Source organism: Saccostrea cucullata, unplaced genomic scaffold, assembly GCF_032062105.1.
Source record: "Saccostrea cucullata isolate Sc308-1 unplaced genomic scaffold, CSIRO_AGI_Scuc_v1 ctg6879, whole genome shotgun sequence".
NCBI classification, from domain to species: domain Eukaryota; kingdom Metazoa; phylum Mollusca; class Bivalvia; order Ostreida; family Ostreidae; genus Saccostrea; species Saccostrea cuccullata.
This window is the reverse complement of record NW_026933783.1, coordinates 1-58431: the sequence shown is the minus strand read 5'-3', so window position 1 is coordinate 58431 and position 58431 is coordinate 1. Positions and strand designations below refer to the sequence as shown.

Below are 58431 nucleotides of genomic sequence, written 5' to 3'. Positions count from 1 at the left end.
TTAATTCATCAAAAATAACACATTTTGCATGGCGACCATACATCGGAATTTCACACGAAACTTGCTTTTTTCCGTGTAATCGTCGATTAAAGGGGGTTATAAAGCTTAATCTAATGTAATTCCTTCTTTGTTTTTGTTCTGTTATTCTTCATATATAACATTTTCAAAGTTCACATCAAAACCTATCCTGTTTTAAACGGTTTCAGGTAACCAATAGTATCAAATAAAATAATTTGGACAAAATAGCAAATAGATTGCTTTTATCTAAAAAGTTTACCTTTAATGTTTTAGATACTCTAATAATAAAAGATAGAACATGAAAAAATACAAAGGATTCAATAAATTATTCAATTCAGCTAGAGGTGTTTTCTTTATATGTTTTAGGGATGGATTCTTAATATTCTTCATATAAAATTTAAATATATATGAAATTTTCACAGATTAATGAATTATGATCTATTTATTAATGGAGCAAGGTCAAGTCAAGATCAAGAATGTTGACATTTGTAATTAGAAAAATTGCCAACAATGTGATGCATTCATCCAAATCGATACTTTGTTTGCAAAGAAAGAACTACATATTTGGCTTGCCCGAATTTCCTCTCGTTTTCTCAGATTTTGAGGAAATAATATTATTTTTAATAGCTTTATACATTAATTTCTTTTTCTTTTTCAATACGATAAGTCCAAAAAAGATACACGTCAATGCATTGCGATATTAAGCGGAAATCTGTCAACAATACTTCGTCCATAGAACTTACGAAATGATATTGCTTTATATTCTTGTTTCATCAATTTGTTCGTCAATAACTTACCTCGTTTTAGAAACTGTACATACGTAAAGCATGTTCTTGCGTATCGAATTAACCGAGAGAAATAAAGACCGTATGCTGGCGAAAAGGTATATTGCTGCATACGTATGGGAAGTTGATGATTGAAAAGTTAAAGTCATCACTTTTATCATGATCCTATTGTTTTATGATTACCAATATCTATCATTTTAGTAGAATATCTAGTAAATGATTCTCGCACAAAAAGTTGTACCAGTTTGTAGAAGATTGATATTTAATTTAAATAAGCCTTTTAAATGTGTGTTTGATTTATCTTAAAGCGTTAGTCCATAACTGAAAAGTTATGTTGTAATTTATACAAAATTTTATTTACATAAGTGAATGTGTTTGATTTTAGCCTTCTCAAGAGAGTAGTTATTTTAAAAGATTGATTGATTGTATATTGTTTATAACTATTTTTTACTCATACTGGAGACGTCATATTTCAATTTTGACCTTTACTCGGCACTCAAGGCCATTTCATTTGAGCCGAAACTCAAGGATCTTTATCGTGCCAAAATCGTTTTTAAGGTTAAAGGACCTTTTCACTTCAAAGTGCCGGCGCATGGCGAAGGAACAGTTATTTTAAAAGGTCGGTCGCGGCTGATGCGAGACCTCCCGATCACGGAGGAAGAAAAGAATCAGAAAAGAAGATCTATATTTTAGGGATGACAATCGAATACAGAATTGCTAATCGTTTAATAGCAAGACGTTCCGACCGATTAATCGACCGTATCAAAATAGGACATTTTCTTGATGTACATAACTTTATTTTTCTTAAGTAGCTCTATTCATAGATAAAGTCTAGATTGAAATCATTTGATTTGTCTTGATTCTTGCTTTTAAAAACACATGCTTATATATTTTACCTTCAATATAGACTGGAATGAATTGAGAAAAAAACGAACCATTGAGAAATTAATTATATTTTTCCAAAGCTGATTTCACATACGTCCATTTGTGTTATCACCATATTTAAAACTAAGTCTGAAATACATCATTTAATTTACAAAGTTTGTTTAGTTATTTGTTCAGTAGATAACTACAAAAGACATTGGTGATTAATTAATTATCATTACAAAAACTTCAGCGTAACGACATGGTGTTTTAAGTAATTAACACCTCAAACACAAAATGAACAAATTACCCTGTGATCTCAATCAAGAGAGCCATATTTACATCCAAATTAGCTTGATATGTAAAAACGCTGAATTATGAACGTTTATGTAAAGATTTTTTGTTTCAAAAATTGAAATTTAAAAAAATTAGGTTCAAATGGCTTTAGTATTCTACTTTCTTTCATTACGTAATCAATATGACAATGTTATAATATCAACACTCTAACCAGATTAAATAAGAATAGCTTTCTGCTTGTTGTTGCAAACATTTTACACCACCTAGTACATTAACCTCTCCTGTGTTACATAAACATTCGTCTTGATTAGTGAGGCGAGGCAACAAAGATGTACTTTAATGAAATATGTGGAGATGACGAACAGTTTTCAAGCTCAAAAGTCCATAAAACGATACAAAACAGGAGCAGAGCAAACATGGACCTCCACAACAACAGAGGTAGGATCAGGTGCCATGGAGGAGTGAGCATCTTCTGTCGACCGTTCTTACTCGCCGTGTGCTCCTTGTCATCATCGGGAAATAACGGAAAAATCCGTCAACAGTTCAGTGGATGAAATAATGGACTAATAATAAGTATCACTGAAAAACGTCAGTCAGGATTTGACTCAATGATAAATAGTATTTGCTGACAAGGTCATAATATCGACGATAGAACTTACGAAATGATGACTTTAAAGAAGACTGCTGATATTCTTGTTTCATCAACTTATTTGTCAATAACTTATCTCAATTTAGAAATTGCACATACATGTACGTAGAGCATGCTCTTGCGTATCGAATCAACTGAGAGATATAAACTCCGTATGGAGGTGATGAAGGTATATTGTTGCATAAGTAAAGGAATTTGACGATTGGAAAGTTAAAGTCATCACGTTTATCATAGAGCTTGGTTGTTAGATTACCATTAGCGTCTTTCCAAAAGAAATCTTGTGATTTCAAATTCTCCTTAAGTTCCTTTAAGTATCCACATCTGATTTATACCACTTCTCGAATATATTGTTCCACGGTACTCTTAAAGTTGCTCCTTCACTACTGTTAATATCTTAGTGAGGAGTAAAGAAAGATCGAGGCTTGGTTAACTCTCGAGAATATTGTGAAAATATAAATGGCATATTAAAAATTTATTTGACCTCCATCTTTAAAAAATGCGGAATGATACTTCCAGGCGTCGTTCAACCAACTGCAATAAATTTTGCGAGAAATTTTCGGATTTCTCAAGAAATACATATATATGGACTTTAAGAAAAACTCTTTGCTGCGCTCTCCATAAGTTACAACTTCAAAATATACCATCGATGTAGCCATTGGAAATCTGAGCAACATTTTTGCAAAGGGCTGGATGGCAATATGTCTTAACATGAGTTAAGTTGGAAAAGTATAAAACAAATCTTAAATGCAAAACCAAAGAAGTCATACCACCTCTTGAAATAAACACTGGATCAATGAAGGTGACGGTTTAATTCACTTGTCGGTAGAGGGCTAACCACAACCATGCCTACAACTCGACATTTAGATAAGTCGACGACACATATCAATAAACGTTGGTTTCTTCCATTTATTCGTGATAACTCGATACATCCCAGTGAATCTGAAGTTTAAAATACCACAGAGTCTAAGACATCTGTTTTATATTTGGATTTATTACTTTGATTAATTTAATGGTAATCAAACAAACTTGTGGTAAGCGCGTGATGAGTCGATTTTTCTATCGTCAGATTTTGTTATTCCTAAATTACTTGTTGAACAAAATGAATATACCCTTACCGCCTGTTTCCTAGTTTATTCGATATATAAGAGTATGCTAATCCTACAAACAATAAGGCGCAAGCTATTGGGAAACAACTTGATGAAACAAGATATAAAGTCTCGTTTACAGTCCTTATCTCGCAAGTTCCACGATTGATACAACAACATCGGCTGCATCGAATGCTAAATGACATTCATTTCATATCAATTATAGCCGATTGTAATATATTATACCCACTGAATTATTTGAGGTTTCCCCTTTACTGATCACGACAAGGAACACACTTTTCCCTTTGTCAAATTATGACAAGGAGCACATGGCGGGAGTGACCTGTCGGCAGGGGATGCTTACTCCTCCATGGCACCTGATCACACTTCTCATGTTTTAGAGGTCCCTGTTTGCTCTGTTTCTGTTTTGTATTGTTTCAAAGCACCTTTGAGTTTATACTGTTCACTATTACAATTCATGCAAACGTTTGTAGGTTAACCAGGTTAACCAGGAGTATAGAAGTCGAATATGATGTTTGATGAAAAAAGTTCGGAAACTGACAGTTTTATCACAAAATGTTGTTAGAGTTGCTACAGATATAATAAGCTGATTAGCTTTTTTGAAATTTTTAATGAGCCTGGTCTAAAATAGGAAAGTTATTAGAGAAACCGACTCTATCGACCAGATGAACTAAGGTCATCAACATGGTTCTACAAATTTTTCAGTTATCCCCACGACTGTTTTGTAACAAATGATATCAGAATGTTAGTATTCAATACATGTAGGTCAATATGCTTGATTTCTATATATGTGTTTAAAGGGATAAAAAAAATGTAATGCAACATTGCATGAGTATAATTATAACATGTATAAGGAAGTATAATTTTGACATACAACCATTTCCTTCTTTCTCTGGACATAATTAGTTTTTCAGATACATTATAAGTTCTTCGGTTTATTATCTCTATAAAAAGATATAAAATCTTGTTTTTAATAATTACATCAGATTCGTCATTCTCGCGCGAGATATGTTTCATTAATTTCCGTTATTTTTTATGAAATCCAAATTTTAAAGGTTTTTGAACTCATCACTCATTCTCCCTTTCTTCACATTTGGAACTAGAACCAAGAAATCATTTTTTGGTAATCTTTATCAAAATCGAAGCAGACTATCAAAATTAGACACTATGCTCAATACTCAAAGAAAGGTCAAAAACAGAAATAAACCGACGGGGCTTAAACCTGAAGCTTCATCATACATATAGCTTTCTCATATATCTAAAGTTGAAAATGTCTCAATTTGGATTGATAAGCATTTCTATGGATGGACAAGCAAATCCGAGCTCTAGCATGATAAAGCAAGGCTTAAATTAGAGTTGACGGCAGCATTTTGCACATTACACATTTTTCAAGATTTGACGACGTTACTTTTTATGGCAAGCCCCTTTGCTATTTATTCTTTCAAAATAGAGATATCTCCCAACTCAAAGAGATATCTCTTATTTTTAAGAAATATCTCTATGAGAAAGAAATATCTCAAACTTAGAGAGATATTTCTTATACTTAGAGAGATATCTCTTTATAAAAGAGAGATATCTCTTCCACTTGAACAGATATCTCTTTCTCCTTGAGAGATATCGCTTTTCTGAAAAGAGAAATCTGTGAACATTAAAGAGATATATCTTTCACTTACAGAGATATCTCTTTTACTTTTGGAGATATATTTTCAAATTAAAGAGATATCTCTTAAAGTAAAAGAGATATCTCTTAGTTTATCTTAAGAGATATCTCTCAAAGTGAAAGAGATATCCTTCAAAAGTGTCAAAGAGATATCTCTCAAGCAAAAGAGATATCTCTATATAGCAAAGAGATATCTTTCTTCATTATTTTTATTTAGATTTCATTTGAAATGACTTCTTCCTTTACCAGAAGTAAGATTTTTATTCACGGAAGTACATTAAAATATTTTTAAACGTCGACGTATTCATGATATTCTACATTATAGCTTTACTAAACATGACAAGTAATTCAGTGTTGTCAAAATTTCAAATTAGTAATAGTTGATTATTTCATAAGCTGAGAAAATTCGGTCCATTGCATTTGAGATTTTAAGCTTACTTTCGTTTTCCTGAATATTTTTAGCATTTTTATCAACGACGTTGCCATTATTATTTGTTGTTTCAAACAAGGGATTTACGGCATTTTTAACAACATAGTACATATACTATTCTGGGTATTGCATGCTCAGTCTTTTTTCATATAACAGCGAAATTATTCCAGAGACTTAACTTCCTGTTTCGCTTTCGTTTTAAAGGGGAGAATTAATTATTTTATTTTATGGATGACTGGAAAAGAGATATCTCTTTCATTAAACGAGATATCACTTTAGCTAAGAAAGATAATCTCTTTTTGAAAATCTAAAGAGATATCTCTCTAACTAAGAAAAATATCTCTTTTAACCTTGTTAAAGACATATCTCTCTAAGTTGAAGAGATATCTCTCTCGCTTAAAGAGATATTTCTCTAGCTTATAAAGATATCTCTCTCAGTAAAAGAGATATCTCTCTTACAAAAAGAGATATCTCTTTTGTTTAAAGAGATATCTCTCTAAGGTATACTGAAATATATCTCTGTTTGTCAAAGAGATATCTCTATAAGCTAAAGAGATATCTCTCAATGCTAGAGAGATATCTCTCTTATTGAAAGAAAATTTTTATTTCACGAATAAATAGTAAAAGGGCTTGCCATAACTTTTCAATATTTTTATGAATTATACAAGAAGAAATCAACTGACAGAAATCAGATATAAAAGAATAAGATCAGAAATATAGACAGAACACAAAATAATTAATGTATGCGACATATAAAGGACTAGACAGACATACATGTCAAAAATAATATCTTTGTTCTCTCTAGGGGACATACTGGGATGTTAATTGCTCAGTGTTGTTTCCTTCGTTTAGAAATAAAAATACAAAACTACCAATTGATGTTGGAAGGTGTTTCTCATTCAAAAAAAGTAAAATTGGTTAATTAAATAATTAAGTGCGTTGAAATTTGGGGTTAAAGTCCTTACTTTGTATTTCATTGTACTGAGTGTACCTATTAGTTTTTTAAGAGTTTGGTTTTAACCCAAAATTTTTAAATAATTCCAACTGATTGAATTGAAATTTACGAAAGCCCAGAAGGCTCATTCGAGATTCGAGTTTCCAAATACGAGATTCGAAATTCGAGATTCAAAATTCGAGTTTCGAGATCAGATCCAAACGAACCAATTAAAAAATTCAACATTTGATTATTTCCCTTTATTATGTTTTTACTATCAAGAAATAATTCAATATAATTATATCAAATGGGTCATTTGATTAAATTACAATGCAAGAAAAAGTGTTATATATATTAGAGGGAAATTTGAATAATTAATGGATTTTTGATCCGCAATGAATATTTCAATTTATATTATAGATTCTTAAATATCAAATAGATTACATATATCAGGAGTATATAATTATATTTTTGTATTGATAAAATTACCGGCCGCCAGATTCTCGGTTATATGATTAAAGTTCGAAGTCGCTGTGCATTTCTGCGGAGTTAAAACAATTTAAATAAAAAATAAACATTAATATAATAGTATATTAAAAAGACGGTCTTAAGGTTTTTAAAATTAAAAATTCCTATGAAGAATGAGGTAAATAATTCATCCAATACTGACTTAGAAATTTAGATATGTTTGAAGTGCGGATAAGACATGTGTTGGGCGTAGTCTAAATCAAAGACCGCGTTATGTATATTACACAAAACTTTCTCTATTCAAACGTTTGTTGTACGTATTTATTTTAAAATGACGTGTACATATGTACACATATAAACATTTTGAAAAATATGGTTAAATGTACGTAAATTCATTAAAAGACTTAGCAGGCTACAAAATATTACAAGATTTGGCCCTTAGCAGACGAGGATAATGCACGTTTTACAATGTGCCAAGAATTTTCCCGCTACAACTCAAAGAGAAGAAATGAAGTGGCGGATCTAAAGCATTGGCGGATCCAGAGGGGGGTTCCGGGGGTTGGAACCCCCCCCCCTTTATTTTTTGCCAAGTAGGGAGAGAGAGAGAAAAGTGTAAAATTAACTCCGGTCAAGGTCAGACAAGGGATACATCTGTGAAATATAGAGAGAGTTGATAAAACGTTTTCCGAGAATCAATATACAGTTCTGACTTATGTATTGAATGATTTTTCACACATTTAATATAATATTACTTTTTTACAGAGAATGGTAGAAAATATTCTACTTATTTTCATATGTCTTATAAATGATATGTAACATGCGAGGTTAAATTTGATATTAGATTCCCGAGATCTGTGGCTTTGTTGGCTATATATGTACCGTTTTTTTGGTGATATATATTTTGAAGGAACTAACTTGTAACTCATTGTTTAAACCTCATTTCCAAAAAAAAAAAATCAAATTCTAAAAGAAAAAATTCTTTGTACTCTTCGGAAATGCTGCAAATTAATTCAATTAAATGCTTCAGAAGTTTTGAAATGTGTTTTTTTTATTCGCACTGGGGTTACAGAAAATTTTCAAAAAAAAAAAGGACGTAAAAGATATTATTTAACACAACCTAGATCTTTCCATGCGTGTGTGTAAAATCTTCGGTTGAGAGAGGGTGTGTGTAGGGGGGGGGGGGGGGGAGAAGGGGACAAACCTGGAACCCCCCTTTCAAAAATGGCTGGATCCGCCCCTGTAAAGGGAGTTTAGTTTTTTCCTCTAAGAGAGAGCAAGGATACCAACATATTTGCTGCATTTTTATTAAATTAAACTACACTGCATATCTAGTTGTAGATTACATTTAATTTTAGTTTTAAACTTTTAATGTATATGCCATACAGGCCCACGGTTCAAAAGTTGTTGACGCAGAGTACCAGGGGTTAATACTGAACATGCATTATATAATTAAGAAAATCATGCAATGTAGAGCACAAACTTTTAATATCACGAGGATATATATTAAAAGATAAATATAAGATATTTTAAAAACAGACCACCATAGTCTTTAGTTGCTTCATAAAAGGAACATTAATTGGTTTGCGGCCGATTTTTGACGCTTACGTCAATACATGTTTCTTGTCTTAATTTTTAGAAAAACACAGGTACGTGTGGACACAAGACCCCCCCCCCCTTGATATTGAACCCCGAGGCTTATTTCTCTGTTATGTGTAGCCTTACAATACGAAAAAAATCGCTGGCGTGAAACCCCCAGAATAATCGCTCAACCAAAAAAAACAAAACAAAAAACACTATTTATTACCCCACTTTAAAGAAAGAAAGCTGTTTACGGAAAAAATGTGGGATTTTACGTGATGCAAGTCAGTCCGATAGCATGGACTAAGACAGAAATCAGTCGCAGATTTAAGGGGGGGGGGGCGCACCCGGCGCGCGCCCCCTTAAAATTGACCAAGTTAGCATAAAACATAGTTTGTCGAGAAAATGTTTTAAATGTCTACTCGGTAGACCTCATTTTTACCCTACAAAACCTCTAGAATCCAAGAGCTTCCGGGGCCTTCGCCCCCTGGGCCCCCACCAGGGCTTTGCCCTGGACCCACTGGGGGCCTCAAGGCTAAGACCCCCTGCCTGAATATGGCGCCCCCTAACTTCAATTCCTGGATCCGCCCCTGGAAATACATTGTATATGTAGAGACAGTGTGAATCGACGTATAAAGTTAAAACAAAATAAATGCAATTAACACCAGTGGGGGTACAACGTAAACAGACTGGAGTGGCATATCCTTCTCTTATAATGTATAGTGGGTATTGGGGGGGGTGTTGAGCGATTATTCTGGGGATTTTACAATTTTTTGTTATTGTATACATGATGAATAAGTTTAATAAATAAAACTTGTGAAAAAAATGTCCAATAAGCCCTAGGGTTGAATATCGAGGGGGGGGGGATTTAGGGGGGGGTGGTAAACCTTTCACAAGTACCTGTGGTTTTCCTAACTCAGGAAATGCATAAAAATTAAGTTTAGTAGACAATTCAAAAATATATATACTCCTGATATATGAAATCTATTTAATATTTAAGAATCTATAATATAGATAAAAATATTTTTTGCTGATCAAAATTCCATTAATTATTTAAATTTCCCTCTAATATATATAACACTTTTTCTTGCATTGTTTTAATCAAATGACCCATTTGATATAATTATATTGAATTATTTCTTGATAGTAAAAACATAATAAAGGGAAATAATCAAATGTTGAACCCGCTTTTATTGGTTTATCAATCTCGAAACTCGAATTTTGAATCTCGAATTTCGAATTTTGAATCTCGAATTTCGAATTTCGAATCTCGTATTTGGAAACTCGAATCTCGAATGAGCCTTCTGGGCTTTCGTAGAAATTATAATTAATTTTACAAATATAAATTAAATAGAGTCAGCTCTCTTGATTAAATACTCAGTGCTATCCCCCTTTTCAGGCATGGAATACCCTTAAACTTGCTTTATTGTATCTCTATGTACATTACTGCATATTGTGTACTAGTATCTTCTTTTTGCTGTTTTACGAGTTATTTTAAAATTTATGATAATAAAGTTCTTCGTTGTCATTATCGAAGAATGGCAATTCATTATCTTCATATTTAGTTTTGATAAATAATAATTTATTGAAATTACTTTTTAATTAAAAACCTTGATCATATTTCTGATAAATTACTTGAATACCACATGAAGGTTATCATGTTTGATGAAAAGGTTTGGAAAATTGACGAGTTTATCACGCTAGGTTGTTAGAGGTGCTAAAGAGATAATAAGCTGATTAACTTTCATGAAAATTTTAATGATTCTGGTGCCAAAATAGGAAAGTTATTAGAGAAACCGACTCTATCGAGCAGAAGAACAAAGGTCATCATAGAACAGTGTAAAATTAACTCCAGACACGACAGTGTCCAGACATTTTAATACCATTTCTAATTGTGATTTCGAAAATATAAATTATACATTAAGCACTTGATGGGTTTTCTTGGTAGTATAGCGACGTCATAAGCTCAGAAACATCTCTTTTTTTTTTCTTTAAAAAAAAAGCAGATTTCAATCATGACAAGGAGCACACGATGGATATGACTGGTCGGCAAGGGATGCTCACTCCTCCATTGGACCTGATCCCAGCTCTGATGTATTGGAGGTCCGTTTTAGCTCTGCTCCTATTTTGTACTGTTTAAAGGACTTTTGAGCTTGAATACTGTTCTTTATTTCCATATATTTCATGCATGTACGAAGTCCTGAGAGCCAGAATCCCATGGGGGAATGGTGCGATTTTTAGTCCTAACAACTATCCTACTTTTTTCCCATGGAAGAAAGTGACAGATGGGATATTTTCTCCCACTGGGATTTTTTCTTCAACAAATTTGTTTAAATGGGATAAACCCCCTTAAATTATGAAGAGTGGGATATCTTTATTATAATCTAAGGAATATATCCCATGACATTAAGAACTTCATATCTTTAAACATAGGTAATCAGAGATTACAGAGCTCACCTCAACGAATGTTGTCTTTAAGTAAGGCAAATTAAGTCACACAATTAACCAACAAAAAGTGTACATCCAAAAATGCAAAATTTATGCAATTTTGATACTTTGGAATAGACCTATATAAAAACTTAAAACTAGTTCTTCATCATGAAAATGTAATTAAAATCCAGCATCTGAAGCAAGATTGAGAGTTTTCATCCCTCGATGCATCATTTGTGCAACTTTGGTTTATATACCTTATAGTTTCTTGGTGATAGACCTGCACCCATAACTTTTACGAGGTATATTATTGGAAAATATGTCAATTCAGCATCTAAGCAAGTCCATTAGTGTGCATCCTAAGATGTACCATCCATGCAAGTTTGGTCATTATAGGGGTCAAAGTAACTTGGAAATGAAACCTGTATAAAAAACTGACCTTTTCACTAATCCGGAAAATGTAGGTCAGATTCAGCTTCTGAAGCCAGCCTAGTAGAATGCACCCTTAGATGTACCATCCATGCAAGTTTGGTCATTAAAGATTTCAAAGTTACTTGGAAATGATTTCTGCACCATAAATTAAACTTTAACCTGTTTACTCGTCCAGAAAATGTAGGTCAGATTCAGCATCCGAAGCAAGTCTGGTAGTATGCACCCTAAGATGTACCATCCAGGCAAGTTTAGTCATTATAGGGTTCACAGTACCTTGGAAATGAAACCTGCACCAAAAATTTTAACCTGTTCACTTTTTAAAATGTAGGTCAGATTCAGCATATATCTTGTAATATGCATCCTAAGATGTACCATCCATGCAAGTTTGGTCATTATATGTCTCATAGTAACTTGGAAATGAAACCTGCACCAAAAACTTTAACCTGTTCACTCAACCGGAAAATGTAGGTCAGATTCAGCATCTGAAGCAAGACTGGTAGTATGCATCCTAAGATGTACCATCCATGCAAGTTTGGTCATTATATGTCTCATAGAAACTTGGAAATGAAACCTGCACCAAAAACTTTAACCTGTTCACTCAACCGGAAAATGTAGATCAGATTCAGCATCCGAAGCAAGACTGGTAGTATGCATCCTAAGATGTACCATCCATGCAAGTTTGGTCATTATAGGGCTAATAGTATCTTCGAAATGAAACCTGCACCAAAAACTTGAACCTGTTCACTCAACCGGAAAATGTAGGTCAGATTCAGCATCCGAAGCAAGTCTGGTAGTATACATCCTAAGATGTACCATCCATGTAAGTTTGGTCAACATAAGGCTTATAGTTACTCGGAAATGAGACCTACACCAAAAACTGCACCAAAAATGTTAACCTGCACCAAAAACATTAACCTGGTCATTCCTTTGCTGAAATTGCAGCATCTGAAACTTTGATGGTACAATGAAACACATTAGAATATCTTCCATGCATGTCTAATCAATATAGGACATAGAAGTACTTAAAAAGAAAACTGCACCAAAAAACTTAACCTTAACCCGGGACGCCGACGCCGACTCCGAGGGTATCACATAAGCTCCCCCCAACTTCGTTGAGGTGAGCTAAAAATTAGTGGTTTATGAGTTCAAAATGACACCATTAGACACCGCTTAAGAAATCCATATGAAACCTCAATAAGCAAACCATATCGCTTGGTAGGGTAGCTGGAATGATGCTAATTGAGATATATTGAACTAATTAATATAAATCAATGGGAGAAGTTTTAGCTTTATAATAAGTAATTACTAATAAGTGAACGGTGAAAGTGGTGAATATTGTTGGCTGTACATATGCACTCGCAAGCTTATATACTTGTATATCAGATTTCAGTGACATGAGAGAATTCATACATTAATAGTCTATCTTTCTAAACTAGCTCGACATTGTTCTACAAAGTGATGCAGTACATATTGGTATGTGCTCTTGAAAATAGAACAAAAACATGAAAAAACGAGGAATAGTATTTTGGGAGAAAATTTAAAGAGCAATGTTCACTTATTGCCTTTTATGGCCCTGTGACTATCTGAAAAACTGAAACTGCTTGGTTTTAGTTTACAATGCATTGAATATCATTTAGACCTTTGGTGATTCATTATCTATAAGTGTCACAGGGTGACAATTACTTGTTTTTATTTTATTTAGTATATTTAGTTCATTCAAGATTAGTACAGCTAGCCTAGGTATTTATGTAGTAAATAAGATAGCTGTACTTATCTTGAATGAACTAAATATACTTGAAATAAAATAAAAACAAGTAATTGTCACCCTGTGACATTTTTCAAAGTGCATTAATTTTGGGACCAAATCAACGCACTTTGAAAAAATAAAATTTCATTTCAAAGTGCGTTAATATCGACCATATTAACGCACTTCGAAAATATGTGTATGGCTTGGTCAATATTCTTGCAAATCTTAGGTATGATACATAATTAATTGAACCTGTTTGATAACTCTTCGCTGATGAGGTCACTTCAGGATGTGAAAGTGAGCGATTTTGATTTTTCAATACTTTGAAAATTCTTTCTCTCTTAAATGTTTTACTGTACTTAATTTTTCCATTTTGCATGCATTTTTTATGTAAAATGAAATTTATTGAAAGTTTTCAGTTATGCAAATACATATATTTGGTGGTAACAAAGGCATCGCCACCGTACCGGGAGGGGAGTCTTAGGCATACAAATGTTTTGCAAAGATATATATTCTATAGGTTGAAAATTGGGGCTTACCTTTAGGAATGGGTCCACTTTTAATTAGCTACCGACGGCTATGTACAATGTATAAGAAAAAATGAGTTGGGCTGAGAGACATTCTACTTATCTTCTCCTTGTTCCCAATGAGGTTAAATAAGTACATTTAAATTAAAAAGTTTTTCGAAAGATATAATTAATACAAATTGATTCTCTCAATTACTAAAATCGAAGTCTAGAGTTTTTGTTTTATATATATTTTTTTTTCACAGTGCATTAAGTGTCCCCATGGTAAAAAATGTTAATGTACACTCTTAACGCACTTTGAAAATTTTTTCAAAGTGCGTTGAGTGTGTCCCAAAATTAACGCACTTTGAAATATATTTTCAAAGTGCGTTGATTTTGTCCCAATTTTAACGCACTTTGAAAAAAATTTTCAAAGTGCGTAATTTTTTCAAAGTGCGGTGCCACAGCGCTTCATCCTAGTCTATCCTAATATTCTGTCTGATAATAAATTAATATTTAGTCATATATTTTTTTAAAAATCAAATGTACAGTGTATATATACAGTGTAATATTTACACGTCATTTTTAAATATATACAACAAATACTGTTTAAATAGAGAAAGTAAAATTTTTTATACGCGGTCTTTGCTTTAAGATTGAATATTGTTCGTTATCTCCACATCTCTGCCCAACACGTGTGCTTATTTTCTCCGCACTTCAGTCATGTCAGAGTTTGTCAAGGATTGGATGAAACATTTTCCCCATTATTTATAAAAAAAAATTATTTTATGATTATTGTGCGTTTTTCATAAACATTTAAAAACACTCTTTTTTAATATTCTATTATATGAATGTTATTAAATATCTTTTATCTAAATTGTTCTAACTCCGCAGAAACGCACGGCGACTTAAAACTTTCATATCATGGCGGCCGGTAATGAAGTGAACCAAGCCCTTTCTTTTTTCCTTTGAAACAAAAAATAGCATGTAAAAATAATTGTTTTTAGTGTAGACCACTCATCTGCCATTGAAGTTAGACCAAATTAGAATAGAATACTGAAATATGGACAATATATAAGTACTAGTTCAATTTTTAATAAACTCTTATAAACTCTAATAGAGCTAAAAGAGGGGAAAAAACTTAAAAGACAAACTTGACTGGGCCATTAACATTGGCCAAAAAATTCAAAAACAAAGCTTAACAACGACTAGAACAATGATGTATTGAGCCAGCCAGTCACTGGGCAACTTTAATGAGATATTCAGTTGGTAATACCATCATAACTGTATTTTTATGTCTTAAAAAAACTTTACTCACATCATATGACTTGAACCTTTTACATATAGATAGAAATAAAGACTTTCTTACAATGAATTCACCATAAAACAAAAAAAAATTCTCAAATCATCATATTCATGTTTAGATAAATAGATCTGAAAGCTAAATGAAATTGTGAATGTATAAATAGTTCATTTTCTTTGAACAATAACAATTAATTTACTGATGGTACTGTTAATAATATTTGTCATGTCTCTCACAATTCTAAAGGTCGAGCTTGTATGTCTGCCACTGTATTATGCATTTCACATCAAAATTAAAAATAAAACACGTTACAACAAGTGACGTTTCCAGGAGGTGGTGGTTTTGCCCTGTTCAGGAATTGTTTTGTTTAATGAACTTACGAGATTGATAAGTGTTTGTTACATCACCTTTTACATAGAAAAAAGACAATTAAAGCCTGTTTACTACGTACATGCATATTTTTAAAACATAAGATGAAAATTGACAGTGAAAAAAAATGATGTCATTAGTTTGTAAATTCATTGAAGCAAAGTGTCTGAAAGTTTTTAAACCAATGGGGTCTGTCTTAAAAAAGAACTTATGACTAAAACCAAACGCTTAGGTTGATTGTAAAAGTTTGTAAAATTAATTATTATTTCAAAATTGCTAGCACATCTTATTCAACTCTTTTTCAAAATATTAAACCCATTTTTAAATTTAATGTAAAATAAAAGTTCTAAGCAGAATTAAATTTTGGTCTTAGTCGTAAGTTCTTTCATAAAACGGGCCCCACCTGGGCTCCATGAAATGAATTAAAGGTGTTCTATCAACAGAAGTATTGATCACCTACAATCAAACCTGACTGACTGCTATATACACTAGTGCCAATTTGAGAACTGTTACCAAATGAATTTTCACTTTTAACCATGTGACCTTATTCTACAATGTATATTCATTTAGCTTCAAATTAAAGTCAACACACAAAATCTGATTATATGCTTCATTTTGAGCAAAGTATGGGCTGCTATGTTTCTTTATATGAGTATAGTTCTGACAAAGTTGGAACAATGACAGATGCAGGGGATAAATTCACTGATTTCTTTATGTATGTGACCAAATTTTGTAATGTTTAGCAGATAAAGACACACTGATCAGATGCACATCTCCTTCAGGCAAAATAAATGGAACATGTAACATGGATTTCTTATGACACATAATTCTTACAAGACAAATAGCACCAAATTATACCATAATGTTCCACAAGCAAAGACAAATGTACTCAAACTGTTTCCACAGCCTTGCTGGGAAAATAGGCCTTGACAATAATTTAAGGATGAACAGAGAAAAGTTAGGGGGGTCACACAGTGCTCTCTGTGCTGATTAATCTCTCTCGGGAAGGACTACAGCCTTTATCTGTGGAGGAGACTTGCTCTCCCGTTTTTATCCTCCTTCTAACACTTTGATCCATGCTGTGTTCTAACACCTCTTCTACTCCTAACTCCCGATTTCCCTCCTCCTGTTTTGACAGTGTAGAGAGATCACTTTCTTTCATACTGGAATTACTATTTGAACTACTTTCCTGTTTTTCCTCTAAAATGTCTGAGTGAAGGTCTATTTTCTTGCGTCGTGATAGAGGCAACTCCATCACAGAATCACATTTTCTTAGCTCAGACTCGGCACATTTTTCGTGTATATTGGGAATTGAATGAGATAAGTTAGACTCCAAACACAGTGGAGCTTTCGATTTCTTACTGCCTATGGAGGCCTTTTGATACACTTGGTCAAATTTATCAAGGGAATGTTGGTCTATAGTATAGTGATGTTTGTAAAACTTTTGTTTTTCTTCCGTTTCCATCTTTTCTTTCTCCTCTATGAGTGTGTAGGCCTTACCCAATAAAACAATGCTGATGAACACCTTAAACGTCATCAAACTGCAAAACGTGACGAAAAACGTGATTACGTTAATATGTAATATATCATTGGAAGATGTCTTATTCATTAGGAAAAATTACTGCTTGTTTTAATATTCTAATGTATTAATAATCATGAAGATCATTATTATTTATACATTCATTAGCAGCATAAATATTCTTTAAGGTTCAACAACCCTTTAGTTCAGTAAAATACCATAGATGCAGAATTCATCGAAAAAATTGAATATCTCTAACAATTCATTCCACAACAAAAGTTAAAAATATATTTCTTGCCATCAAAAAGTAATTAAAATAACTTCTCTAACACTACATTTACTGTAAAAGCAGAAATTTTCTGTGGGGAGTAAATTTCATTGTAAACAATTATCAACGAAATTAAATCCCACACAAAATTTTCATATTACCATATATTGAATAAGTTTACTATTGAAACAACAAAATTAAATGCCCAGGAAACCATTTTAGATAACTAATAAACAAAATTTGATCCCAAAGAAAATTTGTGTTTATGATGTACTGTGAAATCACTAATTTTTGTGGGGGTTTAATTTCTGTGGTTTTCAAGGTATGAAAAATCCCACCATTTATGTCCACCATGAAATGCAGTTTTTCCCAAACTTTACAACTGAACAATTTTTCAACCACGAAATCAAATCCCCATGAACCAATATATTTCCTCAAACCATGAAAATTTTACCCCTCGAAAATATGTGATTTTACAGTATATACATGTACCAGGTCCAAATCTGAAAGACAAATAAATATAACTTTTTTGCCTCTCGCTAAAAAATTATACTTATATGGTAAAAATAATTTTGTTTCAAAAACTGAATTACAGTTGAAATGCAAAATAATCTAGCATACTTTACAGTTTGCAGTGCAAAAATTGACTAAAATCACCATTTTACTATATATTTTTATGAGTACAATAGTTATTTATGCTATCCAATGATTATATAATCTAATTCATCACAAGAAGACCTGTCCAGTATCATGGAAATGATACTAGAAACAGACATCACAGATAAAATTGATTTCACAATTATATACCACTGCTTTCATAGTACATGTATGTCAGAAAAAACCACAAAATGCATATCAAACTTGTATAGAATTATATATCGACACTTATCAATCATATGTGGAACAAACACACAAACATACAAACAAACAAATCAAGCTGGATTTTTCTGTTTTATTTTTGTGGTCATTGAAGAGACTTGTGATCAATATAAAATCAATGAACTGATTGAACTCCAGCAAATAGATTCTTCAATCATTAGAATGAAAGTTGGTGAAGCAAAGGACAAATGCTACATACCATAGATACAGTAGAACCAGGATCCCTGCCCCTGTGTATCCTGACACTTTGAATGATTTTGTACAAATCCTCAGTAGTAGAACAGCCAGCGGTATAGGAGTAAAACCCATCCTCCTAGATACCAAGTCAGAATAGTCTATGAATGCCTAGGATAAAAAAGTCTATGAATGCCTAGCATAACAAAAAGAAAGAATTACATTCATACTTTCCTTCATGGACAGGAAGTATTTAGTACAGATTATTTGACTATGATAAATCATTATGATGATTTTTCTGAAAATGGAAATAAAAATAAAATTCAAGCAAATCTTGCATATCTACAAAAACTCTGACATATTTGAGAGGAATATCAATAAAATACATGCATGAAAGAAATGATCATCTGAAGCCAATATCAGTTTTCTAATGTCAGTATACTGTATATACGGTTGTTTTCTTGCCGCTTTATTTTCACCCTTTCAAACATGCAAATAATTTTGCCCCATTTTAAATTCTAAATCACAGTTTTGTTCAAGAAATGATACCGTATTCTTTGAATTCATCCCTTTTTAAATTCACTCAGCCAATATTAGGGCGAAAGGGGCGAATATAAAACAGGGGCAAAATTTTCGTGTATACAGTATGAGTTTATTACCCTGCTTTGTCTGTTGGCCACCATGTCCTCAGCCAGTCTGATGGAGAAGGAATGGTAAACCTAAAGGATATAAAGCACAAAGGCATCAATAGATACTCCCAAAACTAGGCTTTTATTTCAATGCAATATTGTGTAATGCAAAAGAAAAATTATTATTGTCAGCTACAGCCTATTCTGAAATAAACACTACCGCCTTTTGTTATTTAGAAATCATTGAGGTGTAAGGAATGTGGCGAGGAATTGAATTTGATATTTTATCACAAAAGTAAGAATCAGAGCTAATGTTCCTGAAAATTACAATTTTAGATATTTATTCATTTCTTGACATTATGAAATTGCAATCAAATATTTATAAAACATTGATATCATTTATTTAAAATTACTATTTCATTTCAGAACAAATACACAATTTCACAATAAATATATGTTATACCATGCAAAACTGAATGTATGTTAGTTTGAAAAATTGAGACAGGAATTTCACTTCTCTCACATGTATTCTTGTGAGACAAGTTGTGAACAATGTAATTGTTAAAACAAGAGGCCCATGGGCCACATCGCTCACCTGAGAAGCTTTGACCATTCTGTTCTTTACCAGATTTCCTCAATGTAATACATAATGCATCCCCACCCTACCCCATTGATCATAATTTAAACATTTAGAAATCTACACTACCCCAGGATCTTTCCATGTGCACATAAGTTTCAGCTTTTCTGGCCCAGTGGTTCTTGAGAAGAAGATTTTCAAAGATTTTTCCTATATATTTCTATATAAAACTTTGATTCCCCATTGTGGCCCCGCCCTTCCCCCGGGGGTCAGGATTTGAACAATTTAGAATCTACACTAACCCAGGATGCTTCCACATAAGTTTCAGCTTTTCTGGCCCAGTGGTTCTTGAGAAGAAGATTTTCAAAGATTTATCTTTTATATTTCTATGTAAAACTTTGATTCCCCATTGTGGCCCCACCCTTCCCCCGGGGGTCATGATTTGAACAGTTTAGAATCTACACTACTCCAGAATGCTTCCACATAAGTTTCAGCTTTTCTCTCCCAGTGGTTCTTGAGAAGAAGATTTTCAAAGATTTTTCCTATATATTTCTAAAACTTTGATTCCCCATTGTGGCCCCGCCCTTCCCCCGGGGGTCATGATTTGAACAATTTAGAATGTACACTACCCCAGAATGCTTACACAGAAGTTTTAGCTTTTCTGGCCCAGTGGTTCTTGAGAAGAAGATTTTCAAAGATTTTTCCTATATATATAAAACTTTGATTCCCAAACCCCGCCCTTCCCCCGGGGGTCATGATTTGAACAATTTAGAAATCTACACTACCCCAGGATGCTTCCACATAAGTTTCAGCTTTTCTGGCCCAGTGGTTATTGAGAAGAAGATTTTCAAAGATCTTTCCTATATATTTCTATGTAAAACTTTGATTCCCCATTGTGGCCCCGCCCTTCCCCCGGGGGTCATGATTTGAACAATTTAAAATCTACACTATACCAGAATGCTTCCATATAAGTTTCAGCTTTTCTGGCCCAGTGGTTCTTGAGAAGAAGATTTTTTAATGACCCCACCCTATTTTTGTCTTTTCTTGATTATCTCCCCTTGTGAGGGGACTTTGCCCTTTATTTTGAAAATTTTAATTCCTCTTCACCAAAGGATAATTTGTACCAAGTTTGGTCAAAATTGGCCCAGTGGTTCTTGAGAAGAAGTCGAAAATGTGAAAAGTTATATTGGACAAATTACGGACGGACGGACGACGGACAAAATGTGATCAGAAAAGCTCACTTGAGCCTTCGGCTCAGGTGAGCTAAAAAACATAACTTGTAAAAAAAAAATGAAGATGATCTAGATGAACGTGGGGAATCCAGTATACCCCTTTACTTTTTTTTTTTTTTGGAAGGGGGGGGGGGGTGCAAAGTCTTTTAAAGAAGATAAACAACTTACATCTGCAGATATTTCATTGAACTTTAGAATAAAGGCATGCTTCATCCAGTCCACCAAAATCTCCGCAACAAACACCAGTACAGCATCAGGAAGGATAACCCAAACATGTTCTATAGAAATGAAAAACACATCATTATCTAAAATACATCAAGAAACTACTGGCTGATAATCTAGCTCTTATCCCCTTCTTGGACACAAAATGACAATTATACTCATCAGACATCTGAAGTTTAACTATAAAGACTTGAGAGATAGTTACTGTTACACAACGAAGAACAAACATGTTATCTCAAAACTCACAGTACTGAAAAAACTTTTGAGATATTTTGGGATCTGAGATATCAAGGGCAAAATTCATATTAACTCCCTTCAACATATCTACGATATTTCAGATATCAATGTTTATGAAACTGCACTTTCAAAAATTCATTTCTTACACAGAGAATCTCAATTTATTGATTAAAATTATGTTGCAAATAAAAAACCAAGAATAAGGTAAAAAGTTAAATCAAATAAAAACTGACGTGGGTCCCATGAAAACTCGGTCATGTTTCTGACGAAGACTATCCCCAGTAAAACAATATACAGAAATCTCTCCTTCACGTCACTACAGGAAATGTGGTAGAGGAATCCTCGGTCTATCTTCTTAAACAGGCTGCCTTTTATTTCCACAAACTAAAAGTTAGACAGAGTTGCTACTTTACAGGGTACAGCAAAACTTGGTTATAACGAAGTCACAGAGACATTTGAAATTACTTCGCTATATCCGTAATTGTTATAACCGTATAAGAAATTCATTCAATTTATATAGCTGGGGATCCAAGATGACTTCGCCTATATCCGTAAATTCACAATATCCGTGTTCGTACTACTAAACGAGTTTTGCTGTAATTCAGTTGCGTAGCTTGCAGTTCACTCTAGAAACAATTAACACGAACATTCAATGTATCAAGTATTAACATATTCATACATGTATTAAGATGCCTCCATGTGTCTAAGTTGATGCGGTATATTCACTACAAATAATACTTACATTATTTGACATCATGACTGTCAGCAATGCCTTGTTGTGGGAGTTGAAGGCCACTAACAGAACGGTGGCTTGGAACAGTATTAGAAGAGTATGGATAACTAATACAATCATTAAGGAAATTTCTATTTTAATTATTTCATGATGAACTAATTTTTATTTAAGAATTATTCTTTAGACTTTTGTAATTGATTAATTAAAAATACATTATTTTAAAAAAACAGTTAATTTTAATTTTATATATTAAAAAAAAATTCTTTCATTTAATGTCAAAATAAAAAAAAAAAATATCTGATAAATTCAGCATCATGGTGACAACTTTATGTGAAGGCAGAACAAAACAGTTACTAGTGATCAGAGTGATGTGAGCATTGTGATTGAATAGTGAATGAACATTGAGCTGTGACTAAAGGAGACGGGAGGGTTGGAAGAGGGGGGCAGAATAAGACTCCATCCTAAAAATGTTACAGGTGACAATGAAGGGAAATAATGGATAATTTGAAACTGATATTGCTTGTACATTCAGTACTTTGATTGTTTAAGGATACCAACATAAATAATAGCCATCACTAAATGAGGAAGAACTCCGATGTGTTCTCTCTTTCTGTCCTTTGGCTCAGTGGCTGTCCAGAATAAGGAATCCAAGATGTCCTGTCCAAAACTGGAGAACAACTTATCAGCCATCTGTTAATTTGAAGAAAAGGACTTGTACAAAATGGACAAGATTTTGAAGGATTAATCAGTATTGTAAAAGTATTTTTAAGGGACCAATAATTTATCAATCTTTCCTAAAATAATATATATAGTTTAGTAAAATTATACAGTATAATTGTTTTGTTTTTCTTTTTTTCGGCAGGTGCAAATTATGTAATTTGTTTCAAAAATAAATAGCTATAGATAATTTGGCTAAAATTTAGTTTTAAGGAACATTTATCAAGTGATCTACAGTTTACTAGTATGTGGTGATCAACAAACAAATTCAAATATTCCCACAAAAACTTACATCCAGCATGTTGTAGAAGACATAAAGCTTGATAACGGCCTGACCTCTGACTAGATGATACATCATTGAAGTGTCAATGTAATTAACAATAAGGAAACACATCACTAGAATCACTCCTTTCAGTATGTCACAAATCTGTGCAGGCTCCAAAATTTCATATCTAAAACAAAATTTAATTAGTCCAATCTGGCAAGCTTTGTACCACGCGATACAAAAATGGTGTTTCTTAGAGACAAAATTTAAAGAGCCTTATTTCAATTAAAAGAAAATTATTTCAACACTTTAAAAAATGAGAAAAGAATAGTTATAAATTGGAAAGCACATCACACTATATTATAGCTGCAGTTCTGTAGCGTTATGGTTTTATATTATTATCTGTCTTTGACCATAATGCTACAGATCCCGTAATGCAAAAAAGGTGCAATTTACGGCGCAATATTTTTTGCGCACTTTTGGGTAGAATTTCTCCACTTTCTAGCATTGGTCTATCCACTACCTTTCACTACCTAATTCTAGACACATTCTGTAGCCAATATGCATATTTTATCCTCCTTCCAACCATTTATAGTTGTCTCTACAGGCAATAAACTTGCTTGAAGTGAATTTTCAGCAATCTAACACAAATAATTTTAACTAAGCAAGTTTATCACTTGTAGAGACAAATATAAATGGTTGGGAGATCGATGGATAAAATATAAATTAGTTAAATAATGTGCCTAGAATTAGGGAGTGAATGTAATTAATTGACAGATGCTGGAAAGTGAAGAAATCCTCCCAAAAGTGCACAAAAAATATTGTGCCGTAAATTGCACCTTTTTTGCACTACGGGATCTGTAGCGTTATGGTCAAAGACAAATATATAAAACCATAATGCTGCAGATCTGCAGCTAACTATATTATAACTGGAAACATCCAGATTGTATAGTGATCATCATCAACATACCTGGGAATAAGAACCCCACATGGATGAGTCAAGATCTTGAGCAATGCTAGCAAAATTCTTACTGGAAGGAATGTGAAATAAAACAGGAATGCATCTAAACACTGGAAAAAGCCATACACTATGAACTGCAAAAAAAAAAATTAAATAATAATTCAAGTTAATCTAATTAGTAATACTAGTATTACAAATTTAAACTGTTACTTATTCCTTATAATACCTAACAACTACAGGTGAACAGTTTTTCCCAAAATGTAAAACCTGGTATATTTAGCTTTCTTTCTCTCTCTCTTTTTTCTCAGAGTTTCATGTTTTTCAACATGGGTGGGAAAATAGCATCATGCAAAATGATCATTTCTAGTAGTGAAGAAAAATTATACCATGTACAGCATAAAATTTTGACACTTTTTGGGGAATATAGTTTCAAACCAGAATAAGGTAACAAAGAAATTAGTAATTTCCCAGTACACTTAGATTTTTTAAAAGAAGACTACAGTTAATTCTCGATAAACCGCCACCTTTTGTAATTTAGAAATCATGGCGGTATAACGGATTTGGCGATGAATTGAATTTTCCATCTTTTAGGAAATAAGACGTAGAGTTATCGTTCTTAGAAATGCCATTTAGCTCTATATATACTATTTCTAAATTTGAAAATACTTCAAGTAATTTTTTTATGTACAATTTCGCTAAAACAATATATTCAGATATGAAATTAAGACAAGTACATGCATATGTGTATAAATGTAAATCTGCACGTCTGATATTGAAAAAAAAATGCTGGGTCGATAGTCATGATATATTGCCTATAGTACTGTACTTAAAATAAGTTCTTGAATAAATTCATTGTTTATGAAATCATTGTTAATGAAACGTTCACAATTTCTGACTTATAATTATTTTTAAGCAAACTTTGCATTGTTTTTAAAAGCAGAGATCATCAAAATAATATCGTTAGGCCATCCTTAAAAAAATGTTTGTTTGGAATTGCCGCCTGAAGGGTTTCAGACACAGGAGGGAGGGAGGGAAATTATTTTTTTTTAAATTGAAGATAAATTTTAAATTTTTTATAAAAATCTCAGTAAACAGTAAATACGTATACATTTTCTTACGTTTAAAAGAAGTATCTACCATCAACAATAAAACCTAATTTTACATAGGTCTGACATGTGATAAATGTAATGGGCAAAAAATTGATTAAATAAAAAAAAATCTTCCTACTTTTGGTCAATAAAATTTTTTCAGGAGGGGGCATTTCAATGAGGCGGGAGGCAATTCCAAACAAACTATAATTTTATTTTGGCCTTATCGGCGTACTTTACAACGAATGCTTTCCTGGCGAAGCCTTGACTAAATGATCTTATTAAACAGAAAACAAAATTAATCTAACAGTTCATGTTAAAATCATTGTTTACTTAATTGCTTGTACCTTGACTGGCTTTGCATGTTTTACAAAGGGATAGCTAGCGTCAACCAATTAGCCACGCTTCACTGACCACACGCACCTGTGGCGGTATTATCGAGATAATTGACACTTAAAAATGGACGTTTGTTGTGAAAACAGGGTGGCGGATGGCGGTATGCGAATTTGGCGTTATAAAGAAAATTTTATATAGCAGGAAAAACGTTCTTAGGAAATCATGGCGGTATTGCGAAAATGGCGATGAATCGAATGGCGATAATTCGAGAATTGACTGTATCAAGTATCTGCATTTAAAGAAAATTGTTGCTACAAGTGAGCAAAAATTGAAACATTTATTTCATATGCAGAAATCTATTACAAAACTAACCATTAGAAATAATCCAAATAACAAGTTTCATTTCTAATTTGAAATGCAATACCTTTTCCAGTTCTCGAGGAGTTTTCATAAATGTGTAAACTCTCTGTCTTCTTTCTGAGAATTTAGCTTTATCTCTCTCTAGGAGATATCCCCTGGTCAGCTCAGTGGTGATGAAGCTCATTACAGACATTCCTGAATGTAATATTAATAATAAGAATTGTTAGTGTTAACAACAAAGTTTTTAATAGCCATTCTCTGTAACCACTTGAACTTCGTTGCCACGCATGGTCACCGATTTTGATGAAACTTCACCCATGCTTAGTACTTGACACCAGAAACAAATATCAAACAAAATTTCGTTGCTATGTGTCTTATGGCAACAGCCGGAAAAGTTTGAAAAATGTTTTCAGCCACTTTAAATCTTGACTGTGGCTTAATAAAAACTAGAAAAAGGAAACAAACCATTCTCACAAAAACATGACACCTTGATGTCACTTATACTGTAAAGAAACTGTTTAGAATATATCTTTAAGTAAGTGGTTACCAAGGGTACATTTGGAATACATTTAAAATGCTGAAAAAAAAAACACTTATTCACTAATGATAGGTGTTATATGCTCAAACTCAATCAATGACTCAAGAAAAACAATGAAAATATTTGACCTTAAGTATATAGGTATAAGCAATATTATTCGATAAATAACTTTTATGGTTGCCATGGTAACACAGTGTAACCATGCAAAACTAGTAACTAAGATTGGGTTAATGCTATAAAATTCAAGACTGGCATATATGCATCCTTAGGACCTTGCAACACCAAAACCATAAGAAAAATTGGGTATAATTATTACTTTGCAGTGTTACCATGGAAACAAAGTACCAGTGCTTAAAAGTGAATTATTTTTCGCTGCATTAAGAATTAAATTGCCATATAATCAAGGAACATATTAAAGGACTCAGTTTGAATAGTAGTTATCTGTTAGAACTGAAGTTGAATATCATATATTGATAAAATTTGATGAAGAAAACAACACTGTTGCTATGGTTACCAAGAAGGGAAAATGTTCGATTTTGTGAACTTTATATCAATATTAAACTCTGTGTGCCAACTTCTTGCATCCACTTAGAGATTGGATGATAGTCAAAATTAAAAGTCAGGTAAGCTGTTAATAAATATCAATCATAAAAGTTTTGGGAATCTACATTTAAGGGTACGTATCCAAGGAAGGAAGATATTTTTAAGGTTTTTAAGCATATATTTTCTACTTATTTCCATAGCAACGCTCTACTTACTTCTAATCTGAATTTTTTCAAATAAAAACTTACATCTTTAAAAATTGATCATTAGTTATAAGGAAATGTGCTTTTTTAAAAGATAGGATCAGATTTAAACATACAGAATGTTACTTTGAAGGCTCTCTGTGGTATAAAAACCTTGGCAACCATTGCCAACCAAAATGAAATATCATATTTTGTTCTTGGTATATGTTTCAAGGCTCTTTTTCTATTATTTGGTCACATTTCATCCTATTATTGCTTTTTATTTTTTACGTGTATGACTTTATAAAATTCAATGAATATTTTTTTTACTTTTGAATACTTTTGTTACCATAGTAACGTAAGTAATAGTTGATTTACCAAACATGTTTATCATGCATTTGAGACATCTGACCTTCTAATTTTGGAAACAGTCATCGCCAATAGTTTGCTTTGCCGCAAATGTTAACTATGGGGCTCTAAACATGTTAAAAATTGCCATTTTTCGAACTTTAAGACATGTTGCCATGGTAACTATAGAGCATAGCAACCAATTTTTGTCACAGTTTAGGGTATCAATGACTTTTCTTATAGAGAGTTTGGAGAAATTCTGAGACTATGCGTGCCACAGCTCCTATATAAAATTTCAAGTCATTACACAGAATGGCTCTTAATATGCTTTTTCCTGATCAAATTTCATAACCTGTTCATTAGAATTCTCATAAAGTCATTTGATTTTTGTAATCATAAATGTGATAGTTAATTGACAAAGAAAACAATGAAAAACTGGAGACCAACACCTTGAGTTTGATATTGAAAAAGATTCTCATATGTAGATACCAAAAAGTATTCAATAGGGTCTGTCTCTATAGTAATAAACTAAAAGATATAAAACAGATCACCAGCACTTCGTGAAAATGCAGCAGTAAATTTATATGGTTTACATAGGTTTCGGCCAGATGTGATAGTTGGTTTAAGGGCTCTACAGAATGTTAGTTGTTATGCAGAGTACAAAATGCAGACTTTTAATAAAATTTACTTTACTTACTTACTAATGGAATTTGGTTTCAGATGTACTACACTGATTAATTCTTTTAAAATGACGTCTATAAATGTTTTTTTTTTATCAACAGTCAGATCAAATAGGTGTGTATGTCCTGTAAACTTGAAAAGTCACACATGCTGTAAAAAGTTGCACTTGTACACACTATCTAATCATCAAGCAATTTATTCAAACATAGTAAAATCTATTTGATTTTTTCTTTCTGTCAAAACTGTTTAAATGTCAGTTACATCTAAAATTAATTAAACTTTTGGGGGATACTTGATTGTTTTGTTTCCACTTCTTTCTCAGCTGCTGCATCCCCAGCACCTTTTAAGCTATCGATATTCTTTTCTGTATTATCCATCTTTTAACAATGACAAAAGTGACATCAGTCTGAACAGGGAAAAATCCGTACGACACCGTCGTCTGTGTAGTTAATCAATGTCGAACGAAAGCTGCAATCGCATTAATTTTTCTCTGTGATATTAAACGCACAAGCGACGAAGACTCTTTCCAGTAACCATTTATGTTTTTCAAATACAAAAGAGTTACTTGAATGACGTGTTGTTCCGATGGCAGACAAGGGAAAGAAGGATACCACACCACCCCCTCTGCTGCTAATGCCTGCAGGAGGGGGACTTACATTGAATCCACCATCACAACCCAATGTTTTAATGCCAGTGGTGCAATCTGAGCCTTCATTACTGGGATCAGGTACGATTTTTCAATCATTTTATTTCAGTTGAACAAAACACCGGCTGCCATATGACACTGACACATCGGGATGTTTAAATTTGGTATTAGATAGATGGAGATGTACGTTTTTCAAAATATCTTTCACTGAGAGTGGTCAAATTGCTATGGTATTGTCTTTGATGTGTAAGTGGTAGATCTATTGGAAGACAATCATTAAAACATATGGGGTAGACTTTGACATTTTATCAGTTTATATACATTGTTCAAATTGAAAATGTAATTGAGTGCTTCAGAAATGTGATAAACTACACAACAGCAATTTTGAAAGGAATTTTATTTATGATTTTGAAGAAGAATCAGTATTTTCCTTAAATTTTTAAATGTATTACATCTGTAATGCTATACTGTGTGTGTGTGTGTATACATGTAACATGTCATCTGTCATAATTAAGGTGCAGTCAGCACATATTTAATCATTGGGTTATAGTTAAGATTTTGATATACTTAACAGTGTGAAGCTTTTCATGATATTTTTCATTTCTTTTTAAATCAATAGATGAAGAAGGGGAAGCTGATAGTTTTGTGGGACAGACTCCACCCCAAAGTTCACAAAGTGCTAACCACAGCACCCCATTCAGTCATTTTCAGAACACCCACTCAGGATCTGATCCTTTTGCACATGTTGGCCACAATCCACTGCCTCCTCAGTCAACTCCAAGGATGCAGTCTAATGTAGCGGCCCCGATCCCTCCCCCTTCATTTGCGTCACCATCTCCTGCAGGCCCCCCTCCAGGTATGATAATACAATGTGTAACAAGTGTACATCTATTCAATGAAAACATTGTTATGTCACTGGTAAATTGGTAATAGCAAGAAGATTGATGATTAAAATTTTAGTAAAGGATTTTTTAAATTTATGATATTATACTTAAGGTCAAGATCTAGTAAATGAAAGGTGCTTACAGATTTATCAAATTTAAGAAATAAATAGACGACTTTCACATTTACAAAAGTTATTCCCCTTTGCGGGGTCAATCGGGGTCAACCAGCGTAAGACACCATTTTCCCTCTATAACCTTACCAACTCTATGGGTCAGTATCCTAGAAATAAAATCTATATGTATATGCTCATTATGTTTTTCATGTTGCCCCATACTCTGGCAATACAGGTACAGATCTAAATTGTCCTAAAACGTTTGAAATTTAAAAATATTAACAGATAACTTACAAAGGACAAAGTGGGAAAAATGAGCATTACGCCGACAACGGGAGATAACTCTTAGGAATGTGAAATTCGTCTATTCCTTTAATGATGCTTTATAACTTTAGCTTGGTCAAATAAGGTAAACAAGACGAAAAATCATATTTTAAACTGTCATTCCCAATGAAAAATTAAGAAAACAGTCATGAATATAGAAGTTTTTTCCATGGCAGACAAAGAAAATGTATCCAGATTGCTTACAATCTGTCAGAAAACAGTAATTTGTATGTTCTTGGCCTATTCTTTTAAATAGTGTCAGATTTTATATAGGTTTCAGGACTACTTTTCATGTGATTTCAAATTGAATTCCATGAAAATGCTCTATTCTGTTATTCTATTAGAGCAGTAAAGTACGGTAAAAAGAAACTTGAAAGTGATAATGATGTCATAATGGATCTAGCACCAAAAAATTAGTATAAAGGCATTTACTAGATCTTGACCTTAAGTGTATATATTTAGAAAAAAATATTGCAATGTATGTTTACTATTTAAGGTTTTTAGATAAATACATAGTTACCTAATATGATCTTTGAATTTTCAAAATTTTTGCTTTGATGGAGTTTATGAATTGATTCTGTTATTTGATTTATAATTAGGTCCCTCTTCTGCAAATGCATTCAGAAAAACAGAAAGTTTGAGGAAGGTACAGTATGCCCAGATGCCTCAAGGAACTTATGCCCCCACTGATGGAGGGGTAGGTGGTCCACCCCAATTTCAAAGTCAGCCCCCCTTGGCACCATCTTCAGGACCCTCAATGTTCAGCCCTCCTCCAGTGGCTCAGGTTTGTAAGATTGCTTTAATATAATTGATGAACATAAATGACTACTGTGAAGGAATCCATTTAAAAGATTACATATAAATATTTTTTTCTGCAAGTACAATTTTTTCGCAGTTTTGATGGACTCTTTTTTTCTTCATTATAATGCAATATTTTAACATGTTTAAAGATAAATTGAAGAATGGTAGGAATAATTTGTGTGTTTATGTATTTACTAATTTTTCACAGCAGCAAAAAATTAGATGAAGACAGATAAAGCCTATAAGTACCAGATATATAGAGAAAACAATTAAAATTATCTTTAATATTTGTAGGTGCCTCCAACAATGAACCAAACTCACCAGCCCCCCTACCCTCAGTCCCCAATGCCCCCTAAGCCCAGTTTCACTGCAACAGTCCCCCCTCCCTCAGGGACTGGAGCCACTGCAGAAGGCGGCGGCATATACATTCCTGTCCAGCCCCACTGGTGTTTCTGTAAGAGGGTGGAGAATCGAGACATCTGGTACCCCTTCTCTTTAGTGGACAGCATGAGGCTAGAGGAGGCTCTTAGATCTGGTTAGATCTTCACTGATTTTATTAACTCGGCCTGGTTATTAATTTTAAAATGTTTGTCTTACACTGATATATTGTTTCTTAAATACCATATTAAAAAAAATGGTTTGTTTGCCGTCTCCCGCATGACCAACTGGCTAAAAATGACTCGATACAAAACTTTTTAAATATATGTGTGATATTATTGATTCAGGTAAAACTTCTGACCCAATACCAACAGAAGGCGGTCGTTATGATGCAGTTCTGTCTGACAGACAGCGAGTAGCTGTGTACTGGGAAGAATCACCAAATCCAATCCGACGATGTACCTGGTTCTATAAGAGAGAAGGAGACAACAGATATGTTCCTTATGAGGAACACTTTGCCCAGAAGTTAGAGGTAGTTTATTAGATGATCATGATTTTTAACATAAATAAAGAACTTCATGTAGCATGTTGCATATTTTTGCCCACACAAAAGTCATATTTTGAAAATTTCTTGAAATATGCTGAATTGTATAAATTGTATGAGAAATAAAAACTAACAAAATATATTATAGTTTCAAAGTAGGTTATTGATGATTTTCAATTTTGTGACGTCACAAACTAGTCAGATTTTATATCATTTTTCAGAAAAAAGACAAAATGGACAAAATTTTGACAATTTTAGCTATAAAAATTATAGAGCGCAGGCCTATTCAAGAACAATATTTATATATTTCATTGATATTATCACTCTACACATTCTATCAAAATATACAGCTTGAGCAGACCTTCGCTCGGTGATTTTTACTCAAAATATTGACGTAATATATACCTTTTTCTGTAGAATCATGGAAATTTTAAATTTACCTCATTTTCCTGACATCTTTTCAAACATATGACGTCATTGCTTATGAAAATACTCAGTGATTTGAAGTCTGCAGATTTCCCCCTGTTAGAACATAATTATATATTTCTCAGTCAATATGGTCAAAGTTTGATTTTGGAGGCAATGTTGGTCATTACTGAATAAAGTCCTTTGAAAGGTGGCCTCTATGACTTTGTCAGTTTTGTAGAATAATTATGGCCTTGAACATTTGTCACATTTATAAATCATCTTTTATTTTTTAGGAGGAGTATCGAAATGCCCTACAGTACAATACATGGCATAAACGCTTAGAATTCCCAGGAGGGGAGACAATTGTCATGCATAATGCAAATGTCATCGTTCACTTCACAGCCTCATCACAGCCGGACGATTGGGGATCCACACAGGTAACTACTAATGTTCACTTGCCAGTAGCAGCGGTATAGTAAAGAAATAAATTATGATATATATTATTTATAGTTGCATGTTCAAACAAATAAATTGGTTCAATTTTAGAGGGAGGAATTGCATGTAAGTTTATATGTTGTCATTTAATTTCACTAGTTTGATTAGAAACATTTTGTAATCCTAATATTTACGTGTAGATTCTTTTCTTTTTTGCCTGATGTAACCACTGTATGCCTTTTGAATCAGTTTAATTTTGAAAACAAAGAGAATAATGAAAGAATCAATCGTAGATTGTATATGTGTATACATGTATAGATACCTATTCTGTGGCATGTGACACATAGAAAACCATTTTTCTCTTTAAAGGCTCCCTCTGCTTCAGTGGTGAGTGTGTATTCTGAGTGCTACTTAACCCAGAGCTTATGTTTCTCATTTAGTTTCTACTCAGTATTCCCTTTTTAGCTCATCTGAGCCGAAGGCTCAAGTGAGCTTTTCTGATCACATTTTGTCCGTCGTCCGTCTGTCTGTCTGTCCGTCTGTAAACTTTTCACATTTTCGTATGGGCCAATTTCAACCAAACTTGCCACAAAGCATCCTTGGGTGAAGGGGATTCAAGTTTGTTCAAATGAAGGGCCACACCCTCATTCAAGGGGAGATATTTGGGAATTAATGAAAATTTGGTGGCATATTTTAAAAATCTTCTTCTCAAGAGTGCCAGGAAAGATGAAACTTATGGGGAAACATCCTCAGGTAGTGTAGATTCAAGTTTGTTCAAATCATTACCCCCGGGGGTAGGGCGGGGCCAAAATGGCCGACCTAAGTTTTACATAGAAATATATAGGAAAATTCTTTAAAAATCTTCTTCTCAGGAATGACAAAGCCATAATTCATCATATTTATATGGAAGCATGTTCAGGTAGTGTAGATTCAAGTTTGTTCAAATATGTAGGGCGGGGCCAAAATGGCCGACCAAACTTTTACATAGAAATATATAGGAAAATTCTTTAAAAATCTTCTTCTCAAGAATGTCAAAGCCATAATTCATCATATTTATATGGAAACATGCTCAGGTAGTATAGATTCAAATTTGTTCAAATCATGACCCCCCCGGGTAGGGCGGGGTCAAAATGGCCGACCAAAGTTTTACATAGAAATATATAGGAAAGTTCGTTAAACATTTTCTTCTCAAGAATGACAAAGCCATAATTAATCATATTTATATGGAAGCATGCTCAGGTAGTGTAGATTCAAGTTTGTTCAAATCATGACCCCCAGGGGTAGGGCGGGGCCAAAATGGCCGACCAAAGTTTTACATAGAAATATATAGGAAAATTCTTTAAAAATCTTCTTCTCAGGAACCACTGAGACAGGAAAGATGAAAATTATGTGGACTCATCCTCAGGTAGTGCAGATTCAAGTTTGTTCAAATCATGACCCCCCCCGGGTAGGGCGGGGTCAAAATGGCCGACCGAAGTTTTACATAGAAATATATAGGAAAATTCTTTAAAAATCTTCTTCTCAAGAATGTCAAAGCCATAATTCATCATATTTATATGGAAGCATGCTCAGGTAGTGAAGATTCAAGTTTCTTCAAATCATGACCCCCAGGGGTAGGGCGGGGCCAAAATGGCCAACCAAAGTTTTACATAGAAATATATAGTGTGTAATTCATCATATTTATATGGAAGCATGCTCAGGTAGTGTAGATTCAAGTTTGTTCAAATCATGACCCCCAGGGGTAGGGCGGGGTCAAAATGGCCGACCAAAATTTTACATAGAAATATATAGGAATGTTCGTTAAACATCTTCTTCTGAAGAATGACAAAGCCATAATTCATCATATTTATATGGAAGCAGGCTCAAGTAGTGTAGATTCAATTTTGTTCAATTCATGACCCCCAGGGGTAGGGCGGGGCCAAAATGGCCGACCAAACTTTTATATAGAAATATGTAGGAAAATTCTTTAGAAATCATTTTTTAAAAAATAGCAAATCCATGATTGGTCATGGGACTACTTTTGGATTTAAACTTTACAATAAAAAGCCATTTTCTACTTTTTCCTACCTTTAGTGCTCAGGTGAGCGGTGTGGCCCATGGGCCTTTTGTTTCTTATTTGTCCTCCATTTTCAATGTTCGTGATGTTTTTCAGTATTTAATTTACATATGTATTTTAAAAGCTAGTTTTAAAGCTTGTCTTTGATAATCTGAGTAGTGTTTTCCATGCTGTTATAAACTGGATTCATTTCTTGCGCTTACATATTTTGGCCATAGGAAAGTGATAAACAAAAACTTTTTTCACATTCTCATGTCTGATGAATTGTATTTACAAATATTTATTATAATTTTTCAAGTGGATTTTCTTTACTGTAGAAAACATGAAGCACATATTATTTGTATTTTCAAGGTTTTTAAAATGATGATGTATCCTACATTTGACACTACTGCATAATAAATTTAATCTTGAATTTTAGACAGATGGGCTAGCATGCAGTCTGTTTATTTCAGCAAATTGTAATTTTAAAAAATAATAAAAAGTAAAATTTTCAAATTAAGAAATCCAACAAATTGATAATCTCTATTTATGTTTTACCTATGTCATTTTAAATCTTGCTTATTAAATCACAGGTATCTGATAAAGAACTTTTGCATTAATTCTATTAAGACTCATCCTGAAAAAAACTTTAATGTATCTTGTTCTTTAAGCTTTGAGGACTTTTTTTTATAGAAATAAAAAATTTCCATAAGATTAGAGAATGATGAAGACTAGAAATTTTTTTAAATATTATTATCCTTGTTCTTTTCTTCTGCATTAATAGAAACATTTATTGCCTGAGCAATTTTTTCATTTGTCTGAAATGCTTTTTGCAGGGAGAAGGCATGCGTCCCAGAGTTGTTAAAAGAGGAATAGAAGACTTCCAAACAATTAATGATGGTAATTATATTTTAAATCGTATAACACTGATACAAAAAATAAACATTTAAATCATTTAATTTTAAAGTTTAAAAGGTTTTTCTCTTAATTTTAATTTTCATTCTCCAAATTTTCAATAATATTGAAAAAAACATTAAAAACATTTTCACATTGCATCATTTATATCAGGCTTGGGGTCAATTACTTTGAAATATAATTAATTACTTTCAAATACATTGATAATTTTGTCAATTACTTGCAATTACAATTACATTGATTTTTTCAAACGTAATTAATTACTTTCAATTACTTTGACAAATGTAATTAAATACATTTCAATTACTTCGCAACTTTCATTTGTTTTTGTTCTTGGGTATGATAGGGGTTCACACCTGGAAAATTAGAACCTTATAATGAGTGTGACACACTGTATAAACAAATAAAACATTATGAGACAATTAATTATTGTACAAACACAAGCCCATGCTACACCAGTATGGTGTATGGCAAGATCTTTTTTGTTACTTTCTCAAATCCATATTTTTGAAGGAAATAAATAATATCTATCACTATTCCATTCATTATTTTCTATCTTAAAATGAATAGAATACAGGTAAATCTAAAAGGGGATGAAGTTAGTCTAATTGCTGTAAAACAAATTAACTATCAAAACATTTATCATTGTTATTTGCAAGTGGGAATAGGGAGAACTGAGATTTATAAAACATGGGAATAGTAATAAACCCACCAGTGTAAAACTATGTGGAGTATAAGACACTTTTTTAAATATAAACTTTCATTTTGAAAAAAAAGTAATTGAAATGTAATTGAAAAGTAATTGAAAATACATGACCCTTTTTGAAAAGTATTTAAATACATTCAATTACTTGTAATTGCAGGCTCTCTCAAATACAAATTACTTCCAATTACTTTGAAAAATGTAATTAATTACACTCAATTACAATTACTTTATTCAATTACCCCATCCCTGATTTATATCTACAGGAGAACCCATACAGATAGACCACCTGGTGTTTGTAGTACATGGTATTGGGGACTTCTGTGATGTCAAGTTCAGAAACATCATTGAATGTGGTAAGTTTGATGTTTACCTCATGAAAACAAAGACAAAAATAAACATATATGATGACAATTTTAAAATTCTATCAACATGATCAATGAAACTATGACGTCTGTTGACTAGTTGATGATTTCCGCTCCATTTCCCTGAGTCTGCTGAAATCTCATTTTGGGACGTATGTGGACCAAAAGCGGATTGGTCGAGTGGAATTTATCCCAGTACAGTGGCACTCAGCATTACACGGGGATACAACCGGGCTGGATAAGTAAGATATCAGTCACTAACAGGTGAAATAAGTACAATATCTGTCACTACACTCAGTAGTGTCTTTGATTATTTTCCTGTAGATCTGTAGATCTATAATTTGTCTGTAGATTTTGATCAAGGCATACTGATCTAAAAAAAAAAATATACATACATGTATTTTTAATTTGATGCATGTTCAGTATATGATATATAAAAATGCCAATTTTTTTATAAGATTGTTATAAAATATGACAACATCCATGTTTATTGTTGTAGGAGATTAAAAGCCATAACATTGCCCAGCACACCAAAATTACGTAACTTCATTAATGACACACTTCTGGACGTGCTGTTCTACACGAGTCCTACATACTGCCAGGTATTGACCAAACTGTCAAGTAAAATGATTTATTTTGTTTACACTATTGTAAATGTTTGGGAGTATGATAAAAAGCAATATTAAAATAATAAAAGATTTTCATTACTTTTAATAATAATAAATCTTAAAATTGACGTGGTTTCTCCATGATTTTTCCTTTTTTCTCTCAGACAATAGCAGACCAAGTAGGAAATGAAATGAACAGGCTTCATCAGCTGTTTCTGGAGAGAAACCCTCAGTTCCAGGGCACAGTGTCAGTAGCAGGCCATAGTCTGGGTAAGTGTCTAAAATAAAAGTAGCTCTTTGCCTCCAAAATTGGAGGAAACAACATCAATGCCTAGGCAAAATCTGGGTGGGTGTTTATAAGTCTAGCCCACCACCCACCCCTCAGTTCTAAAGTACATTGTTAGTAGTAGGGCATAGTCTTGGTAAGTGTCTATAAAATGGAAACCCTCCCTCTCCCAGAGCCAAGGAAACAGCATTGGTGCCAAGGCAAAATTTAACGCATCACCCACCAACCTCAAAGTCCCTCAGTTCTAAGGTATATTGTCAATAGCAGGGCAAGCTGGGTGAATGTTTATAAATCTTGAAACCCCAACCCCATCTCCCCTGTAAGTTGTAACTCACATGAAACAATTGTTCATCTTCTCACCTAATGTTTTCCTTGTAGGTTCCTGTGTGCTGTTTGATTTACTGATGCATCAGAATGACAAAGCTGACCAGAGGACCAATCCTTCCTTACCGAGTGATCCCGTGCCTCAGACAAATGGAGTGGAAATGTCAGCTCCAGCAAATGTAAGTAATACATGTATATACCACACAGATCATTGCGAGACTATTGGCCTGCAGTTGGTTGGATAAAAAAGAAAGAAGTATTTTTCCATGCAAAAAATATCAGAGAAAAATGTCCAAATATATACATGTACCTGGGTATGAGTTCAACTAAACTTTTCAATTTCAGAAAACTTTTAACTGCTCAATTGTTGTTTGTTTGATTCATATGTGACCTGCATTTCAAGACAATTAATTTAATAACTAAATGTATTTTAAATACTTAAAGCTGACTTCATTATTTTTCTTTCATAAAACCCTTATCTGTTGTTTTCAGACTTCCTTTACAACAGAGACAGAAGAGGTAGAGGAAGAGGAGACAACTCTGGAGAAACTCCTCAGTCGAGTGGGCCTTCAGGACAAAGTGTCCATGTTTGAACAGGAACAAATCGATCTTGATGCATTGGTCAGTTTATGAAAAACATTATCAAGTGTATCAATTCCTTTTAAGGTCTCAGACTTCAGTGTCATTAATTGTAATTACATATACACAATAAGTGAATGCATAAGTGAGACAAATATTGACTAATACTGTGTTTGTTTGTGATTACAGACAATGTGTACAGAGAGTGATCTTAAAGATTTAGGACTTCCCATGGGTCCTAGGAAAAAACTACAGGGCATTCTAAAAGAGGAACAGGCCAAAAAGGTACACTGCAGCTATATATTTGTCCTATTACTTCATTATCAGAGCTTGTTGATGCATTTTCATATGAAAGAAAATCCTTCTTAAAATGTTTATAAATTGACAGGAGAAAAGAAAACATGAAAAGGAAAGGAAAACTAAAGAGTCAGAGGAGAGAAGGATCAGAGAACAGGTGGCAGCAGAAATGAGGGAAGCAAGGGCTTCACAAGAGAGGTAAGTAAACCAAAGTGTATCAGTGTCTACCCACAAAGAGTGAACATATGTGAGATTTAGGACAGGATTTCACAAATATAGAGTTTAGCTTCCTGCCTGTGAAACCTAATCTCAGATATTGAAATTGATAAAATTTGTGTTCATCATGTATATAGTTATGATGTTTACAATTAAGTGTATAGACATAGATATAAGTATGCATCTTTGTACTTTCTGTGTAGAAGTGTCATGCAGTACTCCCTTTATTTGTCAGGTCACTTGTCCAGTCTAGTTCCAGTGTGTCTGTGGAATTTCTGTTAGGACCCGCCGGGACGGGACAACCCTCAGTCAAGTACCCCAGACTGGACTTCAAACCAAACACACTGTACGCTCTAGGATCACCTATCGGGATCTTTCTCTCTGCCAGGGGTGTGGATAACATTGGGGAGGAATTCACTCTACCCACATGTCCCAGAGTGTTCAACATCTTTCATCCAGTGAGTGACCATATTTGTTTGAATCAAAGGGAATCTTGAAAGTTTTACAATACAGATACATGAATTTAAATTTGTTACTATATATGTAATGTATATTGTAATAAGATATATTTTCAGTTCATATTCATGTTTATGTTTGCCTTACCTAAAACTGCAAATTTTGCACAGAAAAGGGGGAAATTGGTGTGGTGGTTTCTGAGAAATAAATTTTTAAGATTTTCTATAATAATTATATTAGAAGAGTAATGTGTACTTTTATAGGAGTTTTATTAAGTTTTATAAATCTTGATGAGACAAATTATCTTCATATAATTTATACTTATTTTGTCTTTTTTTCAGTTTGATCCGGTGGTGAGTAAACATAACCTTATACAAAATACAGACTTTAAAACACTGTATAGAGCGAGTTTAACAAGTAACATTGATTTCACTTTCTTGCAATTTTATGATGACTTGAACATATTGTTTATAGGCCTACAGATTCACCATTCTCATATAAAACCAGCAATTTTATGTCATGTAAACTAGTGTTAATGCCCCATCACAAGGGCAGGAAAAGACTTCATCTAGGTAAGTCATGTAAACTAGTGTTAATGCCCCATCACAAGGGCAGGAAAAGACTTCATCTAGGTAAGTCATGTAAACTAGTGATAATGCCCCATCACAAAGGCAGGAAAAGACTTCATCTAGGTAAGTCATGTAAACTAGTGATAATGCCCCATCACAAAGGCAGGAAAAGACTTCATCTAGGTAAGTCATGTAAACTAGTGTTAATGCCCCATCACAAAGGCAGGAAAAGACTTCATCTAGGTAAGTCATGTAAACTAGTGTTAATGCCCCACCACAAGGGCAGGAAAAGACTTCATCTAGGTAATTCATGTAAACTAGTGTTAATGCCCCACCACAAGGGCAGGAAAAGACTTCATCTAGGTAATTTTTACTCCTGATTAAATATAGATGTTTTTACTTGAGCTTTTAAAGAATCATGAAAGAAAACAACACAGCAACTTTTTTTTATCAGATGTATTTATAATGGTTAATATGTAATCAGTTAACAAAATTTTACAGATGGTCTTTTGCAAAATTCATTTTAATTGAATGCATTTATTTTAAAGAATTAAAGGAGAGTTTGACGAGAGTGGGAGCTGACATAAAACAGAAGATCATTGATTCTCTGAAGAGTACGTGGAACACGATTAACGAGTTCGCTAAAGCTCACCGTAACCAGGAGGAATCACTGGAGCAGCATGTCGACAGTCACATGTCATCGGTCATGCAGGAACTGGATGATGACCAGTCATGTATGTATATAAATTGGTTATCTTACAAAGAGATCTAGGGTTACTTAAACTAGGACTGTGCCATCTGTAGTTCAGACTTTGAATCAGACTTAGAATGCAAAAAAATCAAAAATAAGTTTTAGCAAAATGTCTTCAAAATTACGTGATTATAATGTGTAAAAATTATTTAGCTATGCCTTGATTCATTTCAGTATACACTGGATGTAATTTTAACTTTCAGTAGAGTATTCTTTCTGGGGTAAGAGAGGGATCTCCAGTACTAACAGTATCTACACAGTTGTACTGAAACAAACGTGTATAAACAGTATACTTTATTTGTACACTCATACATTGTATACACCTGTACATAGTTTATAATTAAACATTTATACCATCATATATGGGTAGACAAATTTATCATAATATACATATACTTACATGTAGACCATTTATACACTATCATAGTCATTTTATATGTAGCACACATACTATACACACTCATATCCTGTTGAACCTTAAACCTTGAAGTCACAATACAAGTAGTGGATAACTTATTTATATTTTAAAGCTGTGGCCTCCAGTCAACAAGAAGATATCTACATGGGGCAATTAAACGAGGGTCACAGGATTGATTTCGTCCTCCAGGAGCGCCCCATTGAAAGCTTTAATGATTACCTGTTCGCTCTGTCTAGTCATGGATGTTATTGGTAAGACTCGGTGGAAAAAAATGCAGAATCAAAACTTGAATATGAATTCAGAGCACTCTGTAAAATCTATCATCGCCAGATAAAATGGAGATTAAAATAATTTTGTTTTGTTTTGCAGGGAGTCAGAGGATACAGTATTATTGGTCCTGAAGGAACTGTACTCCCCTCAGGGAATGACCCCCCAGATGCCTGGCCCGGAGGGGGCAGTGAAGCTATACAACACGGCAGCATCCCCACCCCGGGGACCCCCTCCCATGTCACAGTACCCCTCCCCTCCTTCCAACCAGCCTGTTGGGGTCAACCTGATGACTCCTCCTTCACACGGCCCCCCGCCAATGAGGACTTCTAACATGATGCCCCCCAGGGGCTCAGTGCCATCCCCCTACATGAACCCAGGAATGAACTCTGTCCCCCCTCCCCAGCCTGCTAGTTTTGGTCCTCCTCCACTCGCTGGCTTTGTTAAACCTCCCCAAAAATAGAACAAAAATTTGATACAGAAAAGTACATTAATTTTAAAGAGCTGTCATGTGTGGAATTTCTTTCATCAGAACATTTCATTTCATCTCTGATAAGCACATTCTTCTTACTCAAAGTATGCAGGGTTTGACATTATATAGATTCATGGGTGTGTGCAGGTATAGTTTTGCCTACTTTTGCTTGTCATGGATTCATTGAAAAGTTAAACACTCCTCACAGTAAAATTTGTTTCTATTAGATCTGCACATTTGTTGTAAAAGATTCATTATATTTTATAAAATAATTATTTATTAAAATTTGTGAAATAAAGGTGTACATACAAGTACATTAAAATACAGAAAATATGTAAATAAGGAAACATGCATAGATATGGCATTTATTTTACTGATTTGTTGTAAATAATGTAAAATAAAAAATAAATGGTGCTGATATTGTTTCGTCTTCTTAATACATGTACAAAAAAAAATACAAGTAAAAAATTGGATTATGTGCAATTTATTTATTTTATTTAACAAGGAAATGTTTGTACATGCAGTTTATTCTTCATAGATGGAATAATAGTATCATGGTTTCAGACTTTGATACCAGGTGGATATCCCTATTCTGGTAGTCCTTATTTAAGGTTAAACTTTTAAAATAAAACAAGAATATTGTACAAAATACTACTTTTCATCAAGGTAACATATGTTGTTCTCTGATGTAATTTTTAACAGATTGTGCAAGAAAAATAAAGAAATCAACCAAACAAATGCATCTTATGGGTCTGCCATGGCACATAAGGCAACACAAATACACAAACAACTCTTCATTTAATCAAATGAGATTCAAGTCTCTTTACAAGACATACAAATATGAAGTAAGCCAATATTAGATCTAGTTGTGCATCAGCACATGCCCCTGTTAGTTAACATGGTCTGTTGATGGACGGCTGGCTAGTGCTGGGCTGGTCTTCTTCCTCTATAGAAGTGCTGGGGACTGTCCTGTATGGGGCCGTGGAGACGCGATGAATGTAGATCAGAAAACAGAACTCCAGGAGCGCTAGCAGCACGGCCAGGGATAAGATAAACAGGGAATAGGGTACATTGACCACCAGCGAGGGCTCCGCAGACAGGGTTATACTGCTGTGTCCGAACAAACCTAGAATAACTAGGTTAAGTACGACTGCAAAGGAAACGTTAACCAGTGATATTATGCACAAGCAATTGCAGGCCTGCAAGTCTTTTTTTTATCTCCGATAAAACTTGTGTTGTAGTATATATAATTAATAATTGTGTATGAAAATCAGGAAATAATCATGAAAAAAATCGGCAAGGAAGTTCAAACACTTACAAATGATAAATATGAGAATGGCTAGCTTGAGATTGTTCCACCACGTGGTTTTGGGCTGATTTCCCGCCATATCGCCCAGAACGATTACCGCGCACATAATACAGATAATCATGTCCACTGATACCAGCAGGAGAGTCGTGTCTGGAGTTGCTGCAATGTTCAATAATATAAAATAAACTGTTAAGTCCCAGCTAATTTTTTAAGAATAACTTTCTCTGGAAAACAACTCTCTTCATTGAAGAGTGACAGCAGATGATGCTACCCTTAAGAATCACTAATAGGACCAACAGTACTATGTTCTGCCAGTCAGTTTTCCATGTATAAAGACTGCTACGACGTTGATTTACTGACATTTTGAATATGCTATCAATTTTCCAATCTTGGGGGTGGGGGAGAGTAACCACCTATCACGGTAATATTACCCATTCCTTCCGAGAGAAGGGCATATTATTTATTTCCGAAATCCCCCTCAGACTTTCAGTGTAAATAAATGTTCCATCTTACCGTTTGTTTTCTCGATGTACATGTAGGCCTCTGGTTGACCAACTCCGTGGGCCCCACAGCTAGTGTTTCTAGCACCACACACCATCCAGTAATAGATACTGGCGGACACGCTCAGCTAAAAATCACACAGAATCTCTCATGAGACTTTAGAAATTTGACTTTTTTAAAAGTTTAAGCAGTGAGCTCTTGCAGGGCTATATTACTTTAAGAAAGTATGGACAATTTAGAGACTGGCCTAGTCTTAGATGTTAAACAAAACTCTGACTTAAAACAGAAACTTGACAGAAGAAAGACTGATATTTTAGTGCATAAAAGTAGGGAAACTACCTTCAAGACTACATAAGCTATAATGGGAAAACGATGACTTTAAGGATACCGTATACATGGTAACATACGCTTGAGTTGATGTCTGTGAAGACGATCCAGCCGGGGATGAAGATGGACAGGACAATGACAGCCATGGTACCCACAATGGTCCCGGCCAGCCAGTTCTGCATGGTCGTCCCCACCGGGACCGGGGTGGCTCCCTCCTCAGCCATGTCCAGGATTTCACTGTCTTAAAACTGTGATACTTTCCTTGAGTTATGGTACAAGCACATTTCTACAGAGTTATTACTAGATTCAGATACTGATAACAAGTTAAATCACGTTAATACACTCATTAAAACACAACAATTTCCTCCTTTAATAACCCGGAAGTTACGGAATACCCAATATTCTTCCTTGTGCCTTTTAGAGATAGCTATATTTAGATTAAAAAAAAAATAAATTGACCCCGTTTAACTAAAACCCCACATGAAGGTATTTTTCTATACGACCTATAATTTTTTTTTAAGTTAACTTTGTAAATCATATTTCATTCATAATGCTTTCATTTCTTTCATTTTAATGGAAATCCCCACGAAGCGAACGTGATTTTTTTCTTTTAATACAAGTATTTAAATCTTGTTCTGCTCTAAGCATTATCTGCGCTGCATTTTTATATTGACAAGCAATATCAAAACTTAATGTGGAAACATTTTTTGCTTTTTGGTTACAGATGGGATTTGTTATACAAAGTTCTAATATAAAAATCAATTTCAACTGATTTAATACCTGGTATTACACGAGGTAGGAATTATTTTAAAAAGTTCCTGACCTAGAATATTGGTCGTTCTAGTATTACTATACTATTAGCTGTTTTGAGGTCAATGCGATGAATTAGCCGGCCTTAGAAGCACAAAAATTGTATGTTTTGGTTTAAGGAAAAGTAGCGTTTTTGTAAAAGTAATATTAACGCAAAATGTAATGTTAAGTGTGTATACGTACAATGTCTTTTATTAGAATCGGGAAACATCACCATTCAATCTAAAAAATAAAAAAAATTCTTTCATTTATTGTGATTTAATTCTTTTTATTTAATTGTACATTAAATTTTGTTTCTTTGTATTTAATCTAGGATGTATAGAATGCCAAACTGTTTTCAGTCCTATTGATTGTGAATCAATAAAATATGTTTAAATCAAAAATGGGGAAATTCTACTTACAATGGTTCAGTTTGGAACTTGATTTCTATTCTCATAATTCTGTAAAAAGTTGCTGTTTTTTTCCCCCAGAGCTTGTCAATATTCATGATCAGCAATGACTTTATTATACGGTTTAAAAAAGCCATATTGTAAATGGTTCATCGACCATATTGCTTTTCATTTCGTCTCACAATTAATTTGATTCAAACTAGCCGTAGCCTATGATACGAGCTCTCAAAAAGCTGATACTGAGTCTGCCGACGAGGAGATGACATTGGATTCACAGAACAAATAAAATGATATGATTTACTTAATGATTGTCTAGGGGGAATTTTTTTGAAAAGATCAAATATTTGAATAGCGTTCATCATATCAGCTTAATTGTTACGTAATTTTTTCAGAATATCGTGGAATCTACGCGTAACAATGCAGACCAAGTTGCGGAAAATTGTCAATTCCATGGTTAAGATCACGTAGACTTGTTTCGAAAGTCTTCCATTCGTTCTTTTCGTTGTAAATACATGTACATGTATGTCTCTACAGTTGTAGAGCATCCCTTTTGTGTAGAATTAAGTAAACTTAAAAAAACCTCAAACGGTAAAAGTAGTTACTGGAGAGGGTATTTGCATCCTAGGATAGTCAAAGAAGGAAGGTTGTCAGTCAAACCAAGCAGTAAACTGACAACTCGACGGCAGGTACTTATAGTTGGCTTTTGGAATGAGGCCCTCTACCAGACTGGCAAAGAATTGATACACTCCGTACCACTTCACGTTTCTTGGAAGCATAGAAGCAAAATGGACATACATTGGTACAATGTAGTCATCACCCGAACACAACATTCTCGATTTAGGAGAAAAGCGGAGGTAAAGGCATCATATCGGCATGATAAAACAATAGTTTACTGGAAACCTAATCAAGATTAATCACGGCGAGATACAACTCAGCATATGATTATCTACCACTATATTATTTGCACTGCTTAAACGCAGACTGGTGAGAAGGAAAAGAAACCTTCTGTATTCAATCTTCAAAGGACGAGGTAGTAGGTGCAAGAAAAAGAGGGATTGTCAGACGTGACCACGGAATTATGCTGGGCTCAATTTGCCCAATTTGCCCAGCTCCTCGACATTATCAAAAGTTAAAATCAGAAAAGCCTACGTGATTAGGAACAGATTTGTTTAAACATTGGAAAATGCACAAATTGCAGACCTATTGCAAACCTAAAATGCAGACCTATTTTTGTCTTCATATGAAGCAGAATACATGTATGTCCAAAATCTTAAACGTGAAAAGAAGGAAACATTTGTTATGGTCTTCAACTCGACATCTAGATACATCGAGAACGTATCGGCAATTAATAATGGTTATTTCCATTCTTATGTGGACACGATCTCGGTGAGCTTGAATTAAAAGATACCATAGAGTCTGACACATCTGTAATATATATATATATTATTGAGATTCTTCTAGATCGACTGAGATAAGATAGGGAATAGATTTCAGAATTGTATTCAGGACAATTAACGAACCAATGCAAAAAGTATCAAACTAAATGAACAGTACAGACAATTAGACATAGAGCTGAGAGGAGCCCGGAAATACGCATGATCAGACAATAGATGTACCGAAAAATTATCGGAAGAAACAGAGATTGTTGATTGATTGTATGTTGTTTTACGTCCCATCCGAGAATTTTTCATTCAAGTAGAGACGTCAACATATACAAGTAATGGGCTGGACTTCAAATTAAGGCCCTTACTCGGCACTCAGGGCCATTGAACAGTAAAGGATCTATATCGTGCCAACGCCTGCCATGACACGGGACCTCAGATTTAAGCTTTCATCTGAAAGACACACACTTTCAGATAGCATCACAAAGATGGATCTATCTTCTTGACCGCAATTCAAAAGTGCAGAATGGATGCAAAGACCGATCTTTTTTAAAAAGATACCTGGCCGTAGCGAAAAGTGGGAGACCAACTTCCAAAAAAAAATCTGACAAGAAAATTAAAAAAATCGAATCAACCCTCTTCTTGCCAAAGTTTTTCAGTACTTAAGATTTATAAAGAAAGAAATATAAGATAAACAGAAGAGCCTACAATTGATAAAATCTGGTATCATTTAAGAAAAATCAATAGGTTCATGATAGCAACACAGCACTGTGAAAAACAAGTCCAGCGAAAGAAGGCAAGTCATATTTTACAAAACGAGGGATGCATAATTTTGTCAAAAACATATCAGAATTTATATGATACAATACAGAATAGAAATGTTGACATTAGAATTTCTACATTTACTATTTTAAAAAAATATATATACAAAAAAATTACCGTATCTGCAAGAAAAGAAAATTGTATATCACCATATTTGCAAACCGTGCGACAACTTGTTTGCACACACCGTTGTAGAACAAGATCTTTATGAGACTAATCTTTCAAAACCTTAAGATTCAAGCTTAAAACACTGTTATTGTGACATTACAATATGGCCAATACAAGTACTGGTTGTATATTTGTTTCTTTTTAAAGCCTTGTAATGTAAAAAAAAATAGAGATTTGTTTTATTTTTGAATATTTTCTGACTTGCATTGGCATGAAAGTATATTTTATATAATTTTCATAAAGCACTAGCACGCTTCTTGAAATAGGCGTACGTGTATGTGTTTTACACACCAATAAACCCCGCAATTCAAACAGAAAAATCCTTACGAAATATTCTAAGAAATGAACTGATTATTAAAAAAGTTTAATTCGACACAAATGCAAAAAATAATCTTAAAAGGACCTTTTTTAATAAATGAAGACAAAATCTGAATATAATTTAAAAACCGTATTGTAAAATATTGATTAAATTCTTCTCAAAATCTTTGTCAATAATATTTCTACACATTTTAAAAGCACCAAGACAAATGTTTCTTCTTATCATATACAAATACGCACGAAAAAATAATCTGGATAAAAATGCCATTTTTCAATCTATGTTTGGAAATGCATTTCATGTATCATGAGAATTAGCAGGTTTTGATTTACAAAAAAACTCGCTCTCTGAATATTCTAATTGCTACAATGGTAAAAATCACGAGGTGGCTCCATTCAGTTTTACAACAAGAACTGATTGCTCTCATGTTGAGTTGTTCAGTAAAGTATACACTGAGTTGTTTCGAATGATTCCCAATGACACAATGACCTTCTAAGTTTTCGAAAACTACCATGTGAACTTGATTGAGCGTGCTACAGTTGATTTTATTATTACGCATGGTTAATGTTCGAAATGTATTGTGGGATAAAAAGCTAAGAAAGTCAATACTGGTAATATTGTTATCATCCAAAATTACATTGGTTTTATTAAATCGGGCAAATGCTTCCACGTGGATTTCAGAAATGTTACAACTTGTCAAATTCAATTTTTTCACAGATAAGCTTCCAAAAAAATTCTTGGAGATATTTGTAAAATTGTTGAATGGGGCATCCAGTTCTTCCAAATTTTCTAAAGAGGCCAGTGCTTCTAATGGTAGAACTGTTAATGTCATGTTTTGTAATTTAAGAGTTTTCAATGATTCCTCAATACCACTGAAGTCAGTTTTACTAAACTTCATAATATTTCCACTTAAATCAAGTTCCTCAAGTTTATTCATTTCATCGAATGTTTCATTGAATATTTCCTTCAAGTAATTATAAGATATGTCCAATTTTCTCAGCGACCTAAGTGCCCTGAATGCATCCACGAGAAACATACCTTCTGGTGGAAGTTGACAAGATCGAAGGTTAAGGGTGACAAGAGAGTCCCCTATCAGACGGAACGCGTCATAAGAAATGAGATTCACCCCTGTTCCTTCCATGTGTAGCTCCGTCAAACTCCTGTTAGGGATTTTCAATATGGATTGTATACTTGGATTGTATGATAATTTCAGCACTTCTAGACTAGGTATGGTACCCGTAGCGCCAAAGACTTGGTTATTCAATTCGTTTCCAGAAAGGTCCAGATACTTCAACCCGTCAAGTCCATCAAAGGCTTTTCGAAATACGACCTTCAATCCAGACTTGGACAATGTAAGCGATTCCAGACTCGATAGACTTAGGTTATAGAATGCTTTCTGTTGAATGCTGTTATACTTTGAGGAACGAGCACCTTCCATTGAAAATAACTTCAGTTTACCTAATCCATCTAAAAACTGAACATTAGAAATGTCTACATTGGTGTAATCCATACGTAGGTGGGTCAAGGTCGGTGCTAAAACTTTTAAAACTTCTATATGAATAATGATACTGGGATTGTAACTAAGATCGAGTTCTTCTATCGGCGACCCCTCGAACCCACTGGAATCTTTAAGCTCTTGTATTCTATTTGACCTTAGAGATAAATATGATACTTTTGGAATGTTTCGTAGAAAGGTCAAATCAGCTGATCCAAGGCCACAATTGCTCAAGGTCAATTTTTTGAGTTCCTTTATGTTACTGAATGCATTATTTTCTATTTTTGAAAATAGATTGTTGTCCAAATTCAATTCTTGAATTACAGCACCATCAAAGAAATCAGGACTGACTCTAAGTTTTGAGAATGAATTATTTCCTAAATCCAAACGTTTTATCACCACATCTTTGTATTCGGTCAAGTTGGGAAATGTTTCAAGGCCGTTACCTTGACAGTTGACCTCGATAGCCTCTGTACTCAGGTTATTTGTATTCTTAACAATGACACACGAACAGATAGATTTACAGAGTTCACTGGAAGTAGCGAGTCTTTGATTGAGCATCAGGAGGTAACTAAACAAGGAAACTACAAGCTTCGTCAAACCCGCCATCCTACTCCTGTAAAGAGAAAACAGCTCTCATTAAAGGTCAATTCAAAAATTAAATTCTTGGATAAACGACACTGTTAATGTAAAAGCATACCTTTTTTCAGAATTTAATGAATAAAGTATTGTTAATGAGCAGACTCCAATGATACTGTGATAGCTTATACTGTACCCTTTTTAGCTTTTTTGCCTTCAGGTATTGTTTCCTTGTTTTATTTTGTTTTATATTTTCCTCTGAAAGGTTACAAAACTTTTCCCTTTTTATTGCATTGACAAAGGCATTAAGGCGTCGACATAAAAAGTGTAAATTAAAATAAGTAATATTCCATTTTCTCTACCATTAAACAATATACATGTACTGATTACCTAATAAAAAAGTGATCAGCAGAATTAAAGATTTTTTTCAGGAAATTTTTCATCTATTATTTTAAGGAGAAACTGTATCGGTTAGCAGAGGGGCATTTAATCTTATGTCACAGAAGATAATCCAAACAAAACTGTAAATGTTGATTTCACCCGAAAAACATAAAATATTCGCCCATTATATTTGGTGAACATGGCCCATCCCTTATTCAAAATGCATCTCATACCCACATAGGATTACATTTTCAAATTGATGCTACCTGGACATCGCATATACAATTAATTCATGAAAAAGCTACAAAAAGACTAAATATCCTCAGAATGCTTAAGTATAAAGTGAAAAGGAAAATACTTATAAAGATATATCTTGCATTTATTAGACCTGTTTTATAATATTCTTACGTTGTCTAGGACAATTGTTCTGAAAAAGATGCAAAACTTTTAGAAGATATCCAGGTAGAAGCAGGTAGAATCAGGTAGAATCATTACTGGTTTAAGATCAAATTCCTCTAGATCAAAATTGTATGACGAATTCGGGTGAGATCTTTTACAAACTAGGAGGAATATTCATAAATTGCTACTATTTTATAAAATCATAAATGGCTATTCACCTATATATTTAAATGACTTGATTGAACCTTTTCGTTTTACAAACCACCCCTATAATCTTAGAAATAATGATGCAGAATTCAAAATTCCTTCTATTATATTAGAACTACATCTTATATGGAACGTTTCTTTCCATCAACTGTTAAACTGTGCAATAACTTGCCTGATTATATCAGAAATGCTCCTGGAATATCTTCATTCAAAGGTCTTTTAAATTCTTATTTTTTTTTAAGTTAAAAGATATTTATCATTTTGGAATAAGAATGCATAATATAATACATTGTCAATTGCGAAATAATGCAAGTAATTTAAAGGCAGTCTTATATAACCAGTTTATATCAGAAACACCAATGTGTGAATACTGTATTGACTCTGTTGAAGATGCTCATCATTATTTTTTTGCTTGTCCAAAATATACCTCTCCAAGAAATGTACTTTTCCAAACAATTCAAAATATTATTGATTGTGATCAAATTCATGAACTTGATTTATTTTTGTATGGTAGTCCCAATCATGGACAAGGTATAAATATTCAAATATTTGAAGCAGTACATGCTTTCATCGCAGCAACCAAACGATTTATTCGACACTGTCATGTATGTTACTTATGCCAACACTTTCTAACCGGTACTACATTGTATTTTATTCTCCCTCTACTCTTTTTTGTCCCCCGCTTTCGCGAAAGCAAGGGGACATTAAATCTCATTCGTCTGTCAGTCAGTCAGTCTATCTGTCCGTCACAAAAACTTTAACCTTGCTCATAACTTTTGATTTAGTGGAGCTATGACATTCATATTTCACATGTGTATTCCTAGTAACAAGACCTTTCTTTGGGTACCACCAAATTTGACCTTTTGACATTGACCTTGGAGTTTGACCTACTTTTACACAAAAAATCCAAACTTTTACTTTGGCCATAACTTTTGAACGGTAGATACTAGGACTTTCATATTTCACATATGTATTCTTTGTGGCAAAACCTTTCAATGAATACCAACAACTTTGACCTTTTGACCTTGACCTTGGAGATTTCCATACTTATGAAAAAACTTTAACCTTGGCCATAACTTTTGAATGGTAAGAGCTAGGGCTTTCATACTTCAAATATGTAATCATTGTGAAAAGACCTTTCATTGGATACCAAGAACTTTGACCCTTTGACCTTGACCTTGGAGTTTGACCTACTTTTTAAAAAAAATTTAACCTTGGCCATAACTTTTGAACGGTTCGGGCCAGGGCTTTCATACTTCACATATGTAATACTTGTGGCAAGACTTTTCTTAAGAAACTACCAATATATATAATCTATTTTGTCATACGGGGTCATCAGGTTCACTTCCTTACAACTTTTGACTGAGAAGAGATAGGGCTTTCATATCTGACATGTGCATTACAGTAAAACTTGTTTAGTATGAACACGGTTATTGCGAATTCACGGTTATAGCGAAGTTATCTTGGATACCCAGCTATATAAATTTAATGAATTTCTAATACAGTTATAACGAATTACGGATATAGCGAAGTAATTTCCTAGGTCCCGGCGACTTCGTTATAACCGAGTTTTACTGTACCTTTGACAAGATTTGACACAGTATGTCATAAAAAATGACATCCCACCCACAAAGACACCGAAAGGCGGGACAACAATTCTTTGAATTTGCTTGTTTCTTTTGTTTCTTTGTTACTATGTTTGTCTATTTATTTTTATACCTATAGAGTGTGTGTGTGTGTTCATCTTGACCTTGTAGGGAGAGGGCTAAAATAGGCTTTGCCTGCTGCCCGATCCCATTCACTGTATGTGAATAAAATTTTGTATAAATAAAAAAATATGGGAAAAAGGGAGGAAAGATGCAATTATGATGCTCTGCATATTTTTCAAAAGCCAAATAAGCTACGATATAATTCAACAGGTTCCTATGATTAAGAAGTGTTGGCGATACTGCTCACCACACCTTAAAGATTTCAATTAAATAACCTATTAATTTTTCTAAAATTTTATTCAGTTTTATTTTAACCAGATGAAAATCTTAGTTTGAAGTGATGTATGTAAGTTCTTTGTAAGAACTTTATAAAAGCAAACGTTAGAAAGTCATCACTTTTTATGCAATATGAAATTTGACGTATTGTATAAGATGTTGGCATCCTACTCTGGGGCTTTTCGACATACTTCTCGTTGCAATATCAGCAATGGATTCACTATTCGGTCTTTAAAAGCCGTAGTAATAGTGGTTCCGTTAAACAGCGTGTAACAGACCATTAGAACTCTATCGATTTCAATCTCTTTCATTTCGTCTTGATTTTTCCCGGCAACATAACAGATGTAATTTGAATCATCCAGCCCTGGAACAGACCCTCCAAAATCTGATACCAAGTCCGCCGGCCACGAGATGACATTGGATTCACAACACAAATAAATTGGTACAATTTACTTAATGATCGTCTAGGGGCGACTTCTCTCAGAAGATCAAATATTTGAACAGCATTCATCATCTGAAATTGTTACATAATTCTCTGAATATCGTGGACTCTATCTTTTTGCGTAATAGTAAAAAAAATGTTACGGGAAATAGCCAATTCAACGATATTACTTTAACCCTCCCGAAATTCAATATGAAGAGTTTTTAGTCACTATTCCTTCTACTAATATACCATCCGTAATTTAGAATATCCCGAGGAGAGAGAGAGAGAGAGAGAGAGAGAGAGAGAGAGAGAGAGAGAGAGAGAGTAGTTTCTTCTACATTAATTACACATGCCAAACTTCGACATTCTTACTTGTTTTTGTTTTTTTGGTAGACTGGGGGCATTATTGATTGTATAAAGTTAAGCCCATACCTTTATTTTTTAGGGTATTAAAACATAATACAGATATTTAAAAAAACAACTTTTATATAAAGGTATTACATTGGGAATATTGAAACAAATAGAAATGACATATATGGAGATAACTAACAATACGCAAAAGGCAATTAAACAATACAAATCAGGAGAAGAGCAAACACGGACCTCCAAAACATTAAAGGTGGGATCAGGTGCAAAAAAGTAGTAAGTATCCCCTGCTGACCGGTCACACCCCGATGTGCTCCTTGATCGGGAAATAACAGTAAAATCTGTCGACAATTCAGTGTGTAAATAATGGACTAACAATGAGGGTGAAAACGTCAGTCAGCATCAGGCATAATGATAGATTGTAATTGCTGAAAAGGTCGTATCGACCATAGAACTAACGAAAAAATGACTTTGAAAGAGACTGCTGATATTCTTCTTTCATCAATTTGTTTGTCAATATCTTACTTAGAAATTGTTCATACGTAGAGCATCTCTTGCGTATCGAATCAACCGAGTGTTATAAACTCCATTTGCAGGTGATATGGATATATTGAGCACTCCATAAGTAAGGAAAGTTGAGTATTGAAAAGGTCAAGTCATCACGTTTATCATTAAGCTTGTTTATTAGATTACCATTAACGCCTTTCTCTGGTAAAATATAAAAAAAAAATAAAATAGATGAGTCAGACTATCAGGTATTTTTTATTTCAAGCTCAACGGGGTATATCATGTCATGTTGGTCATGTAAGACCAACTTCTAAATACATAAAATGTCTGCAGATTTTTCCCTTTACCTGACGTGAAAGAGCACACGATTGAGGTAACCGATCGAGAGAAGATGCTCATTCCTTCATGGCATCTGATCCAACTCTGAGATGTTTTTTAGGTCTATGTTTGCTCTGCTCTTGTGCTTGAATGGACTTTTAAGCTTGAATAATGTCTGTTTGATATCTCCGTATCTTATTTAGTCCCCTAACTCGAAAGTGTACTTCCACTCTCTTTTTTTTCAAAATGGCTGCAGAAATTGAACTGATGTTTAGTAGTTGAGTGTATCTTGAAGAGTAACAAACAGGTTTGCATATCATTTTTAGGTGGTTTCCGCATTTTCCATAAACGCTCGAAGATACTGAAATGATTTTAATATGTGAGATCACCTTGAAGAGTCATAGATCATATTTAAGTTTTGTTTGTTTTTGTTTTTTTTATTATGATATTTTCAAATTTTAATGATAACCAATCTAACAGGGAACTAGGATTGCTACTGCCTGCTATACATTGAGAATGCTTGTTGGATAGAGGACAGAGAGAGACCAGTTTCAATCTTTATTATTTAAACCCTCAATCTTAGTTTGCTACGTAATTCTAAAGACAAATTTATTCAGAATTTGTGCCAATGTCCTGTCTAACTGAAACGCCAGACATTGTTTGTCCCCAGAGACAAAAAGAAAATGGCTATTTTAACAGTTGTCACTGAATCCATTTTGGCCCGTAACTCAGATCAATGAATTCACTGCTTTTGGATAAGTTCATGAATTGTATCCGGTGCTCTCTAAACTATGTAAGGCTTTCTTCCGCCTATTCTTTGGCGTTTAATCTTCGTATGATTGATGAAAAATGACATCTTCTATAAAACCTCTCGGTCAAACAAACCATAAAAATGCTAAAAAGTTCCCTATTACACCGTGCCTCAAAGTAACCCCTTTTAAAGCTCTAAGAACACAGTGCTCATATAAACGGGAAAAAATCCAGAATTTACGACAATGAAGCATCGACATTTAGTTTTGCTCATATCTCTAAATACGATGAAATCATTCCATAGGGTCCCATTAATGTTCTGCTGGTAGTTAAATACATTTAGTGTAAATGATTAATACAGAAATAATCCATAGGATAGAAAACAAACCAAGGATAAGTCAGACAGACTCCAAAGAGCTATGACTTAATATAGAAGTTATCTATGTAGTTTATCCTTCGTAAAAACATATAATGATTTATTTACTAGTATCCCAAAATTCATCAACTGCAAATCAGTTGATCAAGTTGACGAGAAATAGGATAAAAAGGAATATAGATGACTGATTCAGACAGAACTTATATGTTTGTTTAGTAATTTGGCCATGATCGTAAACTTCTGGACTCTCATTCATAATTTTCCGTCTTTCATTGCTGTATGTATTCATCTCACGAAATGTGTTTATCATAGTTTGTATCTATTGATGGTTGTAGTATTTTTACTATGTTTTATTTTCATACTCTAAGTTTTTCCCGTTTAAATTTCTTACATAAAAAATTAAATACAGAGAGAACTTAAGTAAAATATACGGAGATTACAAACAATATACAGGCTCAAAAGTCCATTTAACAATAAAAAAATGAAGCAGAGCAAACATGGACCTCCAAAACATCAGAGGTGGGATCAGGTGCAATGGAGAAGAGAACATCCCCTGCTGACCAGTCATACCAGCAGTGTGCTTCTTGTCATGATCGGGAAATAAAGGAATAAAAAAATAAATGCTTCTCCAGACATTTGTTTGTCATAAGACCAAAAAATGACTTAAAAACTATAATTTTATGTACATGAAACTAGATATCCTGATAAAGAAATGGTATATGGTTATCACAATTGGCTTTTGCTGCATCAGGGTATTAAAAGTTCTATAATTGTGCGATTATGATTTCATGTATAGAAAATACTCGGTCACATTAAACTAAGATTTCTTTGTTTTGTCATTCTCAATATCGACAACTTTTCTAATAAGAACAACGTGCGCATGATTTTCATTTGAATTCGTTCTTCACGTTTATAACACAAAAGCACACATACTCACAAAAATTAAGTAACAATGAATACGTTTATGGAAAAAAAAAGTATGATTAATTTTTTATTTAAATAACACAACTTGTTGAATTAAACATCCAATGAGCTGGTTTAAATGAATTGATTAAAATTATACTTACCTTTGATATTGCCTCTTCGTTTTTTACAACAAAAGTAGAAAAAAAAGTTGTCCAGATTCCCCGTTTCTTTCGGTGTTAGATATGTTTAATGCGTGCGCAAACAGCAATTTCCACGACATTCAAAAAGTGTTAAAATCAAATAAACCAGCAAATTGACAGGCATCGATTGACAATGATCCCTGAAACTTGTATGGCTTTGGGCAATAAGCGCTTAATTCCTGGAATCTCTCTGTCCTTTCTCTGCCGTTTTATATTAATCATATCGAGTTATGTTTCGTAGTGGTTACACATTCTAAACGAACAGAGAACATTACAAAGTATGATAAATTTTAAGTAGTGAATAATTTTCCCGCCCGCGCCCTTTTTATCTTCAGCAGGCAGACGACTGGCAATCAATGTCGGCTGCTGTTACTGCGGACAAACAATTAGCGTCCTGGTCGCCACCGGAATAACGGGTGAATATTTTCTGTCCAGTATCCTTTTCTGTGACAGATCATCACACGCAGTGGCTAGTGCCATCAAATGACCCCTCAGAGCGCCGTGGTAATGAGATTGTTTCCATTCCATTAGAGACATGTTGCAATTTTTACGATTTCATTAGATGCATTTTAGTCAATCCGATAAACTCCATACGACAAGAACGACAGGAACATGGCATTGTTCCACTCTATGTTTGGTCATTTCCCGAAAATCACGAAGGAATGTCGTTTGGGTTACTTACTTTAATACGTACATTTAGGGTGCTTGGTACCGTTTTCTTGATTTTCCTAGTGTATATAAATCTAATTTCTCAGATTTATTTTCTCAATTGACAGGTCAAATATTGAATTAGTTGGTTCTGAACAATTCAGCTTGTAGTATAATTTAAATCTGGAAACAGAAGAAAGGCTGTGTCAGAAAATAACGGAAAACTCGTCGTCGATTGATTGATTGATTATATACTGTTTAACGTCCCTCTCCAGAATATTTCACTGATATGGAGACGTCACCATTGCCGGTGAAGGGCTGCAAATTTAGGCCTATGCTCGGCACTCAGGGCCTTTGAGCAGGGAGGGATCTTTATCGTGCCACACCTGCTGTGACACGGGGCCTCGTTTATACAGTCTCATCCGAAGGACCGCCCCATTTAGTCGCCTTTTACGACAAGCAAGGGGTACTGAGGACCTATTCTAACCCGGATCCCCACGGGGCAAAATCGTCGTCGATTCAGTGTATATAAATAATGGACTAACAATTAGTATGAAAAAAAAGTCAGTCAGCATTTGACTTAATGATAAATTGTATTTGCTGACGTCTTCGACTCCTGATATTCTTGCCTCATCAACTTGTTTATCGATGAATTACCTCGTTTTAGAAATTGTTTAAACGTAGAACATGCTCTTGCGTATCGAATCAACTGAGATATATAAATTTCGTAAGCAGGCGATGAACTTCAAGGCATATTGCTGCATACATTGTAAGTAAGGGAAGTTGTTGACGATTGTAAAGTTCAAGTCATCACGTTTATCATAAAGATTTGTTGTTAGATTACCATTAATGTCTTTTCCATTTAAAATACCTGAAATATCTGAATATGAAACATATGTGTCAGACTCTGTGGTATCTTTTATTTAAAAGCTAACCGGGATATATCATGTCGACATAAGAACAGAAATAACTATTATTAATGGACAATACCTACCTACCTAGTCCTT

The 58431-nt window shown here is 33.7% G+C and overlaps 4 protein-coding genes across 4 annotated transcripts; 1 reads left to right on the top strand and 3 right to left on the bottom strand.

The window, feature by feature from the left end:
- Positions 1-15113: 15113 nt before the first annotated feature.
- LOC134239333 (transmembrane anterior posterior transformation protein 1 homolog) lies at positions 15114-28540 on the bottom strand. The gene is made up of 11 exons (XM_062721497.1): positions 28358-28540; positions 25838-25968; positions 23999-24123; positions 23056-23215; positions 22601-22736; positions 22056-22153; positions 21547-21697; positions 21023-21132; positions 19076-19135; positions 18442-18587; positions 15114-17117 (listed from the first exon to the last, which is right to left on the bottom strand). The coding sequence occupies exons 1-11, from the start codon at positions 28440-28442 to the stop codon at positions 16544-16546; spliced, it is 1776 nt and encodes a 591-aa protein (XP_062577481.1). The 5' UTR covers positions 28443-28540; the 3' UTR covers positions 15114-16543.
- Positions 28541-28613: 73 nt separating this feature from the next.
- Positions 28614-42049, top strand: LOC134239335 (phospholipase DDHD2-like). The gene is made up of 22 exons (XM_062721500.1): positions 28614-28792; positions 29331-29567; positions 30632-30816; positions 31128-31368; positions 31559-31743; positions 32457-32600; positions 32968-32985; positions 35470-35533; positions 36518-36607; positions 36717-36858; positions 37116-37218; positions 37389-37494; positions 37889-38013; positions 38327-38455; positions 38603-38698; positions 38802-38908; positions 39162-39384; positions 39724-39888; positions 39933-40014; positions 40500-40685; positions 41233-41371; positions 41490-42049. The coding sequence occupies exons 1-22, from the start codon at positions 28651-28653 to the stop codon at positions 41848-41850; spliced, it is 3270 nt and encodes a 1089-aa protein (XP_062577484.1). The 5' UTR covers positions 28614-28650; the 3' UTR covers positions 41851-42049.
- A 278-nt stretch (positions 42050-42327) lies between these two features.
- Positions 42328-44390, bottom strand: LOC134239334 (uncharacterized). Its single transcript, XM_062721499.1, has 4 exons — positions 44077-44390; positions 43682-43796; positions 43178-43327; positions 42328-43009 (listed from the first exon to the last, which is right to left on the bottom strand). The coding sequence occupies exons 1-4, from the start codon at positions 44218-44220 to the stop codon at positions 42753-42755; spliced, it is 666 nt and encodes a 221-aa protein (XP_062577483.1). The 5' UTR covers positions 44221-44390; the 3' UTR covers positions 42328-42752.
- Positions 44391-47286: 2896 nt separating this feature from the next.
- Positions 47287-57504, bottom strand: LOC134239332 (chaoptin-like). Its single transcript, XM_062721496.1, has 2 exons — positions 56738-57504; positions 47287-49994 (listed from the first exon to the last, which is right to left on the bottom strand). The coding sequence occupies exon 2, from the start codon at positions 49985-49987 to the stop codon at positions 48212-48214; it is 1776 nt and encodes a 591-aa protein (XP_062577480.1). The 5' UTR covers positions 49988-49994; positions 56738-57504; the 3' UTR covers positions 47287-48211.
- Between the last annotated feature and the right edge of the window lie 927 nt (positions 57505-58431).

What these genes read in the sequence shown, in the direction of transcription:
- LOC134239333 (XM_062721497.1), bottom strand. Translation starts at nt 28,442, where the DNA reads ATGGATAATACAGAAAAGAATATCGATAGCTTAAAAGGTGCTGGGGAT. An exon ending in TCTTCTACAACATGCTGGAT is followed by an intron (nt 22,737 to 23,055) that starts GTAAGTTTTTGT and finishes TCAAATTAACAG; the next exon opens with ATGGCTGATAAGTTGTTCTC. An exon ending in TGGCCAACAGACAAAGCAGG is followed by an intron (nt 18,588 to 19,075) that starts GTAATAAACTCA and finishes TTTTTATCCTAG; the next exon opens with GCATTCATAGACTATTCTGA.
- LOC134239335 (XM_062721500.1), top strand. Translation starts at nt 28,651, where the DNA reads ATGGCAGACAAGGGAAAGAAGGATACCACACCACCCCCTCTGCTGCTA. An exon ending in CAGAAACATCATTGAATGTG is followed by an intron (nt 36,608 to 36,716) that starts GTAAGTTTGATG and finishes TCTGTTGACTAG; the next exon opens with TTGATGATTTCCGCTCCATT. An exon ending in AAATCGATCTTGATGCATTG is followed by an intron (nt 38,456 to 38,602) that starts GTCAGTTTATGA and finishes TTGTGATTACAG; the next exon opens with ACAATGTGTACAGAGAGTGA.
- LOC134239334 (XM_062721499.1), bottom strand. Translation starts at nt 44,220, where the DNA reads ATGGCTGAGGAGGGAGCCACCCCGGTCCCGGTGGGGACGACCATGCAG. An exon ending in GTACATCGAGAAAACAAACG is followed by an intron (nt 43,328 to 43,681) that starts GTAAGATGGAAC and finishes TGAACATTGCAG; the next exon opens with CAACTCCAGACACGACTCTC. An exon ending in CATTCTCATATTTATCATTT is followed by an intron (nt 43,010 to 43,177) that starts GTAAGTGTTTGA and finishes TTTCCTTTGCAG; the next exon opens with TCGTACTTAACCTAGTTATT.
- LOC134239332 (XM_062721496.1), bottom strand. Translation starts at nt 49,987, where the DNA reads ATGGCGGGTTTGACGAAGCTTGTAGTTTCCTTGTTTAGTTACCTCCTG.